At 40.9% G+C, this 72,089-nt stretch overlaps 4 protein-coding genes and 1 long non-coding RNA gene across 7 annotated transcripts in view; 3 read left to right on the top strand and 2 right to left on the bottom strand.

The window, feature by feature from the left end:
• LOC124284664 (pumilio homolog 3-like) overlaps positions 1-758 on the bottom strand; it is a 22,637-nt gene extending 21,879 nt beyond the window's left edge. Inside the window, 1 exon segment of the mRNA XM_046720770.1 lies at positions 694-758. The gene's annotated coding sequence lies outside the window, so the exon portion shown is untranslated.
• A 35-nt stretch (positions 759-793) lies between these two features.
• Positions 794-5,031, top strand: LOC124284665 (GTP:AMP phosphotransferase AK3, mitochondrial-like). 2 transcript variants are annotated; one of them, XM_046720772.1, is made up of 6 exons: positions 794-952; positions 1,282-1,401; positions 1,916-2,088; positions 2,691-2,809; positions 3,904-4,054; positions 4,089-5,031. In XM_046720772.1, exons 1-5 carry the CDS (start codon positions 808-810, stop codon positions 4,016-4,018), a joined length of 672 nt encoding a protein of 223 aa, XP_046576728.1. In that variant the 5' UTR covers positions 794-807; the 3' UTR covers positions 4,019-4,054; positions 4,089-5,031. The 2 variants fall into 2 exon arrangements, with proteins under 2 accessions (XP_046576728.1, XP_046576727.1); XM_046720771.1 differs by having other exon boundaries at positions 3,904-5,031.
• A 629-nt stretch (positions 5,032-5,660) lies between these two features.
• On the top strand, positions 5,661-6,849 carry LOC124284666. The gene is made up of 2 exons (XR_006900613.1): positions 5,661-6,651; positions 6,698-6,849. It is a non-coding gene; the product is annotated as an uncharacterized LOC124284666 (long non-coding RNA).
• A 3,732-nt stretch (positions 6,850-10,581) lies between these two features.
• On the bottom strand, positions 10,582-13,268 carry LOC124284662 (ankyrin-1-like). 2 transcript variants are annotated; one of them, XM_046720767.1, is made up of 2 exons: positions 13,154-13,268; positions 10,582-11,910 (listed from the first exon to the last, which is right to left on the bottom strand). In XM_046720767.1, exon 2 carries the CDS (start codon positions 11,874-11,876, stop codon positions 10,704-10,706), a length of 1,173 nt encoding a protein of 390 aa, XP_046576723.1. In that variant the 5' UTR covers positions 11,877-11,910; positions 13,154-13,268; the 3' UTR covers positions 10,582-10,703. The 2 variants fall into 2 exon arrangements, with proteins under 2 accessions (XP_046576723.1, XP_046576724.1); XM_046720768.1 differs by lacking the exon at positions 13,154-13,268 and adding an exon at positions 12,428-12,639.
• A 19,064-nt stretch (positions 13,269-32,332) lies between these two features.
• On the top strand, positions 32,333-71,199 carry LOC124284661. Its single transcript, XM_046720766.1, is given in 11 exon segments — positions 32,333-32,584; positions 50,704-50,876; positions 55,194-55,329; positions 58,709-58,938; positions 59,860-61,793; positions 62,526-62,576; positions 64,765-64,932; positions 65,565-65,773; positions 65,775-65,846; positions 66,453-66,638; positions 67,843-71,199. Coding segments are annotated over 9 exon segments (3,060 nt in total). The 5' UTR covers positions 32,333-32,584; positions 50,704-50,876; positions 55,194-55,203; the 3' UTR covers positions 67,927-71,199.
• The last annotated feature ends 890 nt before the right edge of the window (positions 71,200-72,089 follow it).

Here is a 72,089-nt window from a genome sequence, read left to right as displayed (position 1 = left end):
ATTTTCAGTGAAAATTGTCAAAAATATTATAAACTTATATTTAATTAGCAATTTCCAAACTCCTTTATTATATGATGAAAATGCTCAACAAGAGTTTGAATGAAAACCGTAAGACATCAAAACTTGAATGATGATGATTTATTTGATAAATATCATAATTATAGGCCAATCGACCTATAGCAAAATAGGCAGAACGGCCTATTATAGGCCAATCGGTAGGTTTCCCCAACCTGTTAAAGAAAGGTTGATCTATCTGTGAAGATGGTATCATAAGCACTGACACATTCACAACCATATTTTGAGTGGCTTCATGAGTTCATTCATCTCACTGAGCTGGTCAATCCGACAACGATACTTTCATTCTCACCGATGTCCTACTCAAAAATGTTTGTAAAGGTGATGCGCTGAACGTATTTTATACATTAATTTCTTTCAACGTGCACAATAGAGTATTTCTTCAAGAATTCATTACTTACTAATTTTCGCAAATAGCAAAAACAAAACCACGTTTTCGCGCTTACGACTCCTTTACGGTAAGTTGAATACGAATTATGAAATCTCCTAACAGCGACAAAAAGCATCGCAATACTTCAGGTGCTTCAAAGTACATTGATGTTTGGGAGCTTATATTTTAACATCAAAATCAGATTATATCTAAGATTAATATGTTTGGTCCACGTGTTTCATATTTACCTTACCATTCGGGGAGCTATAATCAAACCGTGAGGAAAGGAAATTGGTATTTTCCTATTGCGACAACCGACAACGAATCTTGGACAACATAAACTTCCGGTTCAAGGGCTCGACATGATATCAAAACTTCTTAGGGTAATCATAATGGGCCCTCCTGGCTCAGGAAAGGGCACAATATCACAGAGAATCGTGAAAGACTTTGGCTTGAAGCATTTGTCCAGTGGCGATCTTCTGAGAAAACAAATCATGGAACGGACAGGTTCTGTCATTTTTTCTGAGCCTGAAACTCGATCAGGGAAACTTATCGCTTACTGCGATAGCACAAAAAGTTCTGTTATCAGTATAGTTTATTAACGACACTGTATTTTAAAGGTATATTATGAGAGTGAAGTCGATGGCGGGACTATTAGTAGGCCATGTGCATGACCTGGGGCAGAATATTGGTCTCTATTGGCCGGATAAATCCCTGTGTGCATTGTTGATATTATTTTCACTGAGACATACCAAGTATTTTAATTTAATATGACATCACATCTGAATAGTCACTGAACACTAGCTGTAAAATATATAAAATGACATTTGTTTCAGCTGCAGGGATTGAAGCCACGAAATACATTGATCAAGGTCAGCTGGTTCCTGACCTCACAATGGTCAATCTTATCTCTAACGAGCTGGAGAAAATAGAAAGTCACAGCTGGCTGCTAGATGGTGAGCATATATATTCTAGAAAGACAAGATAGCAAGATTTTGATGAGTGAATGCTCTTAGCCTGAATTAGGGCTAAGCATGTCATTAATATTTTTAGGTGAAAGTTTGTCTAGTCTGAAACTATAGTATGAAGAAAGGAAATGAAAAACTGGTAATATATTATAAAGCCTGAATGTCAACATTTGCCAGATTCTTTGCTGTTCAAATATTAGACTTTGTGAAACACATGCCAGTAATGATGTAATCATACTCTGGATCCTATTGCAAAATGTGATCGTGCACAGGTGTACCTGTGAAATTTAACATAGGACTACATCATCCTTTGAAAATGTTTGGCTGAGTAGAAAGTTTTTTCTTAAACTTAAGAAACTAGGAAATCAAGAAAGGGCTATGCACATTATGGAATCAAACTAGAACCTTTGATAGGACAGGTGAAAATTTTAATCACGGAGCTGCCCCATGTCATAAGTGATAATGATGAGCTCAAGTGCATTCTTTGTGTTTCATGTTGCAGGGTTTCCTCGGACAGTAGTTCAGGCTAAAGAACTGTTAGAACGAGGCCCTATTGATTCTGTTATCAATCTTAATGTGCCCTTTGAAGTTATTATTGACCGCATCAAGGGTCGGTGGACACATGAAGCCAGTGGTCGCATCTACCATACAGAGTTCAACCCTCCCAACAAAGAGGTACACAGAGTTTGATATTGCAGCAACAATTTCTTAAAGGATGGTTCCAGTGGGAAGCTGTTTGATCAATCAGAACGCTGCTCTACTTAATTGATAAATACCATCTTGTCTCGTAACTGTATGATAAGATGAAGAGACATAGTGATCAGTTCCAGTTTCTGAGTCATATATAATCAAACCAACTTTTAAGCTGTACATGATGATGAAAAATTCATATTAGTAGTTGAAGCGTTCACTCCTGAAGCCATAGACCTGGGTTTGATTCCCTGCAGAGGTACTATGTGTAAAGCCCATTCCTGGTGTCATCAGCTATGATATTGCTGCAATTTCACTAAAAACAGCATAACACCCTTCCCACTAACTCTTAGTTTATATCTGGTCGAAACTGGAAAGTGAGCTTTCTGTTCTTGGTTGAAAACATAAGGCCAAGAAATTATTGTTTTACAGTGTATGCAAGAGGCACAGTTTACTGCAACCTCATTTTCTGTGGGCGATCATGGACGTATTGTCGTCTATTTATTGCTGGTTGTTGGATTAGTACTACTTGTGTCATTTGCAGAGTTGCATCCCTTGGTCTAGATTAATCTCTTTGTCTCTTGTAGGGTATAGATGATATCACAGGAGAGCCCCTGATTCAGAGAGATGATGACAGACCCGAGACAGTGAGAAAGAGGCTAGAGGGGTATCAACACTCCACCCAACCAGTACTACAATTCTTCAAGTAAGGCCACTTCAGAGGAGTTCTTTATTCTTCAAATATTTCCCATTTAGCATTCAGTAAATCTGGAAATGGTTCTATTCTTTCAGAACAGTGGTTAAGAAGGATAGCCCAGTGTTTAAAGCGTTTGCTCATCATGCCGAGCCTGGTTCCAACCCAGGAATATTGTGGAATGTCCATTCCTGGTATGCCCTGCTGTGACATTGCTGCAATATTGGTAAAAGTGGCATAAAACCGCACTCACTTATTATATATATTATATCAAGACTGTTCAAATACGAATATTTAAATGCCCCACCACAAAGTTGAAGGGGATATAGGATTGGTGCTTTAACTAATATTTCGACCATTTGATATTTCATGATGAGAGTTAGCACAGATATATATTTTGTTCCTGATTGAGACTATGCAAATATGTTTTACATATCACCAGTGAGGGATCCCAAAAGGTCATGCATGTCTCATCAGTATACTGACATGCTTAAAGCACACCAACTATATACTGACTTTATACAATTATAGACTCTTGTAGAGGTCAATATCGGTTTTTATTGACCAGAGTAAAACAATATCGATATTGCTTTTCTCAGGTCAATAAAAACCGATATCGATCTCTACAAGAGTCTATAATTGTTTTATTATATAATGAAAGAGAAACGGGTTTTAACATAAACTTTTAATGCACACACTGTGCCATCTATCAGAGTGATCTGATTGGCTGAAAAGTGGGGGAAGCCCCTTCGTACGGGATTCCTTGTCTATTTTTAGTAACCCAAGTCAATATCGTAATTTATCAGAAAACTCAAGTCAATATCGTGTTTTGTAGTCAATCATGTGACGGTCTTTTGACCAATCGTGGTATAGGAAAAATACTACCTATATAATAATGTATGGTACAGTCCCCCTCTGTGATATTGCTGGAATATTGCTAATAATGGCATAAAACTAAACTCACTGACACACTATTACAGTACACCCACGGTATACTGACTTATATCAAGTACACCAACAACATTATGATTTACATAAAGTACATAGATATACTGAGTTAAAATTATTGCACCAACAGTACACTGACCTGAATCTTTCTATTTCAGTGACAAGAAACTACTGAATGTGTTTACAGGGAAGTATTCTAATGAGTTATGGCCCCTGGTTCATGACTACCTGGCAACCAAGATGACACCAGTGCAGTACACACGCTACAAATAACAGCAACCATCTCCATGACAACAGCAGTGGTGCTAATGTATCACTATGTAGGCAACTGTTCAACAATGTCTGATATTGCAAGGGGATGTTTCAAAATGTGAAGTACATTCTAGAAGATATGCTGTGAATACACTGAGAAAGTGTAATCCCAAATATAACATGTATTGCAAAGATATGCTGTGTAAGGTACTTTAATAGGTCAATGATTTATGAACTATACAAGATGATTAGTTACTAATTTATAAAATATTTCCCCCAAATAAATGAATGTGGTGAATATGATCTAAAAATGTGATAGTTTATTGAAAAGACAATTAACACTCGCCAATTAGCTTTAATATTAGAGTGCTGCCTTTAACAACAATCAATCTAAAGGTAACGCACATCAGGTAATAGCAGATTTCATCAAACAACATGGACAGATATCTTGAAAGGATATCTTATCACTAATGGAGACTGGCACCTCTAATTCACTGTATGAAAGAGAGTATGTCTTGTGTCTAATATTGTGAGGAGCCTGTTGTTATTCTCCTGTGAATATTTTAACATTGATCTTGTGAAGTATACATCTGGAGATAACCGACAGATTTTAAAGGTGTGTTTAGAAATTGTTTCTCCAAATTTAACTGTACATGGATTTATGTTTTATTATACAAGATATTTTATATGATTCATTTTTATACAGAGCTGTGTTGTTAATGTATTATGAATTGTCTCTGGTTTTAAATCAGACAAAGTAATCAAATATGTCAAACATACAAATTAATGGCATTGCTTGTGCATGGTGTGAGATATCAATAGAATCCAAACCAAACTCAGCATTACGTTATCCCAGAAATCAGCTGTTGATCAGCTGGGTAACCTATATCAAGTTGCATGTGTTGTGTTTAGCTTACCAGTACTTATAATGTAATGTACCAGTAGGTTTTTCTGCATGCTGCCATTCATCTGTCACCTAGACATTAATGGTCATGCTTTGTAAATTACGTAATTATGTGTAATTTGGTCTTACGGAAATATGTTTTAACTGTAAATCTATACTGGGTGTGATTGTCAAGGCCATTTTACTATTGCAATCATATTGGTGCTGGTATGAGTATGGATCTAGGGTCTCTGTGTTTTTCGACATTTCACCTTTCTATCTTAATCACAAAAAGATACATAGTTCAAGAACTCAACATTGATTGGTTTTGTAGCTTTTCATCTTATATCCGAAAAACGATGCTCAAAAGGTCATAGTTGCACTTCTAATTCAGCTTTCCAATTCAAGATGTTGGCATTTCCTCATGTTTTGGTTGTTATGTTGAAATACAGAACTACAAAAGACTGGGAATAAGAATTAGTGGTGGACCGATTAATTGAAATAATCGAAGATTGGTCGCAGTGACTAAACGACCAAGCAATCGATCATGTTTTCTCATAATCGAACACAAACAATTCTAGAACACTTGTTTTCATTAACAGTATTTTTCACAAGGTTGGTTTTGTCTGTTACATTTCATAAGCACTACAAGCTCGTTCCAAGTCATGATTGAATTTATCTTAAAGACTCCAAGACTTTGATGTTCCTCCATACTAGTCATCCTTTAAAGATGTGAAATTTTGCCAAAACCCCCAAGAACTACATGTTGTTTTTTCCTTATTTTTGTGTGCATTAACACATTTCATAAATGACGCTAACCAATTATTTTCGATGATTGATCGGTTGTAATGAACCAATCATCAATTATGAGATTTTAACCAATTCCCAACACTAATAAGAATACTAATGAGCATATCTATAATACATCCAATTCATACCCTAAAGCATATTCAAAGTGCTACATTTACCCACAATGTCGATTTTTATGGATCTTAACAGCTGTAACAAATTTGCATCCTCAGTGCATACCAATTGAAAATAGAGGCAAATGATTTCTAACATCTACACTCAGTAACTGTTGACAGATCCATATAGATTCTAATTGTACATAACCTGCTGTTCATGTCAAACATATTGAAGTATTATGTGTTGGTGATCGTTGAACTTTACACATGAATCGTATAGACTTTGCTCAGTGAGATCATGCAATCAATCAATACTTTGATAATAGTGGTGATCAATAATCAATGATGTCCAGGTAAGCTACAGACTTACAGGTATTGTTCTGTTCCTCTGTGAGGTAAGGTGTGCATGTCCCCATGTGTCTTTCTGCAGTTGAAACCCTTTTGTTGAAGTAATAATTTTTCCAACTGTATTACACCTCCATGGATGAGTGTTTGGAAGTAAGATAAATATGGCCTTGTCTTATCATTACTGTTAAAGGTTTGTAGGGTTTTTGGAATCAGATATACTTTTCAAAACAAGTTAGAGAACGCCAATAATTGGAGTGAGTGAGTGAACATTGTCCCAGTTATATCATGGCCTGTCAGTTTAATGTGTGAGGAAAGCTGGAACAGATGCAAGACCGAGACATTTACCACTTTGCTGAATCCCATAGGTTACGGTGTGGGATAACCTGAGACATTTACCACTTTGCTGAATCCCATAGGTTACGGTGTGGGAAAATCCGAGACATTTACCAATTTGCTGAATCCCATAGGTTATGGTGTGGGAAAACCCGAGACATTTACCACTTTGTTGAATCCCATAGGTTATGTTGTGGGAACACCACAAGTCCACTTTGTTGAATCCCATAGGTTATGGTGTGGGGAAACCCAGAAACATGATCTGGGTGAATTGGGATTCAAACCGAGCATCATAGGTTTCTGGACGTTAGTTAGACTAACGCTTCTTTTCTCTCTACCCCCCCAGTACATGTGTACAAAATTGCTGACCCCCTTCCTCCCAAGAACAAAATGGGTGACCTCCCCTTAAAATCATCATCATCACACACACACACACACACACACCCCAGCCATATATTATGAACGGTCCCAAAACCACTTCATTTTTTATGAGGATACTTTTATCTTTCCATGATGCAAAAAACTGATTTTCGTAACATGTAAAGTGTTTATTGGAAAAGAATGACATGATTATCCTAATGAAATGTTCAGTGGTATATTAGTGTTACATGTATTAATATAATTATTATGCACGTTTGTCATACCAATGTCATTGTTTCATACTGGTTCATTGGTGGTACTGTCAATCATGGTTGTGTTTTAATTGTTGAAAGGTGCTCAAGTAAATTTCTTTTGAAAAAATATTGCAATAATCCTGCGTAAATATTTCTTATTTTGCTCAGTAATTGGACCAGTTTGTTGTGTTTCTTTTCCAATATTAAGTTTCAGATTTTAACCCAAGTTTACACACTGATAAGTGATTGTTGTTGTAGTATGTGTATTAGGTCATATTTTACTGCAGCCTGCATTTGATTATATACATGTAGTTGTTTTTAAGTGGTTCTTAAAACACAAGAGGAAAAGACACCCACAATGCTACTAATAATGATACCTAACTTTCTTCATGTGTTCAGTGTATGCCATTGTCAGAGCTCCAGATAAGATTTAGCTCATGTGGGAACTGTACCCACTGTATTTTTTTGGAGTGGGTATTATGAATGTTGAGTGGGTATTTCATTTTCCGCTACCCACTGCTTTCAAATATGTGCGTATTTCAGTCACTTTACTCACGTAAGTATTATGTCATTGAGCAAGTTTACTGAGCAGGTATGTTCTGCCTTATGTCATACCTAATCAAAACCAACTTAAATATATAATGGAAATGATTTCATGAAAAATCACTCATCCTATACTGACAGTACAACACTTGTCCTATACTAACAGTACAACTTGATAGCAATCAATGTCTTTTTCATTACGCAAGCGAATTTTATAAATATATTCGGTATGCATTTGTTTTAAACTTTTTTCGTATCTACCTTTTAAATGCTGTAATTGGTACGCAACAAAGTTTTTTCAATGCGTAATTCTACGCGTATTTTACCCGGATACGCAGCTTATCTGGGCCTCTGCATTGTGTTTTATCATTTATCTTTTTAAATTTACTTTATGGTCTATTCAAAAGTGTGTTTGCAAATCAAAATCCGAGTTTGTCACTTCTCATCCCACGGCTGACAGACCTATCCACAGGTAATGGGGTAGCCTTTTGGTAATGTTGAAAGTCACAGGTTTGATTCCCTACATGGGAACTATACATGAAGTCCAATGTGCAAGTCCCCAGCTGCAGCCTAAAATCAAACTCACCCATAACCTTCTCTTACAAAAAGTCCTTTCTGTGATGGATGATTATAGTTTATCATTATGGTTCAGGGATGTGCACCATCTGTAATCCATGAAGACGGCTTTAATAGCAATATGTAAACGTGCATGTCTGACAGTACTTGTTTCAAATTGGGAAACCAGAATAAATATGGCTTCTATGTACTAATTACACATGAAATACTTACAATTTCTGAATCATGTTAACACAACGTTCACTCATTGACCATGTAAGAGATTGTTTATTTGTACCCATAGTGTTGAAACAGCCAGTTATGTGAACATGTCATGAATGTATATACTACCCGGACGGACAAACCTGTTTGAAAGAATATATTATTAAGAAAATGGCATTCTTCAAATATAAGTGTTGATTTTATTAATGCAAATAAATGATTTTACACCCAAAATACAAGCATTCTTGATTCTTTTACTAATTAGTGAGTGAGTTTGGTTATACACCACTTTCAGAAATATTTCAGCAATATCACGGTGGGAGACACCAGAAATGGGCAGCACACGTGCCCATGTTGGGAATCGAACCCGGGTCTTCAGCGCGACAATCGAACGCCTTAACCACTAGACTACCCCACCGCCCCTTTTACTAATGAACCTACACAGGTTGATCACAGACAACACTGAGGAAAATGCCAAGAACAGAATATAAATTTGTGTGTAAGAGACTGGACTTTTTCTAAAATACCAGGGTTTTGCCAAAAATACACAAAAATCTAGAGAGCCTACCTACAGCACTAGTCTGTCTCAGTCCCTTAACCGCATTATTTTCCTTTCTGTCCAGCCCTTTCTGCAGTACTACAGCCCCCATCAATATATTTTACGGGTCCTTGCTGGTAATATGAGGGTCCTGTAAAGTAATAAACACTTTGTTGTGTTCTGTACTTTCAGATCATCACTTCAGAGAGTGGTCAGATAATGACTTCAGAGAGTGGTCAGATAATGACTTCAGAGAGTTGTCAGATAATGACTTCAGAGAGTGGTCAGATCATCACTTCAGAGAGTGGTCAGATCATCACTTCAGAGAGTGGTCAGATCATCACTTCAGAGAGTGGTCAGATAATGACTTCAGAGAGTGGTCAGATCATGACTTCAGAGAGTGGTCAGATCATCACTTCAGAGAGTGGTCAGATAATGACTTCAGAGAGTGGTCAGATCATCACTTCAGAGAGTGGTCAGATCATCACTTCAGAGAGTGGTCAGATAATGACTTCAGAGAGTGGTCAGATAATCATCACTTCAGAGAGTGGTCAGATCATCACTTCAGAGAGTGGTCAGATAATGACTTCAGAGAGTGGTCAGATAATGACTTCAGAGAGTGGTCAGATCATCACTTCAGAGAGTGGTCACATAATGACTTCAGAGAGTGGTAGCATAATGACTTCAGAGAGTGGTCAGATAATGACTTCAGAGAGGTCAGATCATCACTTCAGAGAGTGGTCAGATAATGACATCAGAGAGTGGACAGATCATCACTTCAGAGAGTGGTCAGATCATCACTTCAGAGAGTGGTCAGATCATCACTTCAGAGAGTGGTTAGATAATGACTTCAGAGAGTGGAATGAGTCAGTGATCATGTAGACAGTGGTCATGACATGGGTGAAATAACAGACACAGATAACTACTCTTGATGTGCTGTAGTATATCATTTTGATAGAAACAAATATATCCTTTTAAATTGAAAAGGAGCCCCAGTCAGATGGGAGATTCAGAACCTGAGAAAATCCTGACTAGCATCATTTAGGGCTTTAGTATTGCAGAAAGGTCTGGGCAGAAAGGAAAATAATGCGGTTAAGGGACTGAGACAGACTAGCACTGTAGGTAGGTTCTCTGGATTTTTGTGCATTTTTGTCCATTCTCTTCATTTGTGCATCGCAAAAACACCTGAGATACGTAATTTTTCTAACTGGCCCACCCACAAACATTCGTTTTTATATGACAGTCTTCCTTAAATTTTCATAAAGATATCCAACATATTTATCATTGTTTTCATCGATTAGTGGGTTTGGTTTTACGCTGCTTCTAGCAATATTCCAGCAATATCACAGCGGGGAATATAAGAAATGGGCTTCACACATTGTACCCATGTGGGGAATCGAACCCAGGTCTTTGGCATGACAAGCGATTGCTTTAACCACTAGGCTAACCCACCACCCATTTTCATAGATTAATAAAGAGTGCATTTTTTCTACTTTGCTGAATCTTCTGTGATATTGGTACTTTGTTTATTGTTACAATGTTCAGGGAAGTACTAATACACAATGAACTGGATTATGTAAAGTTAGAAACTAAGTATGGTGTTATCAAGCAAATCATCTGTAATAATGTTAAAAACAGTATTCAACCTTATAAATAACATATTTATTTTCAATTGATAAATACATCAATGTGATCATTCATTATGCATCAGACTTATCACAAAGAGTAAACTTGGCAAAAGTGTAAAAATCTTTTTGAGCTCACATCATCCATCCCCAAAGTCAAATGTCTTGAAACAAATGAGTTCCTTCAATCTGGACGGCAGAGGCAAATCATGCACAAGCTGATCCATGTTGTCACCAAGATATCTCCTCAAAAACAAGCATGTGATTTCCCGGAGTGTCCTGGAATTTCTGGCCATATAGAGGAGGGTCTCCGCTATCTTAGTGTCTTTGATTGCTGCAGGCACTGTGTTGTAGTGGAGCCAGTTTTCCCGTGACACCTCATACCCTCCATCGAGCATCATCTGCAGGAGTCGCTCCTCACCCCTTACTGCAGCTAGGTATAGTGGAGTCTGTTTTGCATAGTTCTCAGTGCACATGTCCACATTCTTCTGTATCAGGAACTGGGCAATAGTCGGTTTGTTGTAGTACACTGCCAAATGGAAAGCTGTGAACCCATTGATGTTTTTCTCACCAGAACGAACACCTCTTTTGTAGATCATTTTAACAATATCAATATGGCCACTACTGACAGCAATATGGAAGCAGTTTTCATCGTCATTTGTGGTTTGATGTATGGAACCACTGGCGTCGAGCAAGGTCTCAACAACGTTCTCATAGCCATAACACACTGCGGTATGAAGTGCAGTCCATCCATCTTTGTCTGCACGGTTTACATCAGCACCATTGGCAATTAATAACTTGCAAACATCATCATGTCCTAAGCATGTGGCTGCATGCATTGGCGTGAACCCATCAATCTGGGCAATGTTGACACATGCACCTGCAGAAAGAAGATATTCCACTAGGTCAATGTGACCATACGTTGAAACCCAGTGGAGTGGTGTACGATGATCACTGTCACGGCTATTGATGTCGACACCTCGGCGAACAAGTCTCCTCACAACCTCAAGATGACCTTTTGATGCTGCCATGTGGATCGGTTGTCTAAACCACATATGATCGGATAGGTCTGGTTGAAGGGGGTCACACTTGTACTGCAACAGTAGGTCAACAATGTCCTCAAACCCAGCAGTGGCAGCCTGGCATATTGGGTTCTGTCCATCGTATACAAAGTTGGGGGATGTGTCTTTAGTCCGTAGCCACACTTGCACTGTATCAATGTCATTGTTGTTGATAGCTGTCAGCAGGGTGACCCAGTCTTGACAAACAGCTGTGCTGGTTGATATGACAACAGGTAGGTTGCTTACACTCATTTTGTTTCAGTTCATTAGTCCCATCACAGGTAAACTGCAAGAAACAGAGAGTAATTAGGTCATTAGATATATTGCCTTTCAAGTGTTCAGAGAGCATATTATAAGTGTAACAAATGAAGCAATGGCACTGTGCCCCAGAAGGATGACAATTTTCATTGTCAAGATATTGTAATAAGTGCCTCTTAACTGATACATTGTGTATTTTAAGTAATCATAACGCTCAGAAAAGAGTAGTTCAGCCAGCTAAACGTTTTCCTACCTAGCCGAGAGCTGCGATGTGGGCTTGACTGTATAGGACCGCATCGCGGCTCTCGGCCAGTTTAGCTGGCTGAACTAAAAAAAGTGGGAATAAATAATATCCTCTTGTTATGCGGGTAAGAGTGCTGTACGTACTTGCCCCTACCTAATTTTTAACTATAAACTATAGTGTTTGCTCATCACAAAAATAGGCAGGGGTACGTAAGGAACTCTTTCCCCAGACGGTGACTCTCTGGTCGTTGTGACATAGCTGAAATATCACTGACTGGCGTAAAACAATATGATTCACTCACCCAGTACGGTAGTCCAGCATAAAACAGGTTGGGGAAACCTACCGATCGGCCTATGAAAGGCCGAACGGGATATTATAGGCCATTCTGCCTATTTTGCTATAGGCCGATCAGGCTATATTTGACCATTATTATTAACATTTCACAAACTATCAATTTCCGCATGAAATGGTTTTATTAGATCATAGAGATGAATAGTTAATGGACCTGCTCAGCATGAAAAAAATGAGTTTTTGGACAAAATGGAAATTTGTTCAGGAAAAGATGTTTCATTTAAGAACAGATTTTCATTTTGACAACTAAAACTGAATATCTATGTCATTAATTTTCAGTGAAAATTGTCAAAAATATTCTAGTCTTATATTTAATTAGCAATTTCCAAACTCCTTTATTATGTGATGAAAATGCTCAAAAAGGGTTTGAATGAGAACCTTAGAACATCAAAACTTGAATGATGTTAATATCCTCATGCGGAAATGCACCACTTCAAATTTATTTGATAAATATCATAATTATAGGCCAATCAGCCTATAGCAAAATAGGCGGAACGGCCTATTATATCCCGTTTGGCCTATTATAGGCCGATCGGTAGGTTTCCCCAACCTGTTATATAACTAGACTAAGATAAGACGGTCACCGTCTATTTTTAAAACATAAGTTCCGTGAAAAGTTTGTTTTGCTTTCCTTGAAACAAACGTCTACTTGCGCCATTGCAATATCACTGCATACCTATGTACTAAATGTCAACGCTGTCGTCAGCTGATTCAAGAAAAACAAATTCAATCATAAGTGACGAGGCGGCCATCTTTATCTTCTAAGGGAAGCAAATCGTACATTAAACGGGTTCCAATGTTGGTAGCGCCGCAACTACTAGTTACATAGACGGGAGCCCAGTCGAATCGCATCAAAGAAAAATTCAGTATTTTACATGCGCTTTGAAGATTGTAATCATTCTGCCGTCTGTTCCATTTGATAACCAACGATTTGACATGTTAAACAAAATGCTTAGAGTGACAATAACAGAAAAATAACATACATAACAAATAGATATAATTTTGGATGATATCCACTCTCCCAATGTTTGGCAGTCCTGAGACGGTTGTAAAATTAAAGCGATTTAAACTAATAAGATTAATTATTGAGAGTAGGACAACTAAAAAGTGTTTATTATCAATGAAATAATACTTCAAAAACATAATTCTTCAAAAATGTAAATGGAAGGTGAAACAGGGATTGTCCTGATATGAAAACATTGTCTGCAAATTGAGTGGGACAGATCTACTGTAAATGAACGAAACAGCTAGGTCAATATTGTCGGTATATAAGTGAATAAACTGTAAATTAGTCTGTAAATGAGCTAAACAAACCAAATAGAATTAGTGAAACGGACTAAATGTTAATTATAGACGCGAACTGAATTTATATAACAGAAATTAAACAGATTGTCTGTAATTGATTAACACTCATTCTCAATAGATCGTTGCATTACTGTCGCCGACAATTTTCTTTTAAATTTATGGCTATGAACTTGTTATCGTATGTTTTATAAAAGCACAACAACTTCATGATTCCATGCAACATAAGTTAGATTTTCCTTGTTGTCTTCAAACTTTTCATATTTGCTTTTAATGCCCAATTTTGTAATGTACGTTACTGTCGCCAGGCAACATTGAACGCTTTTGCAGATTTCTAAAATCGTGTTCACATTAATAACTCATATGATTGAGGTGAATACATTTTCCCTAATATATAAAGATTCATTTATATTCATGGGGGGCTCCAGTGAAAGCTGATATTTCATTTTATTACACTCCATACCTGTGTCGCTTGGTTTTTCATAAAACAACTAAACATATATGAATAAGGAAAATGCTCTCATTTGAATGACAAAAAATACTGTTAAATGTTGTTATAATATTGCCTTGTGAATGATAAAACCGTAAATAAGACCATTATATAGCAAAACATCACCGTAATGAAAATATTGGACATCAAAAGTGAAAATCTTAAGGGATAAGAATGCAATGTACGTTACCTACACATACCAGGAAAAAACAGGAAAACAAAGTGGTTTCAATGTGTTTCAGAATGTAAGAAAGTCATGAACAGTGTAAATTTGAATAAAATGGCATCTGTAAGTTTGTGTTTTGTTACTTATTCTGAATATTCGTAATGAACGTTACTGTAATGTACGTTACTGATAAATACGAAACTGCGGAGAAACACGGATTTATGCTGTAACAGCTTTGCTTCTGACATGTGATCAGACGACGCCATTTTCTCACGTCACGTTGGCGTCGAAAGAAGGTTGAAAGATCAACATTATGAAGTTGCAAGCACTCCAAGTAAGTTTGAATTGTGGTGTATTTTGTGGGAGTTAAAGAATAGTAACATATATCCACATTTTAACGAACGTGAACGTTTTTGATACATAACAGACGGGTAAATATACGTAAATATATGAAAGTTGTCATTTGTTAACAAACACTCCATGTTCAATTGCTAACTACAGGGAAATGTACGTTACCGATGGTAACCAAAAAATCTTATCAGCTAAAACATCATGAAATGGAATAATTTTCTTGATTGTTAAGCAAATTACTCATAGTGATGTTGACGGTTAAAAGCATGTTTTGTGTTGAAATCATGTTTGTCAAAAATGTTTGAATTTACTGATGAATTGTGATGAATGAAAAGTGCTCTAGAAAACAAATGCTCAGAATTATTAATGTAGGTTGTTAAAGTGATAAGATGTGATTAAAACGACAATGGTTATAGTAATTTCGGAATTGTAATTCACGGCAAGTATATTTTTAATAAGAATTAGCTCCACTATTGTGTAATTATGTTCTACCTTAAACGCAATTTCTGTATTTTAAATGTAATGGCGTGGAACATGCTGATTGTAAGTGTCTGACATGAGTGCTCATTCTTTCTATACCACCTGAAATCTTCCAGTCTGCTTCGACTACCCACGCGCAGTTGATATTCATGTCTACGGTCAGCTGTACCGCACTACCTTTAAAAGACGTATTCCCAGACCACACTAGATTGACATATGTACATTTGAAGTCTTCCATTAACGCACCACCTTGAGCTGTGCATGTCGATATTCATTAAGAAATCAAGGTTAAAGATCACGATGTTTTTGTTTTACATCAGTGCAACCATTATTTCACTGGGAAATTCCTATCTTGATCGATCACTACTGGGGGCGGTGGGGTATTGTTAAAGCTGGTTTTCGAATCAGGGTACCACCGTTGCATGTTGCAAGAATACTAAAAGCGGCGTAAAACCAAACTACGGCGTCAGTCAGGCAAATAATAGCTGCGAGTTTTTTCATTCTTTTGCCATCTTTAGGCTTGTGAATTTGTGAATGATGGGTGCTACCGGTAGGGTAGACATACTTAACCGTTTAAAACACCTGGTGTTATCGCGGATTTTCAGTGATCCATTCAAATACTTTTCACAGCTGTTTTCCTTTGACACCAAACGTAATTTGTTTCTGTGGACAGAGTCCGACAGACTGTGTATTCTTTCGCACAAACCCTACCACTGATGAATATTACTACACTAAGTCCACGGCAGATTTGAGGGCTCCTACAGACGTCCTGTATGTTACATCATGATCCGTTGTTATTTATTTCCAACTCGTCTATATTTTCAAGACAAAGATATATAGTTGCCCTCTTCAAACAATACTTTAGTTATTTGAGCCTTCCAATTTAGATAAGTCACCTATTTCAAACTAGGTGAGGTGAGGTGAAATTGGGTTTAACGTCGTACTTGAGAATATTTCGCTCATATGACGACGTGCATATGCGTTTATGTGTATGTGCGGCTGTTTGTACTAGCCCAGACTGAAGCTGGTTTAATAGTGATAGCCCACTGAGATACCATGCCGCAGTGAAGCATGAATACCCCACTCAGACACATTATACTGACTCCGAGCCGACCAGTCCTTGTTGTACCCATTAATGCAGAGCGCCAGGCAGGGACCAACAAGTACCATATGTAACGTCTTTTGGTATGACGCGGTCGGGGATCGAACCCGCGACCTTCCGCACTCCGGGCGGACGCTTTAACCACTACACCAAGGAGGCGGTCCTATTTCAAACTAAACCTTGGACACGTTTAGTCGCTATAGCGAGTGAGTGAGTTTAGTTTTACGCCGCACCCAGCAATATTCCAGCTATATGGCGTCGATCTGTAAATAATCCACTCTGAACCAGACAATCCAGTTTTCAACAGCATGTGCATCGATTGGGAACCGATGACATGTGTCAACCAAGTCAGCGAGCCTGACCACCCGATCCCGTTAGTCGCCTCTTACGACAAGCATGGGTTACTAAAGATCAATTCTAACCAGGATCTTCACGGGTTTTTAGTAGCTATAAGTGACTGCGTACGTGTGCGTACGTGCGTCTGGTGTAGCGCACAGCGTGGTAGAGCGGTGGGATTGCAGGAAACACGTCATCTATTCCCTCTATAAAAGACAGGTGTTTATGTTCTCAGTATGAATATAGGCAGGTATGCCAATATCTGTCAGTCTTCACGTCAACTGACTTTTCACAGGAGGCTTTCATTGCGCTTATGTATTTGTAGTATATATTAAAATCTAAAAATATTATTTATTATTGTTGGGTTCGACTTAAGCACAGTTCATGTTCCAGAGAAGTGTAATCATTGCTCCCCACGTACACTACTTTCCATCCCAACACAGAAGACCGTATTTCCTCCTATGTAACGTTAACGAACATGTTACTCGCCGCCTGGCGAAGAGTATCTTTAACGGGTCGCTACGTCACGCTAAGACTGGCTGACTGACTGAGTTTAGTTTTACGCCGGCTTTAGCAATATTCCAGCAACATCACGGCGGGGGACACCAGAAATGGGCTTCACACATTGTACCCATGTGGGGATTCGAACCCGGGTCTTCGGCGTGACGAGCGAACGCTTTAACCACTAGACTACCCCAGCGCCCACGTCACGCTAAGAACAGTTCGGCCATCTCTTTTACGATTTTTGTTTTACATCTCCTGCCAATACCAGTTAGTTATTTCTGAAATACGTACCGAGTGCTTGCAGTTGTTCGTGCTATTTAAGTCTATTCTGTATTCCATGCCTCTAAAACGGAACCGTTTGCACAAAGGAAAAGAAAACATAGATACATTCATATATACAACTGAAAGCCACAGAATACACACACGCTTCACATGTGTTATTCATTCTACTAAACAAAATGTATTCTTTGATTGTTCAGTACAAGATTTTTTAATTAACTCCTCAGGTAAGAGTTAATTATACCAATATGATATCCCCACGGTGGAACAGCCGCCTGTCTTCAATAGACGATGCCGTTGTCAGAACTACTGATGAAATATTTAAATCCAGGTAAGGAGAATCAATGCTCTGCCCCGACCATGCACCGTTCCAAGAACGCTACAACCCCACACAACAACAGCCGAGGGCGCAGGTCCCGTGTCTGCTAGAGCCGAAGAGACAATGTGTTCAATGTTGAGATCTACCTGTACGGCGTCATCAAGATAACGTACCCATTAATACCACAGACTGTCTGTACAATACGCCAGTCTGTTTAAGTTCCAATGGGCACAGACGATACACTGGATTACTTTCACCATAGCTGCGTCACAGATCCCTAGTTCCAGCAGCAAGAAGAAAACGGTTTTACAGTTGACTCATGGCAGTATTCATGAAACACATGCACGTGTAGCCTTCACGCGCACACGTGCTAATTCCAGTTTAACGCAGATCTACCGACTTCATTGTGTCGAGGCGAACAAACAGAGACAGTTCTACTTGCTGAGGTAAGTTGCCGAGCTGCATAGATTGCGTTTCCGTTTCTTTGTGTAGCTGATTGGTTGATATATCTTCCATGTGTTTATAACTGCTAAGCAAATAAAGAAACTGAAGACGTTTTATGTTATAGACGTAAGTGGAATTTGATTAACCGTTTCTATAGACTACTGTGTGAAAACCGTGTGTCTTGGAGGACGTGTTCTATATATTCTGCAAGTAAAACGGTCAATACTTGCCTCAGAAGGGTTGAAAAAAATGGTGCCACATATGGCACTCATTTTCTGTTGATGCATGAATTGGCATATACCGAATTAGCAATGAGGCTGCGGAACCTCTCTCTAGTGGTATACTCGTGAGTCATCACATGTTCTGTATAAACTATACCACAAATAGTGAATGAATTGCTAGCAACTGTGTCATTATTCGTCATACATAACGGTACTATTTGCTGGCTTGAAGGTCGTATTAAAGTTGGAATTTGGGGGTTATATATTCCATATTCTCGGTGGGTGTTTTATTGGGTAATGACAGAATCTTGGAAGTGATTGGTTCGGACCTCCACTGCTGCTCGTAAAACCCAACATATGCTTGAATGTATTTTTGATTGTTTTATATCGAACATTACCAAAGACAATGATGAGACTGGCATTCCCCTTGTTATCTTGTTACTGTACTGGTCGTGCCACATCTGCACGCGCCTTCTCCCGCCCCTAACCACCGTCCTAACGTTCCCACGTGCACATGTGGGCGGCGTAGGCAGGTAAGCTTGTCTCTAAATCATTCTTCTGGTGAAATGTTCAACACTATATTTCAAGGCTGCGGAAATATTGGAACATTAACACTTTTCTCGTATATCAGATAACTGTCAGTTTAGTGTTTGTCTGTTCTTGTATGGCAGATAAATGTCAGTTTAGTGTTTTTCTGCAGATCCGTAAAACTGTGAACGAATTATATCTTTGCCATTAGCTAAATGTTCCATGGTTACGGAAGAATTACTTCAGAGGCAGTCGTATTGTGTTCATCTGGTCGTGTCAGTGGGGATATAGCCAGTTACCTAGGTGACGTGCAGGTTGTAGAACTCCGAGAAGGTCAAGGGACAAAATAGCGCATGCCGCAAGAATAGCTTTGGAAGCAGGGTGATATGTATATGCGGAAGTAGGGGAAACTAAAACTCGGTTATCAGCTTCCGCTAGGTATGTTTCTCTGGATGGTGGTCAGCTCGAACACACGCCAGGGGATGAATATTTCATTGGCCACTAATGCCATGCGTGGGAAGGTGCATTTATACATGTTCAGGGACGGACGGTTAACGTTAGGTGCTAAGGTTATAATAGTTAGTCTCACAGTTCCTGAACCACAATATTTTCCCTACAGCCTATAGCCCTCCGTGAAATGATATTTTAAAGCGCTAAATGAAGCAAATCTAGATTTCCTCATGTTCTGAATCTCTGGTCTCCCTTAGGCTCCTTTTCAATTTAAATAGGTTTATTTGTTACAATCAAAATTATATATTCAGAGACTAAGCGTTAGTCTAAGGTAATACTGACGGTGCGAGTACAGATTGGCTAAGGGTGTCAGCATAGAGTGCCTGGTAATGTCGAGGGTCTGAGGGTGTCAGTTTGGAGAGTTTGGGGGCATAATTACTGTTGTTGATGGATTGTTGTTTAACGCTGCACTCAGCAATATTCTAGCTATATGGCGGCGGTCTGTAAATCATCGAGTCTAGACCAGACGATCCAGTGATCAGCAGCATGAGCATCGTTCAAGTGCAGTTTTGATACGGCATCAGTACCTTAAGTGTGGGCAGAGGGTGTGGGCTGTGACACCTAAATGTTCTTCCAAGATACAGGAATGGTTTCATCAAATGTAGTGTATTAAACTGTTCGACACCCAAGTAAAAAATGCTCCTCCCTTCCCCTCAATTTAAAAAAAAGATTGTTTCATCAATTAACATGACCTTGACTCATTAACTACGTCGTCAGCCAGGGATAAAAATGGCTTCATCAGTTAAATTGTTCTTGACTGCATGATACCTATGTCCTGAGCTTGCTCTAAACATAGACGTTTCCTCAGTGGACACAGTAGATAAACTGCCCATAGTAGTAGCGGGCGCCTCGAGCCGTGAGTGTATCAACCAGTGGAAGAAGGTTATAGCAACAGTTGAGATACACAGCCTAATGGGCGGAATCCCTCGATCAAACACACTGGCTGCAACAACTCAGGCCATGTCTGCTATGCAGGGGAGAAGAACGTGTACCACGTGCCAAGAGAAACAATGGCGTCCTGTCTTCAATTCCAGCTAATCAGTCATCGAAACATCTGGAGGAATTAGCCAGTTATTTTCTAGGGCGTGTAGCGGATAGGTACTTGCGTGTCAGTGAATTACCTCCCCTAGGTTCAATCGGTGCAAAGTACCTTTGCGAGTACTGGTGTTGCTACGTTGCTAAAACTGTGCCTTGAATCGTATTATTAATTTAAGGATTTGAATGTGATACAATATTATATTGAAATACCATCATATCATATCCATATGTACCATCATACCCATATATACCATTATATCATACCCATATATACCATTATATCATACCCACATATACCATTATATCATACCCATATATACCATTATATCATACCCATATTCCATCATACCCATATATACCATACCCATATATATACCATATCATACCCATATATACCATTATATCATACCCATATATACCATTATATCATACCAAAATATACCATCATACCCATATATACCATTATATCATACCCATATATACCATCATACCCATATATACCATTATATCATACCCATATATACCATTATATCATACCCATATATACCATCATACCCATATATACCATCATACCCGTATATACCATTATATCATACCCATATATACCATTATATCACTCATATATACCATTATATCATACCCATATATGCCATTATATCATACCCATATATACCATTATATGATACCCATATATACCATCATACCCGTATATACCATCTATATCCTGTATAGAGGAACACTAATATTAATTATTTCTACACTGCTGATTTTAGTTGGTGAAACAACTCTTGAGGAAATGTTCTAGTTTCAGTAAGACTATTATAGGGCATATGCTACTCACGAGAGAGCTCAGATAATAATAATAAAGTAAGGATGATAACATTGTTTGAAATGTTTCCTATTTCAAAGCCCTACCTTTTTGCCAAACTGACGTCTGCATTATGTCATTCACATAGGCAGATCCAGGGTACACACGGTGTGTGTGTGTGTGCGTGCGCCCCCCCCTTTTGTCCTGAAAGTTTATTAAATGACCACTGAAACTCTCCTAAAAAAGGGGGAAAATAAAGTTGTATCCGCCCCTGAATTCAGTACAGAGTTTCAAATTTAGAAAAAGGAAAAAAGAGTTTCAAATTACTTTTAACCTCACGCTAACAATGCTAAATCTTAACAACCAGCCACTCTCCTACCCAAAGTTCCGTGCGGCAAGCCAGCATAGTACCTCTGCCACAGGCCAGAAAAATGTGACGAATACCATGTCCATTCAATAGAATGTACATATTTCTTAGCTCTTTTATTTTGGACGAGTCTACACATCTAACTAATTATCTTTAATAGAATGGTTTAGTTTCACTGAGAAAATATCCAAAAACGTGTAACACTATTTCGATTTGCGTAGCGATCCTTTGTTTACATGGGTTGTACGGCACCACCTGCTGTCATCGAAGCTGATGGAGAGCAAACGATGCAGCCAGTTTGATGTCTAAATATGTGCTGTCATAGACCTTACTGTCGCAGTTGTGGAAGAATATATATGTAACAATGTAAAACGTTATGAAGAGAGCACCGAAAAGCTTTCGTGAGTCCAGTCTCTTCTTATTATGAATATGCGCGTTTGTTTACAAACAAGAGAAAAGTCCGGTCACGTGATATGCAAATTAGCCTGTGGCAGTGATGTTATGTTAGTCATCGCTTGTGCCGGAGTGTGAACAACCAGCATGACTAGTTTTATCCATAGCAGAAAACAGCATACTAACAGCCTAATGATTTAAATCATGACGCTAGACAAGAGACCATTGAAGAAAGTGAGGACTATTCCGTGTATCATAAGCAGTCCCCAAACCAAACTACGATATGGGATACAGTTGTTTCTTTGAGGAAATCCGTATTACACGAGCCACAGAATTCTTGGCAGGACATACGGCATCAATAGCCAGTATATAAATACCTGCATCCACTTCTCATGAGGGTTCTAGTTGCCAACAGTGTGTATAAATACACGGACTGTCTTAACCATCCCCTCGTGGTGAGTAGGTGCCAAGGTCGGTCACAAATATATGTAGTATTAGGTTAGCGGCTGGGGTAGGTCTGTAGACACGACGGGGGTCCCGGTGGTACGTCGGTCGAGTCCTCGAAGCAGCGCCAGCTACCGGTGTAGGTGTATGTTACAACACATGCTTACCATAAACCTCTATAGTAACGTTGTGTTTCTCTGAATAGTCTCTATAGTAACGTTGTCTATCTCTGAATAGTCTCTATAGTAACGTTGTGTATCTCTGAATAGTCTCTATAGAAACCTTGTGTTGCTCTGAATAGTCTATAGTAACGTTGTGTATCTCTGAATAGTCTCTATAGTAACGTTGTGTATCTCTGAATAGTCTCTATAGTAACCTTGTCTATCTCTGAATAGTCTCTATAGTAACGTTGTGTATCTCTGAATAGTCTCTATAGTAACCTTGTCTATCTCTGAATAGTCTCTATAGTAACGTTGTGTATCTCTGAATAGTCTCTATAGAAACCTTGTGTTGCTCTGAATAGTCTCTATAGTAAACTTGTGTATCTCTGAATAGTCTCTATAGTAACCTTGTCTATCTCTGAATAGTCTCTATAGTAACGTTGTGTATCTCTGAATAGTCTCTATAGTAACCTTGTCTATCTCTGAATAGTCTCTATAGTAACGTTGTGTATCTCTGAATAGTCTCTATAGTAACCTTGTACTGCTCTGAATAGTCTCTATAGTAACCTTGTCTATCTCTGAATAGTCTCTATAGTAACATTGCGTTTCTCTGAATAGTCTCTATAGTAACGTTGTGTATCTCTGAATAGTCTCTATAGTAACCTTGTGTTGCTCTGAATAGTCTCTATAGTAACGTTGTGTATCTCTGAATAGTCTCTATAGTAACCTTGTGTTGCTCTGAATAGTCTCTATAGTAACCTTGTGTTGCTCTGAATAGTCTCTATAGTAACCTTGTGTTGCTCTGAATAGTCTCTATAGTAACCTTGTGTTTCTCTGAATAGTCTCTATAGTAACCTTGTGTTTCTCTGAATAGTCGCTATAGTAACGTTGTGTTTCTCTGAATAGTCTCTATAGTAACGTTGCGTTTCTCTGAATAGTCTCTATAGTAACGTTGCGTTTCTCTGAATAGTCTCTATAGTAACGTTGCGTTTCTCTGAATAGTCTCTATAGTACCGTTGCGTTTCTCTGAATAGTCTCTATAGTAACGTTGTGTTTCTCTGATTAGTCTCTATAGTAACGTTGCGTTTCTCTGAATAGTCTCAATAGTAACGTTGCGTTTCTCTGAATCGTCTCTATAGTAACGTTGTGTTTCTCTGAATAGTCTCTATAGTAACGTTGTGTATCTCTGAATAGTCTCTATAGTAACCTTGTGTTTCCCTGAATAGTCTCTATAGTAACGTTGTGTTTCTCTGAATTATATACAGGTGTATGCAGACACACGCCAAAACATTCTGTTATGTCTACATGTTGTACAGGTGTATGTAGACACACGCCAAAACGCTCTGTTGTGTCTACATGTTGTACGGGTGTATGTAGACACACGCCAAAACGTTCTGTTCTGTCTACATGTTGTACAGGTGTATACAGACACACGCCAAAACGTTCTGTTATGTCTACATGTTGTACAGGTGTATGCAGACACACGCCAAAACGTTCTGTTCTGTCTACATCTTGTACAGGTGTATACAGACACACGCCAAAACGTTCTGTTATGTCTACATCTTGTACAGGTGTATACAGACACACGCCAAAACGTTCTGTTATGTCTACATGTTGTACAGGTGTATGCAGACACACGCCAAAACGTTCTGTTATGTCTACATGTTGTACAGGTGTATGCAGACACACGCCAAAACGTTCTGTTATGTCTACATGTTGTACAGGTGTATACAGACATACGCCAAAACGTTCTGTTATGTCTACATGTTGTACAGGTGTATGCCGACACACGCCAAAACGTTCTGTTCTCTCTACATCTTGTATAGGTGTATGCAGACACACGCCAAAACGTTCTGTTATGTCTACATGTTGTACAGGTGTATGCAGACACACGCCAAAACGCTCTGTTATGTCTCCATGACAGGTGTATGCAGACACACGCCAAAACGTTCTGTTATGTCTACATGTTGTACAGGTGTATGCCGACACACGCCAAAACGTTCTGTTCTGTCTACATGTTGTACAGGTGTATGCAGACACACGCCAAAACGCTCTGTTATGTCTCCATGTTGCACAGGTGTATGTCGACACACGCCAAAACGTTCTTTTCTGTCGACATATTGTACAGGTGTATGCAGACACACACCAAAACGCTCTGTTATGTCTCCATGTTGTACAGGTGTATGTAGACACACGCCAAAACGTTCTGTTATGTCTACATCTTGTACAAGTGTATGTAGACACACGCCAAAACGCTCTGTTATGTCTCCATGTTGTACAGGTGTATGTAGACACACGCCAAAACGTTCTGTTATGTCTACATCTTGTACAAGTGTATGTAGACACACGCCAAAACGCTCTGTTATGTCTCCATGTTGTACAGGTGTATGCAGACACACGCCAAAACGTTCTGTTATGTCTACATGTTGTACAGGTGTATGCAGACACACGCCAAAACGTTCTGTTCTGTCTACATCTTGTACAGGTGTATACAGACACACGCCAAAACGTTCTGTTATGTCTACATGTTGTACAGGTGTATACAGACACACGCCAAAACGTTCTGTTATGTCTACATGTTGTACAGGTGTATGCAGACACACGCCAAAACGTTCTGTTCTGTCGACATATTGTACAGGTGTATGCAGACACGCCAAAACGTTCTGTTATGTCTACATGTTGTACAGGTGTATACAGACATACGCCAAAACGTTCTGTTATGTCTACATGTTGTACAGGTGTATGCCGACACACGCCAAAACGTTCTGTTCTCTCTACATCTTGTATAGGTGTATGCAGACACACGCCAAAACGTTCTGTTATGTCTACATGTTGTACAGGTGTATGCAGACACACGCCAAAACGTTCTGTTCTGTCGACATATTGTACAGGTGTATGCAGACACGCCAAAACGTTCTGTTATGTCTACATGTTGTACAGGTGTATACAGACATACGCCAAAACGTTCTGTTATGTCTACATGTTGTACAGGTGTATGCCGACACACGCCAAAACGTTCTGTTCTCTCTACATCTTGTATAGGTGTATGCAGACACACGCCAAAACGTTCTGTTATGTCTACATGTTGTACAGGTGTATGCAGACACACGCCAAAACGCTCTGTTATGTCTCCATGACAGGTGTATGCAGACACACGCCAAAACGTTCTGTTATGTCTACATGTTGTACAGGTGTATGCCGACACACGCCAAAACGTTCTGTTCTGTCTACATGTTGTACAGGTGTATGCAGACACACGCCAAAACGCTCTGTTATGTCTCCATGTTGCACAGGTGTATGTCGACACACGCCAAAACGTTCTTTTCTGTCGACATATTGTACAGGTGTATGCAGACACACACCAAAACGCTCTGTTATGTCTCCATGTTGTACAGGTGTATGTAGACACACGCCAAAACGTTCTGTTATGTCTACATCTTGTACAAGTGTATGTAGACACACGCCAAAACGCTCTGTTATGTCTCCATGTTGTACAGGTGTATGCAGACACACGCCAAAACGTTCTGTTATGTCTACATGTTGTACAGGTGTATGCAGACACACGCCAAAACGTTCTGTTCTGTCTACATCTTGTACAGGTGTATACAGACACACGCCAAAACGTTCTGTTATGTCTACATCTTGTACAGGTGTATACAGACACACGCCAAAACGTTCTGTTATGTCTACATGTTGTACAGGTGTATGCAGACACACGCCAAAACGTTCTGTTCTGTCGACATATTGTACAGGTGTATGCAGACACGCCAAAACGTTCTGTTATGTCTACATGTTGTACAGGTGTATACAGACATACGCCAAAACGTTCTGTTATGTCTACATGTTGTACAGGTGTATGCCGACACACGCCAAAACGTTCTGTTCTCTCTACATCTTGTATAGGTGTATGCAGACACACGCCAAAACGTTCTGTTATGTCTACATGTTGTACAGGTGTATGCAGACACACGCCAAAACGCTCTGTTATGTCTCCATGACAGGTGTATGCAGACACACGCCAAAACGTTCTGTTATGTCTACATGTTGTACAGGTGTATGCCGACACACGCCAAAACGTTCTGTTCTGTCTACATGTTGTACAGGTGTATGCAGACACACGCCAAAACGCTCTGTTATGTCTCCATGTTGCACAGGTGTATGTCGACACACGCCAAAACGTTCTTTTCTGTCGACATATTGTACAGGTGTATGCAGACACACACCAAAACGCTCTGTTATGTCTCCATGTTGTACAGGTGTATGTAGACACGCCAAAACGTTCTGTTATGTCTACATCTTGTACAAGTGTATGTAGACACACGCCAAAACGCTCTGTTATGTCTCCATGTTGTACAGGTGTATGCAGACACACGCCAAAACGTTCTGTTATGTCTACATCTTGTACAGGTGTATGTAGACACACGCCAAAACGCTCTGTTCTGTCTGCAAACGTCTTATGTTTTGTTGACCAGCAACACCTTACAACTGTCCTGATTCCGTTGTTCAATGACTCTGGTTACCCATACTCGAACTATTAGTTTCACGTCGTGTTAGAACAGCACCAGTCTGTCTAGTCTGTCTAGTCTGTCTCACAGTCCCTGAACCGCACGATTTCCACTTCCCATCCAGTCCTTTCTGTAGTGCTAAAGCCCTAATAGAAGTAAGTTTAGATTTTCTCAGGTTCTGAATATCCCATCTCACTCGGGATCCTTTTCAATTAAAAAGAATTGTTTGTTTCTATCAAAATTAGATATATTCAGAGACTAAGCGTTAGTCTACAGACCCTGAAACAAATCTATCCCAATGCAGCCCATGCAAGTGTAGATTAAATGCCAAGTCTTGATTATCACTAGGAGTGGGTATTGCAGAGAATTTTCATATTGCGATATATTGCGATGCCGAAGCATATATTGCGATATGTATTGCAATATATTGCAAAGATTATTTTTTTAACAAAAACTACTTATAATCGAGTTAATGCTTGATTATAAAGCAAAAACACAACAAAATCACTATGATTGATTAACCTTTTATTAAAAATTTAATCATGACAAAATAAAAATGTAAGTAACATTTGGCACTAATGAAACAGGGAAAAGAACAATTAAAAAAACGGAAATATCCGAAGATTTCCAACTGTTACGAAGTTTTCCGAATGCATGTCAAAATACCGGTTTTCGATCCGCGTATCGCAATACGTATCGTTTTCATGTCTGAACCGGTAAATACCGGTAAACCGGCTATATTGCGCAGCCCTAATTATCACGGTTTCTGAAAAAGAAGAAAGTCCTTAGGACTAGGCTGAAAACCAATTATGTGTTGGTTAGTTCTCTTTCTGATTCTTGTACTTTGATTTAAGACAAACGGATGGCGGTGGGGTAGCTAAGTGGTTAGCGCTCGTCGCGCCGAAGATCCAGGTTCGATTCTAACATGGGTACAATGTGTGAAGCCCTGGTATGCCCCGCGATATTACTGGAATATTGCTAAAAGCGGCGTAAAACTAAACTCACTCACTCACTTACTCATATAGAAATTACCGTCAGGCGATCGATCATCGATGATTGTTGTTATTTTTCCAAAAATATTTTTCTGAATTATAATTAAGTGGTCAAGATGTGGCGATCAGAACCGTTTGTAACTTGTAAATCAGAACAATGTATATCACAATGTGAAACAACTCAGTTTGTAGGTGACTGACGGGCGTGCTGGAAACATATATTGACAAATATGTCATGACTGTGAAAATGAGAACAGATTGTAAGTGATAGATTTGTGCAAGCTGTAAAAAGGTGAAGCTAAATGTAGCTAACGAGCAGATCGAGAAAATACGATGCGGTCCTTATTGATTATATGTCAAAACCAAAATTAACGCACTGTCTTTGATAAGAAGATATTTTCAATCACGACTGCAAAAAAATAGGTTACAATTTAGATCAACAGCCACGCGTATGTATTCATTCCAGGTGCTGGTGGAACTAAGTTCGTCAAGGTCACTGCTAGTTATAAGGACAATACATAATTAAATATACTCACAGGGATCGCTTTCATGACAGGAACATTTGTTGATGAATATTTCAAGCAATTGTTAGTGTTGCCATGGAAACGCTGCGCGGAATATAAGAGAACTAACTTAATAGTTAGTCACCGAAAGGAAACTGACAATACAAATGCAGGGATTAACTACACGTAACAAGCTGCGTTCTCTTCGCCGTATAATTGTGATTTTGGGCCGGCTAAATGCATGAGATAAAATATTTCAGCCAAAATATATATTACTGAAGAACAATTATTATTCGGCTCTTCACGGGTTACACTGTGACTCCTGGGGGTGACTATATAGCATATGCTCGTATGAATCATACAAGTGATACAAATTGAACCTTGCATGTAACATAATACAGATCTATCTAATCGGGTAAGATTTGTTTAGATTTAGATTGGTTATTGTTTAACGCCGCACTCAGCAATATTCCAGCTATAGGGCGGCGGTCTATAAACAATCGAGTCTAGACCAGACAATCCTGTTATCAACAGCATGAGCATCGATCTCGGCAATTGGGATACAATGACATGTGTCAATCAAGTCAGCGAAACTGACCACCCGATCCCGTTAGTCGCCTCTTACGACAAGCATGGGTTGCTAAAGACCAATTCTAAGCCGGATCTTCACGGGTAATCGGGTTTGAAATACGCCCTGCTATCTACGTCTACACAATGATCGTCATGAATCAGACTATAGGACACCGGACAATATCACATAGATGCAACAATATCACATAGATGCAACAATATCACATAAATGAAACAATATCACATAAATGAAATTCTCCTTAATGTTGTCGAATTAAAGTCGAAGAATTTCAACAATCTTGAAAATAAAAGTAATATTTTAAATTTTCAAAATAGAATTTTGGTTGACCCAAACAGGCGTACTTCCCTTTGTTACACTGCAATAATTTGTGATATTTTAAGGGGTGTGTCTTGCTTAGAAATTAGAATTATTTTTACCAAATTACTGCTCATGTCACTTGAATGTCAAGGTCATCTATGGCCGACAAGTGAGTACGATTGCCGATGATTTTGGAGAAAATGCCTGCTTACTGTCGAGGAAATGATATGTAGATGTTGCAATCAGTTTTTAGACCCGTGGAATATGGCCGCCGGTCGAATCTAGCCCTACATAGGTGATGTCAACGTGGCTGGAATTAATAAACGAATTTAAAAGGTGAGTTTTCGCTGTCTTGGCTGATCCATGATTTTGGCTTGGAATTGTGGAGGCAGCTGTTTTCGGTGAGTTGTGGCGTATAGCTTTTCAAATAATAATCCGATTGTGACCATTTATAGCTCATTTTGTAGGGAAATCATCTAGCTTTTGATTCGTAGGCCTCGGCGGGGCCTTACAAATATTTTACCTGGTGAAATATAACTTTGATTGAGCAGAGGGTGGTTTCGTCGTTACATTCCTTTCCTTTTATGTAGTAATAGGGTTGGGTCTATACACCTATATGTCTTTCTAACGCTGTTTCTAAGCAACACACGCCCGTATGACTATAACATCATCACGAGTGTCTGTGTCACTGAACGTGTCGTCCTGGACTTGCCCATGCAGCATTGTTCAATAATATATACAAATTACACGTGTCTCTAGTCCCAGGCACTGTAAACTTCCTGATTTCTCAGGCATCAAGTTTGGGGGATATGAAACCAGTTATTGATCTATTATCATAAGTGTGGAACGACTGAAATGCGATTCGTGGCCTTGAGATTTAATACATATTTTGCTTCCAAACGAATTTGCCTGGCTATATTGTCTCTAAAACAGTGGACAAATCAGCGTGTGAATTCAAAAACTCTCCTTCTCAGATGATTATTACTTCAAACGCTTACATATTCACAAAGTTACTTTACACGAATTGTTAGTTCGCACGATTTCAGAATGAACGTACCGTCCGGATGGACGGGGTTTCACTGTAAACAGAATATTTTTCCAAGAGTGTGCTATATAGTTATGGGGGCGATGGGGTAGACAAGTGGTTAAGGCGTTCACTCGTCACGCTGAAGACCCGGGTTCGATTCCCCACATTGGTACTATGTGTGAAGCCCATTTCCGTTGTCCCCCGCCATGATGCTGGAATATTGCTAAAAGCGGCGTAAAACTAACCTCACTCACTATATCACGTTGAATCAGCTTGATGTGTGTTTCAGATGATGGACATCTTAAAACGGTTACCTTAGAAACCCACGTGTATGGACATATGGTGCTGACAAACTTAGAAACATAGTTAAAACATGTTAGCACATAATTAGCACAATTATATTATGCTCTTTTACTCGTAAATGTTCCCTCATAAAGATTCTTCATCTATGTTGCTATGAGTACAGCTAAATTTCACTTTTATGGACATTTTGCTTCGTCTACAACTGATCGTATAAAACGGTCCTGCGATAACGAGGTTCAAATCTGATTATTAATTTATCCCTGAACTTTAAATTACAGGCTTCTGTTTTGAAGGGATCACGATAAGGTATCCGATATTTCTTCTTGGTAGTGCTGTGTTTGTTCAGTAAGGCTTCTCGTAACATTTGATAACTACCCCATTAAATCAGATGTTGTATGTGCGCCGCAGTTTGCAGTTTGTAGTACAGAGTTGCGTCCCTTGGGCACGCCAGCACCTTGGATTGTGGGTTGAAATACCAGTTCGCCCCAAATACGTTTCTTGGTTTGTCAACACGGTGATAACGGTGCTCGAGGTACAACGATAAACGCCTGAGACCTGAATCACTTGAGACTGTTCCACATTAATCTGACACGCCGGGGTATAACTGCATTACTGTTTAAAGTAATGAGACCCGTTTCGTGTAAATAACACTGAACATCAAAGTGTGATCGGAGTGCAAGTTATGAGTGAGTGATTTTTTACGCCGCTTTTAGCAATATTCCAGCAATATCACGGCGGGGAACATAAGAAATGGGCTTCACACGTTGTACCCAAGTGGGGAATCGAACCCGGGTCTTTGGCGTGACGAGCGAACGCTTTAACCACTAGGCTATCCCACCGCCCTTGCAGGTTGTGAAAAGACACTGTAGAATCCTTGAGCTGTCTCAGTTTGATAGGTATATATGTTTGTAATAACAAGCGGTTAGTTAAAATTGTATCAATACGGAACGGCGGGTGAGTGTTGGTTTGTGTAACAGTGAAATATTGCAAATCAGACGAAATATTTAGCTCACTCGTTTAATAGTTCATAATAATAACATAATATCACTGAAACTAACATTTATACACAGCGCATCAATATATTAAAGGAGGAAATTTGTGAATGCCATCTACTTTACACAGACGAACAGTCTATGAGGAACATAAACAGTCCTCTTTAGCAATCGCTAGCCATGTCACAAAGCAATACACTCAATCTACTACACGCGTCAGTCGGAATTAAGTGTGGAAGTTTGGACAGTCATAACGCCCAGATTGCATAGAGGAACCAGAGCATGAAGATTGTTGAAATCAAAACCAAATGACAGCTCGAATAATAATCGAACATTATGCCGAACTCTGCACACCCCATGTACCGCTAGCGCCCCCTACTGTTGTGATTGAACGCTGGCATTCAACGCGCTCTTGTATAGAAACCGATTCAAGTCAGGGCCTGATACCTATCCGACTTGCCCATTCCTCTAATAGCCATTGTTCTACTGGGTTGCAATAGGTAATGCCTGCCATGTCAACGCCGACAGTCACGTGACTTGCTCGACCCTCAGTCAGAGTGAAATCTACGGGTGTAAGCATTGAGCTAGAGACTCCTCCACTGTTATATGGAAAAGCAACAAACCCCAGTCGTATTTTCCCGAAACGCGAGAAGGTACGTGACCTCGTTACTTCAATGCAATGAATATTTGTTAAGTAATTTTCTTTTCATTGTTTGTTTACACAGTCGTGCAGATTTCACCTGTCCGGTTACAGGTGTAAATACACCTGTATATAACCGAACTATTTAACATGTCATCTAAAATATATACGCACGGTTACTTAACACAAACATGCCTTCATTGATTACAGAACTAGATCTAAATAATATATGGTAATTGAGTATATTGTTAATGTTTTCGTGTATACATTATACATACCGGTGTTGTATTGACCGAGTGGTGTACGTTAGTGGTGGGCTCTTGTTCGCAGTAGAAACTATGAACCCAGGCACAACTTTGGTGTGAATGAACACAGGTTTTAATGATGGGTGTTTGATGTTTTTTACATTGAACTGTTGATAGTCCCACTGTGGGACAAGTGTACCGGACGATTCCAGTGTTAACTGGAACGTGTCCAGATCATGTACCCGGTAACAAGGTGGTCGGGTATTTGTTTTGACAGACGTGTAGCAACTATATCGATTGTGTAGATTACATTTTGTAGGGTTATCTGCAAACGTTTTGTGACCAATGACAGTAGATTAGCTAAATGCGCTGTGGGTCGTATCTATATCCCGAGGGCACCGCACGCCATTATGTAAGGAGTTATTGGAATCCATGCTGACGTTGTTTACAGGCCCATAATTCCACACTGCGAGAGGAAGCGTGGTTGACCCAGGGAACAAGGTGAAAGAAATGATTATTAATGATTATGGTTCTGAAGTATGTGTTTGAGATGGGGTTTTAAGTGTTTTTCAAATGATTATTTTTACATTTTTATTATTATTATTATTTTTGTGTGTATGGTGTGAAATTATTTTTTATTTTTTATTGTGGCTCTGAAGTGGTTTTAGGTGACATGTAATTGTTTTGTTTTGTATATTAGGATTTTCTGTTGAAATGTTTCTGGGGATGGTAGGACTTCAATATGGGTGGATGTGTCACTCCCGAGAAGACATGTGATCATGTCTTCTCTATTAGCATCATAACAACATTTGATCATCGTCATATATCATATGATATAGCCTTACGTCATATGATACATCACAATATCAATGATTCATTTGTGTTATATTGATTAAACGTAACAAGTATCCTTGGAATATGTCAATCAATCAAGCAATGTGACTGACCAATCAGCAATCAATCAAGCAATGTGACTGGCCAATCAGAAAAGTCCAAACTTATACATGATCCGCCATTCTGTCCGACAACTTTAAATCCAGTCCGACTTTTATCGAAGTGATAGATGTGTTCCACATACCTTCAATAATGGCATTTAGATACACCAGTACTTCCTGAAATGTAACATGATTCATTATTAGAAACATACAGATCCTCTAAATTACTTACACATGCCGATGGCGGATTCGTCCCCATTGTGACGAAGTCTATTCCTCTCTTGTGAAAGGTTAACTTAAATGCTGCCATCTTAATTATATGAAAACTGTTTCATTATTTTCATGTTTAATAATAGTGGTTGATATTTTCATGTCATGTTGTAAATATCACATTACAATATTTGTTATATTCCAATCGTTTTATTATCAAACTCTAGATTCAGTTTTACATTTAACATACATATAAATGCATTTTGCTCTGTTGGAAAAAGGGCGAATGTTTACGCTACGGACCAGATTAAAATATCGTGGTCATTACTGTAATATATAATTTTGTTCCACCTTTATCTATGCCATCAGTAGAATATTTAATCATTGTATGTAGTGGGTGAGTTAAGACTTACGCCGCTTTTAGCAATATTCCAGCAATATCACGGCGGGGGACACCAGAAATGGGCTTCACACATTGTACCCATGTGGGGAATCGAACCCGAGCCTTCGCCGTGACGATATCATTCTATGTACAATATAATGCTGGTAACTATCAATACCAACACAGTAACAGTACAATGCCTAATTCTGTAATGGTGTCTCAAGAGATATGGCTGATATCGACGAACCATTAACTCATACCCAGATAACTAACCATAACACATTAATCTGTTGATAGGATGACCGTATTGGTGCGGTACAATAGGGTTAATTACGACCAGCTGGACGTTGAATGACCACCTAACGTTGTGTATAAGGGGTGTTTCTATGTGTCGGTGATTGTACCATTGTGAGTACGTATTGTCTCAGAAGGAATCATGTTGCAATAATCGGCAAACAACATGCAATCTGGTCTCATTAGAGTTCTCTGACCTTCAGGCCCGAACAATCACCCACACTGTGTCAACGACGCGGCACGACATACAGTGAGATTTTCAATGCTGAGCGATATAATCAGAATTAAGGAGCATATGGTATCCAACAGCAACGATCGGACCGGGCAGCAATACGGGCATGTTGCGTTCCTACACAGAATTAACATTGATGTTTTACCTTTTTTATTTCGTGTAAGGTATACATACGTTTATGTCACACCCCGGTGTTAGTAGCAGGCTTAGCATGGGACCATGTACAGCGTCACGAATCATGTAATGTATAACGCCGTGAATGGTGTCGATTACATATTTTCAGTACCTTCCATTAATTAAGGTTGTGTGTGTGAGTGCATGTTGTTTTACACCAAAGTGAGTAATACTCCGGCTTAACCACGGCAAAACGTAAACGGTGTTTCCGTCTCGCAAACCGCATGTTGGCAGCAACGGTTTATACAGAGTTTGTATTATGGCAGTCAGCCAAGTCACTCATTGAGACCACCAGGTGTCCGTGTTAGGCGGTTTAGATGACTTGCTTGCAATCCTGGGGCAATATTTTATTCAATTTTTTAATCTATATTTGTTGTATTATTTCTTGTTGAACGCCGCAGTATTCCAGCTGTATGTCGGCGTTCTCTAAATAATCGAACACGGACTTACATCAACTAAGTCATCGTGCCTGACCACCCGATCCCGTTAGTCGCCTCTTACGACAAGCATGGGTTGCTGAAGACCAATTCTAACCCGGATATTCACGGGTTCTGGTGTAATATGTGATAGACCATGGTTCAGAAGAGTTCTTCTTTCACGTGCTGTAGGCACTGGACCATGTACAGCGTCACGAATCATGTAATGTATAACGCCGTGAATGGTGTCGATTACATATTTTCAGTACTTTCCATTAATTAAGGTTGTGTGTGTGAGTGCATGTCTCTCTTAGAAACCTACCACTGTGAGTTCGAATCCAATATTCACGCTGAAGATGGTTTTAGGTTTGTCAGTACCATACCATTCGTGGGATTCAGCAAATGATAAACTAGGGGGCCTGAATCACTTCGTCGATTATCTCACATACTTTCCCAGTATATGTGATGTGGAGAACATGTAGATAGGGGTGACTATTGAGGGGGAAACAACTATTGCGATAGGGACAGTCACTTGCGACCAACTATTGCACTACTTTGCAATAGTTTTTTTCTCTCCTTGAATTGTCTCATTTGAAGTCATTTTCCAAGTGAATGTATAGTTTATATGAAATAAAAACAAGCTGAAGTAGTTTCAGTCTCTTTTAATAACTGGCAAGAAACTAGAAACCTAGTTCAAGTTTGTTTAAGATGTAACAGGGGTGGATACCTCTAAATCAAAGTGAACGAATCTAGTACTTACTGTATTTCGCGCTGCGCGTTTATCAACGGAAGTCAATTACTAAACTATCGATAGTCACACATTATCGATGCATGGATAGTTTTTCGTTTCTGCAATCGATTAATTACAATCGGAGACTCAACAACTGCAATCCATCGATAGTCCGATGCATCGTTACAGCCCTACATGTACACATTCTCTTGTTTTATGTTTATGTGAACATTTAATACTTATTTCACAATCATATATTTCGCAAAGCTTTTTAAATGAATATACATGATAATTACAATATTTTCCTTTCTTTATAGGAAATATTTTCCAAGGGATGTAGTTTCCATATGTTCGTCATGAAAGTCAGCACCTAATATATATTTATCTGATCACAAGTTGAAAATCACGATGAACAAAAAACATATCTGTGTTGCTGCTATAACGGCAGCGATAGAGAGCATTCCGTTAAGCACATACAGTGTGTGGAGTTTGTAAGGTGGCATTCAATCAATATGAACCGGTACGCTCGTTCAGTGACTTTTGACTCAGGCGCTCTCTTATAAACGCGATGTAAAGAGTTCTAGCGTGTCATTGGTTCATATAGAATACAATTGAGGTTCTGGTAACGACGTTACAAAAAGTTCTCAGAGTTGGCGTTAAGTCTTTTGAGACTAATTATCAATAAAACAGGGCAGCTGTCAACGTCGTCGCCAAGGACATTGCTTGCCGTACATGTAATACAACAAGATCTGGCCTATATATTGGTATTCAAGCCTCACGCGTGTAAAGAATATATTCTCTACTTGTATTATAAGCATGGACCAGTCACTGCCTACTTGGGGACCCCGGCATATATCTGTTTAGTCGAATAAACTCCTTCAGATAAGATTTATAAAGAAGTCACTCACTTGCTTGTCAGAGCAGATATATAAAGGCAACTTCCTGGTAACAGTTGCTCTCCAAGGTGACTACGTGTTAAGTCAACACGAGTGGACGATATGACGTAAGTAGGATTTCGTGTTGTTGGGAGTATCGCTGTAAGCTGTAGAATTGAGGAATACATGGTGAATAATTGTATAATACATGGTGAATAATTGTATAATACATGGTGAATAATTGTAGAATGCATGCTGAATAATGCTAGTCTCATGCCAATTATGGTTGTCACCCATGCCAATAATGGTTTTCACCCCTGGGGGGTTTTTATTGGGGTGGGGAGGGGGTTGACAACCATTATTGGCATGAGTATAGAATGCATGGTGAATAATAGTAGAATGCATGATGAATAATTGTAGAATATATGGTAAATAATTGTAGAATATATGGTGAATTATTGTAGAATAGGTGGTGAATAATTGTAGAATAGATGTTGAATTATTGTAGAATAGGTGGTGAATAATTGTAGAATATATGTTGAATTATTGTAGAATATATGGTTATGGTGAATACCTGTAGAATATATGGTGAATTACTGTAGAATAGGTGGTGAATAATTGTAGAATAGATATTGAAATATTGTAGAATAGGTGGTGAATAGTTGTAAAATACATGATGAATAATTGTACAATATATTTAGAATACTTGTAGAATATATGGTGAATACTTGTAAATTATATATGGTGAATAATTGTAAAATACATGATGGATAATTGTAGAATACATGGTGAATAATTGTAAAATATACAATGTATGTGAATATGTTTAGAACACATGGATGATAATTCTAAAATGCATGATGAATAATTATAGAACACATGGGGAGTAATCTATATACAGGTTATATCAGTTGGTTCTATCTAATATCCGAGTTATGCCACTTACTGCCATTCCGATTAATCCTTCTGCAGATACCAGTATTGTTACCTGGAACGTACTTGTTGTACGAAAGCCTTTTAGGGCTATTTCAACGCACATATCTTTGAATTTCAACTTAGTATCTTGAAATTCCAAGATAAAACACCTGGGCCTGAAAGGCTTCCGTACAAAAGGGATTCCGTAATATTTTGTAGAGAGTTTATCTCAAAGACGTCACAAGAGCAGCAGTACTTGAGCCTGGTGAGAAAGGTTTACGGGGTAGCATTAACTGTAGTACTTCGTACAGGGAACTTATCATAGAGGTGTACCGTCATAGTGACGTAATGCTGATTATCCCCACTTACAGGCGAGCAGCTGATGTGAGACGTATATTTGCGTTTGGACTTCTGTAGTTGGCCCTAATGACGACTACTTCTGTAACAGGAGTTATATCACACAGACTGAGATTGACGTGTGATATACGTTAGCGGAGTCGAAGAAAAATCAATTCTGTTGGTTACGTCATCTGGTATTACGGGTATCAAAGGACGTGCCACTGTTATGGAGGACAACCCTGACGTGGGTCAGACCCTTATATGTACATATAACAGTCCTCTTTATACCAAGTTGCACCATCGAATTTATTAGACCCTGTCCCGGTACGAACCATCCCTTCAAGATAAACCCATTCTAACCCACCTCCCACCCCCCCCCACCCGACCCTCATGAGTTCAGTGCCGCTCCCCTACCCAACTCACAACGGCGTCCAAACCGACCGTCCTTGATCAACACTAAAGATTTACCCGTCAGTAGTTTATCCAACTCGGCCGAACCACCCCATCCACCTGATTCCATGGAAACGATGCGAACTGACCCACACCGACATCCTCAACGTCAGTGAGTGAGTTTAGCTTCACGCCGCACTCAGTCATATTCCAGCTATATTGCAGCGGTCTGTTAATAATCGAGCCTGGACCAGACAATCCAGTGATCAACATCATGAGCATCGTTCTACGCAATTGGGATACGATAACATGCATTGACCAAGTCAGCGAGCCTTACCACCCGGCCCCGTTAGTCGCCTCCTACGATAATCATGGGTTACAGAAGACCAATTCTAACCCGGATCTTTAAGGGTCCGAACCGATCCGAACTGACACACACTGATCCCTTAACCCTTCAGTTTCTTACCCGACCAGGCCGATTCACCCCCCCGTCCACCCGATTCCATGGAAACGATCCGAACTGACCCACACAGACACCCTCAACGTTAGTAACTGCAACCCACCCCGAGCCTATTTTGCCTTATCTGCTGCCCCCCTGGACCAGGAAGTGAGGTGATCTCTCACCATAATACACCCACCCCCCACACTCAGTGATATATCCCTATGTAATCTACCCCACTCAATGTCATCGATCATGAGCCAATTCTGTGATACACTGCGATACACTGCGATCCACCTGACCTACCACACATAGTGAGTGAGTGAGTTAGTTAGTTTTACGCCGCACTCAGCAATATTCCAGCTATATGGCGGCGGTCTGTAATTAAGTCGAGTCTGGACCAGACAATCCAGTGATCAACATCATGAGCATCGATATGTGCAATTGGGAACCGATGACATGTATCAACCAAGTCAGCGAGCCTGACCACCCGATCCCGTTAGTCGCCTCTTACGACAAGCATGGGCTACTGAAGATCTATTCTAAACCCGGACCTTCACGGGTCCTACCACACATAGAGCAAACAAGCCTGTGTTTAGCTCACAGTTACACTACTAGGAGTGTAGCCATACCGTAGTGTGAGTACGGTTTCAGGCATCTTTTAGCAATATCACGGCGGGGGACACCAGAAATGGGCTTCACACACTGTACCATGTGGGGAATCGATCCCAGGTCTTCGACGTGACGAGCCAACGCTTTGACCACAAGGCCCACCGCCCCACCGTAGCAGGATATACCGGTTGCGACATCTCGTGGTGAAAGGGCAAGTGGTTGCAGTGAGACATCCTTACACATTATAGAGAAGATGATATCTGTAAAACATTCATTTCTTTATGTTCTTTTGTCTGCGTTTAAAGCATTTGCTCGTCACACAGAAGACCCGGGGTTGATTCATCACAAGGGTACACCGTGTGAAGCCCATTTCCAGTGGCCTTGATATTTTCCGGAATTGAATATTGCTAAAACATGCTCGTTCGCTCACTCACTCACTCACTCACTCACTCACTCACTCACTATCAAGACTTGGGAATAACGTACACTAAGAGTCAAAAAAAACTAGATGTATACCTATCAATTTCATTTTACCATATGTTCGATTTTCTGTTTAAAATATCAGAGTTATCGATATTATTGACAAAACTAACTGTACCGGCGCTTATTACGCATTGCAAGAAAACTACAACGTTGTTAATTTGTTATATATTTTTATGATATAAATTGATTTGAAACTTTTAAAACTTAAAAACACCACACCCATAAGACACAACTGGTGATTGGTAGGCTACATAACTTATACATAACTTATGTTTGAAAAGCAAAAAAAACAACATTTCTGTATGAACAAATATACATGTCAGGCGTGGTATGGGGTCGTGGCTAAATAGATTCCACCTCGATATAATCAGAGATAACTGTTCTTCCAATATTCAATTACATAAATAAAAAAAACTCAGTATGCTTTCTTTAGAAAAATGTATTTATCATTTTCAAAAGAGTTCGTCCAGATAACAAATAATAGCGATTACGAAATCGACGTCCAACTGATTTAAACTTTGAGCGTTAGTCACAATGTATTTTGGTCACAGTACGTGACTCTATGTACCAACCCCTGCGCAGCCTCTAAATCTAAGTAGGGTCGTCTTTCAAAACAGCAGTGAGTATAAAACTCTGATTAGACTTGATTATGTTTCATGGTTTTCAGCATCTTTTGTGGTACTATAAGCATTAATACAACCAGGGATACTCTATAGTCTCCCTGATACAATATATGTTTCAGAATAATCTTTGTTTGTTCTAAGGTTATCTGAAGGGTCTGTGAATGGCATTTATAAGTGATACATATCAATGGGTATTTTATGGATGACTTTAGATTAACAACTAGTCTCTGAAATGAACATATTTTACTGAAAAATGTTCATAGTAAAAAAAAAAAATATATAATGAAAAGGAGCCCTGAGACTTTCTTCATTTTCAGAAGCTGAGGAAATCTAGACTTGCCATATTTTCTAGACTTGTGTGGGCTTTCTTGGATATATTTGCTTCAGGGTCTGTACGACAGACTAGGATGATCTCTGTAATACACGACGTTTCGGATTATATACTTACTCCTTCATCAGGCAATGCAAGCCTGGAAACAGATAGTTGTATATGTATCTGCTGAACAAGTATGATTATACTCCGAAACATCCCTTTATTCATCTTACAGAAGTTGACATCCATAACTCCCCCACCCCTCCCCGAAAGTTTGGTTAAGATATCATGTGACCGTTAGGTAACTGTTCTTCATACCCTTTGACTCCCATGACTTTGTGGTGTATCAGTTTGTATGTACAATGTTAAAGAAAATGAGTCACATCTTTACGCAGCTTCGTGTGTTTGACTTGCCAATAGGAGCTTCCCATTCTGCCGGAACTAACGGTACTTCAATCGCCCTTCTTCGTGCTTACACAATCCCCGTCACGCTGTCACGATTTCCACGCACCATTAACAACCCGCTGTCATATCCTTACAATGTCTTGACAAAAATATCGACCGGCAATAATTCCCGTACCCGTGGCGCGATTCAGATCGTACATATGTATCCCACTGTCGCTTTGTTAGTGGGCTATTTGTATGGGCAGCGTTGTCGGGTCACTTAATGTCTAGTGCGGTCGACCGATGACCAATCAGGCGATCCGTGCAGCCGGAAGTGTTTGTTGACAACCTGTAAACAGTCATACAGTCGTTTGTTGTCTTCACTCTCGCGGACATGCACATACGATATCATCCTCTGAACCCAGGGGTATATCATCCCCTACTGTACCCGTCGGAGTAGATGCAAGACAGGAGGTGGAACTTTGTACCTACGTTTCAAGTAAGCTTTCTGCCTGAAAAGGGGTTAGTTAAGTGAATGAGTGAGTTTAGTTTTACGTCGCTTTAGCAATATTCCATCAATATCACGGTGGGGACACCAGAAATGGGATCCACACATTGTACCCATTCTACGTCTTCGGCGTGGCGAGCGAACGCTTTAACCACTAGGCTACACCACAGCCCCCTTAGGGGTCCGTTAAAATCTCATTTGATTTGTGTTAACATGATCGTGTTATGATGTACAGAAAGAGCATAATAATCCCTCAACCCGTCGGATCAGTGTCACTGGACGGGCCATGTGACAGCCTGTTACTCGTCGATCCGAATACCGGGTTCGAATCCTCATAGTATGACGATGCATTCTAGCTCATTGTTACGGGACAGTGTTATTTGTATTTTGTATATGTGTAGATAATCTTGATAATTGTCGCCTGGACTGTATGGATCTAACAGAATGGGTTGTTTGTTTTTTATGATTGTGATTACTGATTACACTGGACCCGTGAAGGTCCGGGTTAGAATATTGATCTTCAGTAACCGATGCTTGTAAGAGGCGCCTAACGGGATCGGGTGGTCAGGCTCGCTGACTTGGTTGACACATGTCATCGGTTCCCAATTGCGCAGATCGATGCTCATGCTGTTGATCACATGGTACAGACCGCCGCCATATAGCTGGAATATTGCTGAGTGAGGCGTAAAACTAAACTCACTCACTCAGTGATTGCACTGGGCCAGGTACCTACATCTCCGTACCAGTACGGGTAATAAAATGTATAGCGTCGTAACTCCACAATACGTGTGTACACTTGATATAATCTCAGTCACTAGGGTTTGTTATGCTGTCTGTTGAAGTGACTATATATAGACTTTGGTTTACCTTTACTGAGAGCCGTTTACAATGTTGTGTATTGTTTTATTACGTTAAGTTAATTTACTGTTACAGTGTACTCTGAGAGTCAACACACCTGTCTCAGCGTTACGACTGTCGTAAATCTAATGTTTTAACGTAATTTCGGCATCACGTCGCTATGTTGCTGCAATACTCTTGAACGACACCGTAAGCCGATTTCTCCTCACTTCACCAAAGTGAAATCGCCCGTTAACATGTTGTCAGATTTACGAATCATGTTCATGGCTAATGTCACGATGTATACATTTAGGAGATCATAGTCTTGATTGTCCACAGTGTGAGGTATTGGATTATCGGGATCTTGAGTGAGTGAGTATCGTTTTACGCCGCATTTTGCAACATCCAGCAATATCACCGCATGGTGATATGAGCAGTATTCAAGCCAAATCATGGCAGGGGACACCAGAAATGTGCTTCTCGCATCATATACCTGTGGGGAATCGAACCAGGGTCTTCGGCGTGACGCACGAACGCTTTAACCATTAGGCTACCCGCCCAGCACAGCGGGGTCTAGAATCATTAGCTCTAACGGTGGAGGGAAATTATATAAAAAACCATTTATTCCTGGAATTATATATTCATATGTATTACACAGAACACTTCAGCAGGTGACATACAGTTTAAAAGGTACATGGCTCCAACAGCACGGGTAATGTTTATTTATATGTTAAATTTAATGTTAGTACAATCAGCAATTAGTGGGCATGCATTCCTCCCAGCTGTACAACAGGTGAGCTCCGTGGCGCCTAGCAGTGGCACAACCAGATATCGCTAACAGCACACAGAGCAGATATATCCAGTGTGTTCCCGTTACCCTTCAGATTACACCAGGGGTGTAACACGGGTTGTGCTTGCTCGGGACAGGTGCCAATTAAGATTAGACGCCGATATTTGCGTCATTGGTTTATTCAAACAGCTCTATCGGAATACTTTCATTGGTGACGCCTGTTGCCGACTGTCAGATCATTCCCTTTCTGAAAACTTACAGATCAATAATCTCGTGAAAAAGGTAATGTGCTGTCGTTCGTCTAAGAATGGATAATTTAGACGGCCGCTCGATAGCGCTTTTCATAGCGATGTCAAATGTTCATTTCGCGTCCTTAAATTTCTCAGAAGGGTTCACTGATTTTCTGAAGTAATTTACGTGATATGATTCTTAAATTAAGTTATTACCTTAAGAACATTCACTACGGCTTAGTCTGTGTATGAACTTTGTCAATAAGTTGATTTATCATCTATTGCTTTATGAGACACGCTGTAAAGAAAATATTTATGTCTGCCAACTGACGTACTTTATCATCTTTGGATTTAATATTATGCATTAATTCAAAGCAGTGTAATAAATTGGGAAATAAGGTTTTTATTAGTTTGTCAAGACACAACCTGAAACAAATATGCCCAAGAAGGCCCATGCAAACTCGATTATGTGGTGTCTAGATTTCCTCAGTTTCATGTTGAAATGAGGAAAGTGTCTACACTCCTTTATATTATATTTTATTATTATAATTTAGGGGCACTGCTTTCTCCTGTAAAATATTGTTCATTTCAGAGACTAGATGTTAGTCTAGGTTTATGTTTGAAGATTCTGACTTAATAGACATCTTGCTGAAAGTTTGTAAACACGCACTCGATCCTTTGAAGCTATGTCTACCTGTCGGTAGAAGTATTATGTGCTTGCAACCCTTGTTACCGACGTTGGGTGTACACTACAATATATGTATAGGGGGATGGGTAGGGTGGGGGTGGGGGTTAGCTTGTAACGCCCGATACCAGGTTCGACTCCCCAGGTACAGAAATGTACACATACAACAATATTTCACAGGCTAGTTCATTACTTACACTGACACATGCCTCGTCCAGCCTTGAAAACGCGCGCTCATTCAGCCATCCACTCATCCAATCACTCTTTCACTCGTGGAACTGTTCGCCAGGATTTCATTCACACACTCACATTTACTCTCATCCTCTCTTTTGCTTTTTGCCATTTTTACTGTCTCATTAAAAACACTCACTCACTCACCCATACCCCACCACACATTCACCCACTCTCTCATTCAGCTACCCACTCATTAACTTACTCACTCACCTATCCATTCACCCAACCACACATTCACCCACTTTCTCTCATTCAGCTACCCACTCATTAACTCACTCACTCACTCACCATCCATTCACCCCACCACACATTCACCCACTCTCTCATTCAGCTACCCACTCATTAACTCACTCACTCACCCATCCATTCACCCAACCACTCATTCACCCACTCTCTCATTCAGCTACCCACTCATTAACTCACTCACTCACTCACCCATCCATTCACCCCACCACACATTCACCCACTCTCTCCTCATTCAGCTACCCACTCATTAACTCACCCACTCACCCATTCATTCACCCCCACCACACATTCACCCACTCTCTCATTCAGCTACCCACTCATTAACTCACTCACTCACTCACTCACCCATCCATTCACCCAACCACTCATTCACCCACTCAGCCACCCACTCGGTAACTCACTCACTCAACCCCTCACTCACTAATGCAACCGAGTCACCTACTTACCTAACCTAGTTTCCTAGTTTCACAATGAACGTTTTCATGTGAAGTCTGTTTTGACTACCGATCATCACAACCCTAATGTAAGGCAATATACGTGTTAATCTGTATTCAAAATCTACATGTAGTTATAACCCATAGTATTTCATCAATCGTTCCTCATAACAAATAGCTTTTTAAGCCGTGTACTAAGTACCGAATTTCAATCAATAAGTTCAGCCCATGCAGCTGACTGCAGACTTGAGCACGAAAGTTGTGCGCTTACTGGTGATCCCGTCGCCATTGTCGGGATCGATACTGAAAGTAGTAATCATTTTGTGGAAATAAGCGCTGACCCTTTCGAGCTGGTGGAGGGATGCGCGAGAGCTGTAAACGGGGCGAGCGTCACTGGTCGATGATGGCGTATGCCAGCAGACGACACCTTTTGCAGAAGACAGAAACTGTCTGACAATGTGAAACGAGGAAATATTTAAGTGGCAGACGACATTTAAGCAAACTGCGAGGAGCTGAACCCTATGAAATGGTCACGGTGGTGTTAGCTGTGCTGGAGACTTTGTTATGAATCTTGACCTGGACTCTAACAAGGTTAGTCGCAGTCGTCTGTGGCACGTCCTCCATATGTAATCATGTCATCCATATGTAATCTAGCATATAGCTATCAGTTTGTTGATGTCATGTCTGTAGAGATCGCTAGGGTGTGGGCAAACCGCAGCGCTGTTCTTCATATAGTTAGCTCTCAATCATTGACACAACAGATGTGATTTTGTAAACAGCTTCTGCGAATATTATGTCTGTAGTTCCGGTGAACGGGTTTATGAAGCGATATATCATTCTTACTAGTATCAGGGGATGCGTCCACAAACAGCTTGATGAACAGTTGTTACTGTGATGCTCTCGGTGTTGGCTTTAACTGGGTGTGTTGTGGTGCTCTCGATGTTGGCTTTAACTGGGTGTGTTGTGGTGCTCTCGATGTTGGCTTTAACAGGGTGTGTTGTGGTGCTCTCGATGTTGGATTTAACAGGGTGTGTTGTGGTGCTCTCGGTGTAGGCAGTAACAGGGTGTGTTGTGGTGCTCTCGATGTTGGCAGTAACAGGTGTTGGCAGTAACAGGGTGTGTTGTTGTGGTGCTCTCTTGGTTTGTTGTTGGCTCGGTGTTGGCTTTAACTGGGTGTGTTGTGGTGCTCTCGATGGGCTTTAACTGGGTGTTGTGGTGCTCTCGATGTTGGCTTTAACTGGGTGTGTTGTGATGCTCTCGATGTTGGCTTTAACAGGGTGTGTTGTGGTGCTCTCGGTGTAGGCAGTAACAGGGTGTGTTGTGGTGCTCTCGATGTTGGCAGCAACAGGGTGCTCTCGGTGTTGTGATGCTCTCGATGTTGGCTTTAACAGGGTGTGTTGTGGTGTTGCTCTCGATGTTGGCTTTAACTGGGTGTGTTGTGGTGCTCTCAATGGCTTTAACTGGTTGTAACAGGCTCTCAATGTTGGCTTTAACAGGGTGTGTTGTGATGCTCTCGGTGTTGGCTTTAACTGGGTGTGTTGTGATGCTCTCGGTGTTGGCTTTAACTGGGTGTGTTGTGATGCTCTCGATGTTGTCTTTAACTGGGTGTGTTGTGATGCTCTCGGTGTTGGCAGTAACAGGGTGTGTTGTGGTGCTCTCGGTGTTGGCTTTAACTGGGTGTGTTGTGGTGCTCTCGGTGTTGGCTTTAACAGGGTGTGTTGTGGTGCTCTCGGTGTTGGCTTAAACAGGGTGTGTTGTGGTGCTCTCGATGTTGGATTTTACTGGGTGTGTTGTGGTGCTCTCGATGTTGACAGTAACAGGGTGTGTTGTGGTGCTCTCGATGTTGGCAGTAACAGGGTGTGTTGTGGTGCTCTCGATGTTGGCTTTAACTGGGTGTGTTGTGATGCTCTCGATGTTGGCTTTAACTGGGTGTGTTGTGATGCTCTCGATGTTGGTTTTAACTGGGTGTGCTGTGATGCTCTCGATGTTGGTTTTAACAGGGTGTGTTGTGATGCTCTCGGTGTTGGCTTTAACTGGGTGTGTTGTGATGCTCTCGATGTTGGCTTTAACTGGGTGTGTTGTGATGCTCTCAATGTTGGCAGTCACTAACTATAAGGTCTGTGGTGATACTCCTTAGCCTGTTGTGATGCTCTGAGTGGTGGTTGTAGCTAATGTGGTGTGATGTTCCAATCTGATTGTATTAGCGTTACGAACAAAGTACAGTGTTCTATTGGTAACTACGTGGCCACTGGGTTTAATGAAGTACTGCTTGATATATAAGTGTTAGTTTTACTTACTGTTGCGCTAAATGACTAGGTTTACGGTAAACCTAATATCTGCACAAGTTGTCCATGCATGTGAATTCTCCGTAAGAGTGGACCCAGACAGTCCGGAAACCCCTCTTACAGGACACGTATAAGGCACGTTACTTCGTGGTGGAATCCGGAATAAGAGATAGAAATGGAACATGTTATTCTGGACAATCTACTCAAAGATTAAGCCATGCAAGTCTAAGTACCAACTCTAGCACAGTGAAACTGCGAATGGCTCATTAGATCAGTTATGGTTCCTTAGACGATACAATCCTACTTGGATAACTGTGGCAATTCTAGAGCTAATACATGCACAAAAGCTCCGACGTGAAGTTTCACTGCATCCGCTTGGTAGAGATATAAGTACTTACAGCCTACTGTTTAAGTCATGTCCGTGTCTTTGAAACTTTCACTGTATCCGCTTGGTAGAGATATTGGTACTTTACAGTCTACTGTTTAAGTCATGTCCGTGTCTATGAAAGTTTCACTGGAATATTTATGAATTCAAGAGAAGCAACGCTTAGTGTTTGTCTCATTAGTGACTGAGGTTGGTTTAACGCCTCTTTGAACAATATTTCGTTTATACCATGCACGTTGGTGTAGCCGAGAGATTAAAGCGTTCGCTCGTCACGCAGAAGACCCGGGTTCGATTCCTCACATGGGTACAATGTGTGAAGCCCATTTCTGTGTCCCCCACCGTGATATTGCTGGAATATTGCTAAAAGCAGCGTAAAACCAAACTCACTCACTCACTATATCACGTTGAATCAGCTTGATGCGCGTTTCAGGTGATGCACATCTTAAGACCTTTAAAACCCTGGTGTATGGACATGGTGCTGGCAAACTTAGAAACATAGTTAAAACGAACAGGGATTCGAACCCGCGAATATAGGCTTATAGGGAATTCTTCGACGTAGACTCCGACAGGGTCCGTACGCCCCACCCCCTCTTCCTCGATCCTTTCCCCCATGTTACGTGTTCCAGTGTATACGCAAAGCCAATAAGTGTAAGCGTGTTTATTATTCAAAGTAGCGGTACATGTCAGGTTTATATATTGCTCTTTATCAAACTCAAACAGTTGCACTCGTGGATTCAATTTCTACCACAGCAGTGGAATGACTTCTGATAAACCGGTGAGTCAGTCTCTTTGAAATACCGTCCTTTCTGTACATAGAAAACTAATACAGAATATATAGACAGCTTCATATACGTTCGTGACCAACTCGTGTTATTCCGGGACAAGCCGAATAGCGAGGTTACGGGAAGGGGCGAGTGGTGACGAATGCCTCATATATTACGTTATCTCGCTCTCTAGAATGTTAATTGCATATGAAGCTGCTGTTTGTATATACTTGTGAGTGTATTGAACATTACACACACAGGGAGTCAGATATAATGGAAGTTAATGGTTACTGGTACAAATGTTTGTCTGACTGAGGGGACAAGCGAACAGTCTACCCCCCAGAGTTATACACGATTACTGAATTCGGTGGGAGGTACCCGTCCAGTCCAGTGCCGTGGCTGAGACGTTTACCGAGTCGGTGTAGAGTGTTTCATCAACCGAACAGGTGCGTGAAACCTCAGTACTACAGTGAGTGAGTGAGTATGGTTTGACGCCGCTTTTAGCAATATTTCAGCAATTGCACGGCGGGGGACACCAGAAATGGGCTTCACATATTGTACCCATGTGGGGAATCGAACCAACCCGGGCCTTCTGCGTGACGAGCGAACGCTTTAACCACTGGGCTACAGCAGCGCCCTCAGTACTACAGAAACATATATTATATGGTATATTTGGGATATGACATATCTTAGAAAGTGTAATCCCAATTATGACATATGCTGCATTTGACAATTTTCTAGAACACTTTGTGTGTTAATATGGCCGTTGTTTTAAAAAAATATCAGACGCGGCATTTGGTCCTGTCAACTCCGTGGGAGCGCCTCAAACACATCCCGAATCGCTGTAAATATTGCCGTCGTCACTGTGTCGTGCCAAGACCAACTAAAGGTTGGTCCAGGCATTTCAGTCGTGCTAGAACTAATTTTCATGGGTTCGAATTTTTCAGTTTCACCCTGTTTACAAGTATTTGCTTGCCATTTGCGTTACGGTGCTCTTTTGAAAACATTCACTCGTTGCTTCACTCCCACGCTAATCTGACACGTTAGCATGCGAGGGACTGCTCAGTATCTTAATTAATTTCATCACAGTTTGCATGATCCCACTTCCACTTTAACACTGTAAATCACGATTCGTGAAAATGCACGCACGTGTTAATGAAGTATTTGTTGTTTGTTTAACTGTTTAATTCCGTTTGGTAATAAACATATTCTAGATATGACGCGGCCTGTAAATCATGGACCAGACAATCCGGTGATATATAGCGTGAAGAACGACCCACGTCATCAGAATGTCATCGAGCCTGCCTGCCCACCCGATCAGTTGGTTCGCCTCTTATGAGCAGCATAGGTTGCTGGTGATCATTCCGTACCCCCTCGGAGCGAAGCGACCCGTGAAGATCCGGGTTAGAAGTGATCTTCAGTTACCCATGCTTGTCGTAAGAGGCGACTAACGGGATCGGGTGGTCAGGCTCGCTGTCTTGGTTGATACATGTCATCGGTTCCTAATTGCGTAGGTCGATGCTCATGATGTTGATCACTGGATTGTCTGGTACAGGCTCGATAATTTACAGACCGCCGCTTGAATATTGCTGAGTGCGGCGTAACACTAAACTCACTCACGGGTGCGAAGCATCAGCACTATCACACATGTTCTCACTCACTCACTCACTCTGCAAACCAGTCACAGTTTACTTTTACTCACCAGAATAACATAGTCTGACTAGGTTTGACTCTGTGTTGCAGATAACCGAGCATGCCCCTACCCACCACGTAACGCACAGCCTGAGTGACGTCACCATCTGTTAGCTTGCACAATGGGAAGCGGCGCGTCCAAGGAGACAAATCGGCCGGCTACGGTCGCGTCACAAAACGCCTCCACCTCGTCCAGACCGTCAACGTCATCAACGGGGGTCAAGGTCAGCACTACCAATATTCCCGTGACACTAAACCTTATTTCAAAATCGTATGAAAATAGCAAGAAACTCAAAAACAGAAAGATATATAATACCATCTTCTTGACTTGGCCCACCATAGATCTACATTTGACATTGTTGAATCAGTCTTAGCGTCAGTAGTCGTTGACATCATGATAAGAGGCTTGCCATGTCTGTTTTACTATGCGAATGTCCCTTTAACAGTTCCTTGTAACCAGTACCTCTAAGTAATTATGTCCCCAAAGAGAGAGAAATACATAGTGAAACTTAAGCTTATAATTCTGATGAAATACATTAGTCTGGGATGTAAGCAACAGCCCAGACTAACCTATAGTCCCCGTATAAAGAAGTCATACACAGGTATAACGTTAAATGAATAGAATTCTAAGGAACCCTCTTTTAATATAAAACTGTCTAAAGTCGGAGCTGAAAGGGAGATGTGTAACGGTTGGCATAGCTCAGAAACGTGGTAAGATTGACATAAAGCGGTTAATTCCTGTAATAAGGGGAATGCATGCTGCAGTCATATATTTATCAATAGAGGTTATCATTCAATCAGTCCGGACATGGCTTAATTAATATCTCCATCTATATATAAGCCGAGCGTATCCTGCAGTCAAGACGAGTTATGGGCAAGCGGAGATTTTGTTGTGAAAGGGTGTTTCTTGTCACAAATCAACACACGCAAGGGATAAACTGAGTCAGTCAATGAAACAATTGGTGGAGGTAGGTTTATGCTATTTGTTATTAATTGATATTAAACATTAATCATAAACACCCTCCATCCAAAACCTAAAACAGTGCTAAAGGGAACTCGTCATACACCATTACTGCCTGGACTTCAAGATCATATGGGGCGGTGGGGTAGTCTAGTGATTAAAGCGCTCGCTCGTCACGCCGAAGACCCGGGTTCGATTCCCCACATGGGTACAATGTGTGAAGCCAATTTATGGTGTCAGCCGCCGTGATATTGCTGGAATATTGCTAAAAGCGGCGTAAAAACAAAATCACTCACTCACGCAAGATCATTTGGAAGTGGTCCTGTCTTAAACAGTTCTTTACCTGACACATTCCTGAACCCATAAACGCAGGCTTCCCCGCCGTCTCTTGTTACAGCGCTGACAACGCCCTCAAAGCGCCGACAGCTGTTCACAACAATAGTTACTACAACCACCTCATTGTTTATTATTGGTCCTTGGATACCAATCTGTTTCCATGAATATATCCCCTTGTTTAAGAACATCCGGATGGGTGTAATGGATTAGCTGTAAATTATTAAAACGACGGCCTCTTAACTTAAATAATAGAGCACATTCTACATTCCCATTTAAGTGTACACCTGAACATTGGTAAGTTGTGTTTCTCTAAGTTTTAAATTTGGATTGTAAAAAATCCAATTACAAATTTCTTGAAAAGAAATGATTGTGTAATTCATCGCGTTATTGATTTTATGTCGTATCAGAAGCGCAAATGTTTACCGAAGTTTACAAGCCGGGTCTTGAACCGCAGTTACGGATATATGAATATGTCTTTGATGTGGAGAGATTTGTAATATACACCGCTTGATCCACAGGTTTATACATTGGACATGTTTAATACACCTAGGTTTACTTAACGGATAAGGTATTACGCAGATATAGATCATGTTTTCCATGATAAACATCTATACCGTGTTTAATGCAAGTGTAAAGTCATTACGTATAACACGGTATGTGCGATATAACGTTTGACTTGTATTTGGTCTGATTCTGAATAAATGTTTTGTTGTTCAAATACGTGATCGTTCGTCAAAACTGCTATAGGCTTGTGGGCGAGTGTTTACTTTAGTAATTAAACAGGATAATGGAAATTTGTTTAGCTTATGGGATATCGCGAAAACCTTTATTTTTTGCGACATGAATAATGAATGATTACAAATTATTAAAGGCTATGGAACAAAGCAGTAATTGTAATAGCCTAATTAAGTATCGATTTTAATAACGTGATAATTTTGACACGGGCCCGTGTTTGAACATGCATCTCACGTCCGATAGGTTTATGTCTGAACCGACTGATTGATACTCATCGATCAGTTTAAATATTGATGACATATTGTTTGACAGAATCATAAATGAATACTCTAAAAGTAATTGGGAGGGTGGTGTTAGCTGATTGGTTGAAAATGTGTTTCACTGCGTATCAATACGTTTTGAAATAAATATCTATTTATTAATTTAAAAGGTTTAAAAATAACGATAATGATAATGGTTCCCAAATTACATTCTCGAGCCTCAAATTTGAATATTCTAGGAAAAATAAACATATTATGTTATTCTCCTGAATAGTTAAAGCATTTGTTAAGGAGTTTTTACGCCGCTTTTACATGGATACACCTCCCAGATAATGTATACTAACCGAGGAGATTGGTCCTTATCACCTCAATGTATGGGTGGTGGGGTAGCCTAATGGTTAAAGCGTTGGCTCGTCACGCCGAAGATCCGATTTCGATTCCCCACATGGGTACAATATGTGAAGCCCATTTCTGGTGTTTCCCGCCGTGATATTGCTGGAATATTGCTAAAAGCGGCGTATAAAAAACAACAACTCACAACCAAATGACACCATTGGATTTCAGACATGGTAAACTCTTCATCATATGACTTCACGTTAAATTAAACGATTGCCCATATCAGATATCTTTATCTTAGGTTGATTTCAGAATGAACTCACCGAAGGCGTCAACACAACAGATAAATATTTGTCTGTAAATTGACTTCTACTCTACGGTGTGTAGAAATAAGACACATATCGATTGTTTAGTTATATTACCGTACTTTGACAAAAAATCGTCCGACTAAACAATGATTAAGAATTGTCTGAAAATTCGGCTGAACTGTTTACAGCCGTGCACTGTTTCAACCCCGAATCGCATTAGTCCTTACAACATTAAAATACCATTAAGTTCTCCGTGCATATCCAACGAACTAATATAAATAAATGAGTCTCGCTTCAATCAACTTGTGTACGGGAACCATTCCCCCCGCGTCTGTAGGAAAACGAATGTCTATAAAATCCGGGACGCTTGAATGAAGAGTCCCCGATAATAAATGTTGGTAAGAATGACGGCATTGAAGCGTGTGAAAATTGATTTGTTAACGGACAAAGCCCACATAACCGTGCTACAAACTAATTCTTGTTGGGCCTTCTTGTTCTTGTGTTGACGCATTTACGACCGTGCTCATTAATCAATCGATATTATCGATCACAGCGAACCAAAGAAACAGTTCCGTTTATCGACTCCGTAAAAAAAACAACTAATATTCGTTGATCATATCAATTGTTATCATATTATTTTCAAAGAAGTTCTTCCATAAAGAATTCTATAGATCTGAATGTTGTCGGTGAAATTGATACAGGTATGCCACTACTAAACCGGCCCGTGAAGATCCGGGGTAGAATAGGTCTTCAGCAACCCACGCTTGCCACAAAAGGCGACTATGCTTGTCGTAAGAGGCGACTAACGGGATCGGGTGGTCAGGCTCGCTGACTTGGTTGACACATGTCATCGGTTCCCAATTGCGCAGATCGATGCTCATGCTGTTGATCACTGGATTTTCAGGTCCAGACCCGATTATTTACAGACCGCCGCCATATAGCTGGAATATTGCCGAGTGCGGCGTCAAACTAAACTCGCTCACTCACTCACTACTAAACCAGTCATTCAAGCAGGGAAAAGGGGTTTTTTCTCGTTCGATAGATAAGGTTTTTTTGTTCAGTGCAGGTATATGTACAACACTAGTTTGTAGGGAAGGGAATGGTTATATGGTGACAGGTAGTCGATGGATCTGAAAGCGGTTAATTCCTGAGCTTTCATGTAAATAAATGAGTCTCGCTTCGATCAACTTGTGTACGGGAGACATTCCCCCCCCGCGTCTGTAGGAAAACGAATGTCTATAAAATCCGGGACGCTTGAATGAAGAGTCCCCGATAATAAATGTCGGTAAGAATGACGGCATTGAAGCGTGTGAAAATTGATTTGTTAACGGACAAAGCCTGAAAGCGGTTAATTCCTGAGCTTTCAGATATGGAAAAATCAAGGAATTGATAAATTCATTGAATTAAAGTTACGAAGTTGACACACCACCAGTTCATTGTATTTTCTGAGAACTAACATTAAACGGTATTGTTGTAAAGTTACCCTTTTGATACTATTGCTTTGTTTCTCAACAATTATGGACAGGCAACATTGCAGTTGGTCAGGAAACTTAAAGAAGTTAAAACTCCAGTGGTATGATGTATTGTTCTCTATTGTTTTCACAGCCGAGTATGAATGGTCGGACCAACAGCACGATGTCTCGAAGCCAGACCCCACCCCCCGCCACGCCCACCAACAAGGCCAAAGGCCGAGATCTTCAACGAGAAAGACTACAAATTTGTCTTAGATCATGTCAACAAAGTAAGATACGTGTGCTCTGCTTCTTACACATCCATAATTATTCAGCCTGGTTTCCTTGTACGGGATTGTGGTCAGTATCGCTGACTTGGTTCATGCCTGTCGTAGTACATTCCAGTAACCTACGGGGACAGTAGGGTAGGCTAGTGGTTAAAGCGTTCGCTCGTCACGCCGAAGACCCGGGTTCGATTCCCAACATGTGTACAATGTGTACAATTTCTGGTGTCCCCAGCCGTAACATTGCTGGAATATGACTGAAAGCGGCGTAAAACCATACTCACTCACTCACAGTTACGTAACTCGATGCTTATGATGCCAATTGTCTGGTTTTAATATGCCCATGTCACACCTTTTGAGAAAATGGCTCTTTTGTACATTTTGTTTACCACTTTAATCCAGACATCCTACTGTACCTTGGAAAGTTCAATAATGGAAAGATATTTTCAAGTTTTGCACAATTTTGTAGAATTTGTAATTATATTTGACCCGGCTACTGGAAAAGATGATACTATCATATTGTTTTGTATGTGTACACACTCGATCAATACTTGAAGAGTAACTACAATATCGCTGTTAGTGGCCTCAGTGTAAATTAGGTTCCGTTCAATCTTTTTATTACATACCCATGTAAACTTAGGATAGTGATACAGGGGTGCAATACGGATGACGTCATCAAATCCCGTATTGCACCCCAGATTCAGTATTGAACCCCTGCCGGTTCTACATTGCTATACGCTATGGTTTGTTTTATTGAGTAACAGATTAATGCAAGATAAGAGGGTATATAATAGAATATAGGACTCAAAGACTGACTGACTGAGTTTGGTTTTACGCCGATTTTAGCAATATTCCAGCAACATCACGGCGGGGGACACCAGAAATGGGCTTCACACATTAATGGGCTTAACCATATTGATACTGTTGATGTCCCCATTACAGCTAAAGAAATCACGGAAGCTGTGAATAAATTAAAGAGTGGAAAGTCATCTGGTCCGGATTATATAATACCAGAATTACTAAAATCATCACTCAAGTATATATTGCCTTACTTAGAAAAACTCTTCAACAAAATCCTTGATATAGGTGTTTCCCAACGGCTGGGAAAGTGGCATTATTGTTCCTATACATAAAAGCGGGTGCCTCAAAGACCCGAATAACTACCGGGGAATTACCTTAAACAGTGTGTTTGGAAAGGTTTTCACATCTATCCTTAACAAGCGCCTATCGACGTGGACTGAAATTAATCACGAGATATGTGAAGAACAAGCAGGATTTCGTCAGGGCTACACTACTACGGACAACATCTTCACACTAACTGCCTACGTACAGAAATATTTCAGTAAAAGAAAAGGTCGCTTATATGTTGCTCTAATTGACTTTAGGAAAGCATTTTGATTCTATCAATAGAACAAAACTGATGGACGTACTTCGAAACATCAACTTGAGTGGGAAAATGCTTCACATTTGGATGTTGGTATTACGGAATATTTTGTTCAGGACTCTGTCAGTCTGTAGACTTGTATGTCCAACTCTGTCCAACTGGAGCGCAAAAGTTTGTAGTGAAGAGTCTAATAAGTATTCTTCAGCATCAAGAGTTTTGTATGTTAAGTATGTATCATATCTTGAACTGCTGGTTAAAAGGTCATGCCACTGTTGGGAACTGATAAACGCTGTTTAAAGTCCTGAACAAAATATTCCGTAATACCAACATCTTGTGAAGCCCAAGCATGTCCCATTCCAACATTTTGTAGTAGGGTTCTAACGTCGGAACACCATGTATGTCGACCTACATTGTCCAGATTATACAACATGCCATATGCCTTGCGTGGTAGTCGATGAGACGGGAGATGAAGAGTCTGATCCAGTACTTTATGCATCTGACGGCACTATCCAACTACAGAGGCCCCGTGAGCAACGTATCTGTCCACACTATGAAATCGAAGATCTGTATCAGTTTACTTTGATATGCCCTTCCCTTGACACCATCAGAAAAGCTATTCTACCAAGTTATGTGATCAGGAACCCATCAGTACACATGTTCTCAAAACTTATGTCAACAACTTCACACTCTGTGCTTACAAAATTAATGGCATTCATTCATGTTGCTTTTAAGAAGCGAAAATGATTGTTTATAATATCACCCATATTATTATTACTGTGTCATGTATTTGGGCCTATGGCCACACATGCATTATGGAAATAAACAACAACATAAACATTGTACCCATGTGGGGATTCGAACCCGGGTCTTCGGCGTGACGAGCCAACACTTTACCCATTAGGCTACCCCACTGCCCCTAGAACTCAAAGATGTCATGGGACATCTCTCATTGGGACATTCTCCGCTCCCATGGTATCTTCTCGTTCAATACAAAACATCCAAATACTGACTGACTGACTGAGTTTGGTTTTACGCCGCTTTTAGCAATATTTCAGCAACATCACGGCGGGAGACACCAGAAATGGGCTTCACACATTGTACCCATGTGGGGATTCGAACCCGGGGCTTCGGCGTGACGAGCCAACGCTTTAACCACTAGGCTACCCCACCGCCCCATATCCAAATACACTAGTATGACGCTCTATATATGTACCATATGTTCGCGTGTAGGTTCAGGCGAAGAAATGATTTGCCTTTGCATGTGTTTTTGACTGGTGCCGATAATAGGGCTGTCGTTGTCGCAAACACTTTGTATCATCACTATTGTGATGCTTATAGTTGGAATCGCACGATGGAGATTTCTTGTGACTATGGATCTTTTTTAATTTGTATTCATTGGATATAACCGCAAGGTTAATTGTCTATCAGCTGCCAGTAATACCCTTTAGCACTGCGACGTTTTCAAGTGTGTGTTATAGTATGACGTTACGGTTGCCTTATAGTATGAAACATCGACCTTGTCCTTATTTGCGGTTTGGTCAACTTGATGCTTGAAATGATCGATTCAAATATTATACCTGGATCACTAATTAAGTTTGCATTATTACACCGTATACTCAGCCTCGATCGCGTTCGATGAGAGCACCTGCACTGTCAGTGTCAGTACTAGTCTATTGTGTCTCGTGATGTAGCCAAGCGGGTAAAGCGTTCGCTCGTCACACTACACTTCCCGGTTCGACTCTCCCAGAAGTAACATGTGTGAAGACGATTTCAGGTGTTCCCTGCCTTTGCTTGAATTTCGCTCATTAAACCATATTAAAACATTTACTTTCTTGTTATTTTCGTTGCGGTTGGGTAGCCCGGCGGTAGAGGTTAAAGCGTTCCCTCGTCACACCGAAGACATTGGTTCGATGCCCTTATGAATACAATGTGTGAAATATTGGAATATTGCTAAAAGCGGCGTAAAACCATACTCACTCGCGCACTTCTTGTTGTTTCCAGGCACCCCTGAAGTTGCTGAGCGGCACGTTCCGTGAACTGGTCCAGTATCTCACTGGCCCGGACTGGACGGAAATATCCAAGGTCCGATCCATCTTCCTCTGGTTGACATCAATAGATGTCTACAACCTAAAGATGGAGGAAGACCCCCCGAAACAGTCACCGATGGAATACTTCTCCAAGATCCAGAAGAACCAGGGAAACCACGCCCATCTATTTTCTGGATTGTGTCAGTAAGTGTAGTCTTTGTTTTTACAGTTATTGATACAATGGTCACCTTTGTTTCCTTGCTGTGTATCACCGTGCACTCAGGGTGCGAACCGTTGCTCATGCAGTTAACCACTGGTTTACCAGTCATAACCAAACATCCATGACCTGAACCCACCATTACCAGCACACTCCGCCATGTGTAAAACAGTGGTAGCTGCCCCATGGGGTATCTTGAAAGTTTTTTGTATGTTTGCTGTTTAACTGACTGACTGACTGAGTTTGGTTTTACGCCGCTTTTAGCAATATTCCAGCAATATCACGGCGGGGGACACCAGAAATGGGCTTCCCTCATTGTACCAATGTGGGGATTCGAACCCGGGTCTTCGGCGTGACGAGCCAACGCTTTAACCACTAGACTACCCCACCGCCCCCTTGCTGTTTAACGCCGGTCTGCGCAATTAGGATACGATGACATTTGTCAACCGTGTCAGCGAGCCTGACCACCCGATCCTGTTAGTCGCCTCTTACGATAATTATAGAAGCAACGGGAGAAAACCAGTTCTAACCCGGACTTTCACGGGTGATATTGTACATGACCTGTCATGCGCTTCTAAACTTGTGTACTTTACGCGTCTTTACATACACGTGTATAATACAGGATGGTAGATGCGCTTAGATGCTAAAACACTGGTGATTGTTTTTTGTCGGGGGGCCATTGCGATCGTTGCCATTGGTGCACGACAATGAGTAAGTTAAAAAGATATTTTAGCTTTGGTTTTAACCATCTCAAAACCTAAATAAAGAATAGGTGAATCTCCTAATTAACAGACGCTAAAGGTGTTTGTAGACTAATTGGTGTGTTGCGGTTACTTTGATAAAGAGACCTTTACAAATGTGAAACCAGTTATTATGTAACTAATCCTTGATGTTGTCTTTTCACCAAGAATGGCCAACATCCCCTGCATGATCATCAGCGGTATGAACAAGAGCGCCGCCTATGAAATCGGTAAAAAGGTGGACCGGAAAAGTATGGGAGCCCAGTGGAACGCTGTCTACATTGACGACTCATGGCGATTCGTGGACGCCTTCTGGGCTTCGGCATGCGTAGTCGGCCGGAAGTCGGGGGAATGGACGCTGGTAGATTCCGACGGCAAAGTCGATGACGAGGAGGAGGAAGCATTGGCAGCAGAAGGGATAACGGAACATCGGATCAACGAGTTTTACTTCCTGCCAGACCCGGACAAAATCATCTGGACGCACTATCCAGACGAGAAGCAATGGCAGCTGTTGGCCAAGCCGGTGTCTGTGAAGGAGTTTGAGGAGCACTTCTATGTCCGAGAGCGGTTCCATATCCTGGACATGAAGACCTTCCCGACCAGCCAGATGAAGTGTACAGTCTCTACGAAAGACGGTGAAATCAATATCCCTTTCCAACTCCCTCAAGAGTTGAGTGAACATTACCGGTTTAAATACATGTTGTACAAGTCTCGTACTCATATGGAATCCGAGAGCAAAATAGACGCTTTCCTAGACAGGTTCGTGTTCTTTGAACACGGTAAAGACTTGGTTGACTTTTCTTTAAGGTTTCCTGTGAAGGGGAGGTTTAAAATGGACGTGTACGGTTTGGACGTCCGGGAAAGTGACATATTTGACCTTGTGTGTACGTACTTGATACAGTGCCCCACAGAAAAGAAGAACTGTCTCCCCCTCCCTGACTGCCCGCCGTTAGGATGGGGGCCGGTGGGGATCACAAAGAAAGCAGGGCTCCACCCTACGACCCACGACAGGGCTCTGATAGAGACCAAGGACGGAAAGGTGACTGTGAGGTTTAAGACAGACCAGAAAATTAAGATCCAGTTGTCTCAGAACCTGAAGCACGCAGCCATCGATGACGCCACCCTCAGCAAGTACGCACTGACTCACCAAGAGGATGGTGAGGCGGTTGTCAGTCTGAGACTGCCCCAGAAGGGAGAGTACGCACTCAAGCTGTATGCCCAGGGGGAAGGCAAACCAGGAGAGGCCCCCAATGTCTGTAACTACCTTATCAAATGTACAGGGGTTGAAGGAGGTGGTCAACCATTCCCCAACTTTGCGGAAGGATTTCTAGGAAAGTCACCTATTTCTGATGAACTTGGCGTAAAAGCCGTATCCCATCCTGGTGCTCATATTGACGCTAAGGATGGGAAGGTGTCACTTAAGTTCAATGCAAGGAATGATGTGGAGATGATATGTGAAATTCATTCTAACGATCCAAAGGCTCTGAAGAAGACAGCGGTGGCTACACGGAATGAGAACGGGGAATGGACGTTTGACGTGGACATGCCCAAGGCTGGGGAGTACTCTCTAAACGTGTTTGCCAGACAGAAGGGCAACCCCAACAGGATATACAACGTCCACAGCTACTTGGTGGAATCGACAGGGAAACCTGGCTACACTGACGAAAAGATTGATGACGAGATTGACGGCGCCGACCTCGTCATCCCTACGGAGACTGTGGAGACGTCTGAAGACGTTGTTGTGATCCCAGTCCCGCCTGGTTGTAAGAGGGCTGTTGCCGCGGTGCACAGGCGTAACGCTAATGACCCTCCGAGCAGTGACCAGATTGAGTTCATTTCCCAGGACGACATGAACCTCGTGAAGGTCGAGCTGAAGGAATACGGCGAGTACTTGCTCAACCTTTACGACATCGACGAGAACGGCGTGGTCAAGAACGTGGCCCGGTACCAGGTGAACCGGAAGCGCCCTGGTGACCTGTATAACACCAACCTAAAGATGATCATGGAGACGATGAATGAAGAAGGAGGGAACACCTCCAATGGTCGAGGTCCGTCTCTCTCGCCAGAGGACAACGAGGAGGACAAGCAGAAGAGAACAGAAGGTAGGTGTCATATCTGTGTGACCATTAACGAATCATTTGAAACATAAAATAGCAACTATTGTGTGCATAGAACACTGCAGAGTGAGACAGTTTTATCACTCAGGGACTAGATTTTCGAAGATAGCACTAAGATAGTCGTAAGTGCTATACATTAACATTAACTTACGACTATCTAAGCGCTAAGAGTGCTTCGAAAATCTAGGCCCTGGAGCGAGAATTAGTTTCGTCTAAGACTTTGAATAATAAGGAATGCATGACATTCAGCCTCACAGTGTTTATGTTTAAAAATTTAATAGTTTAATATATACGCAAATATTTTAGACAGTGGTCGTATGTAAGAGTTTTTATATATGGGATTATACTTTGTTTGTGAAGTACACATATTTGTTATAGTTGACCACTACCAAATGACATTGTGTATTCACAGCATTCGGCCATATGAGCCGTGGCAATTTACATTTGTCAAAGGTCTACACAAAGTTGTCAGACTTTGGGATAGATTCTAGACTTTGCTGGCGATTTGGTGCATCACTCTGAGAGTTTGGGTTCGAATCCCAGTTTGGGCTCAAGTGCCAGAATTCGTACTTAACTGAGAAAGTGTAATCCCCAAACATGCTATTTATTATCAGTTATGATAGTAAGAGTTTTTAAGGTAAGACATGAAACATTTAGAAGTCAGTGTTATATTCAGTTCATTTCAGTATATTTGATTCAATGCGGTTTTCATACAAGGTGGCAAACGACCAGGTGTTCAAAAGGGGACAGCTCGCAAACCGAATCAAGGTAGCGCATGGCTGGATGTTAACGTCCATGCATGAAACCGACGTAGAGAGTAGTCACAATTTCCTTAAAGCAGAGGCCCCCCTCACACCTTACCCTTTAGGTCATTTCACATAGATGAAGAATCCTTCTCACCTAACATTTGTAGTGTAACGTTAACGCTTTACCGGGTCTTGCAGCCTTTACATTCACAGACTATAGAATAACTTTGATTTGTCACAGATTGATGAGTGAGTGAGTTAAGTTTTACGCCGCTTTCAGCAATATTCCAGCAACATCACCAGAAGACACCAGAAATGGGCTTCATACATTGTAACCATGTGTACTGGGTCTTGTAATGCTAAAAACTGCCATTAAGGTATCTACTGTTACTGACGATATTAGTACTGTCCTTTTTTATAGTACTAAGACCCCGTCAGTGACAGTAGATACCTTGATGGCAGTTTTCAGCGTTACAAGCCCATGTGCCCATGTGGGGAATCGAACCCGGGTGTTCGGCGTGATGGGGGAACGCTATAACCACTAGGCTACCTGATCGCCCCTCACAGATTGATGAAGTAGTTTACTCACATCTTTATTAGGTAGAATAGTTTAACATTATTTTTTTAATTTCCCTTTCAAGCATCATTTTATCATTTTAGATAATACCTCCTTAGAGCACTACTTTGTAGTTTTGGTTCAGACCCTCTACTTACAGGGTCCCAAACAAGTGTCATTAACACCTCTGTGTATCAAGATTAATGTGTTCCCCCTGTGCTGCTTGAATGTCTAGCATGTTACCATGGTGACGCAGTGAAGCGTGTACCCCCGTCTATATAATTTGAATCGTTTTTATGCATAAGTATTCATTTGTTTTTAGTAGTTGACTGCAGCGTTCCAAATTAACGTCCGTCCTTAGGCCCGAAGCCGACTGAAAACCACTCCGACCAATAGCTTTTGTTTTCTGCAGGTCCTTGATGTTGATTTTGCTGTAAATGAAGACCAGTCAGTCACTAGAATTAAATAAACAACGCAACCGAAAAACGCAATCCAGTTTGCGTCTTTAGACTAATGAGTCACTCACATATGCCAGGACGAAAGAAAACCACCATCCACAACATACACTCAACAAATAAGTCAAGGACCACCCCAATTATCAACATTAAAGTATTTAATAGTTCATATTGTGATCCAAATAATGCTTAGATATTGAATATTGGGGTGTTCCTTAACTTTTTTGGGTTGAGCATAATAAGAATGATTAGTGTGTCTGTGCCCCCGTCAAGCTAACTATCTGCATGATCTCCACAGAGGGAAGGTTACTTGTAGTATGTAGATATAAAAGCTATACTACCTGAGTAAGCGTAGTCACACCTTGTAGACGGTCAACCCTTAACAGATAGCTGCAGACTCTATGCCGTTTGTAGAAACTAACCGTATAGATGACAATAAGTATGCACAACAATGTGATGGTATTCAGATAACGTTATTGTCACCGTCATAGTCTGTCTCGCAGTCCCTGAACTACGTCATTGTCTGTTCCACCCTACGTTTGCTGTAACGCAAAAGCCCTAAAAGAGCTAGTCTAGATTTCGGGCAATCTCCAACCTTACTCGGGCTCCTTTTCAATTTAAATGTCTTTGTAGGTAACTTATTGATGTTCAGAGACAAAACTTTAGTCCATCAAGACACATTCGTCTTACTAGACACAGTAGTCTGTCTCACAGTCCCTGAACCACATTATTTTCCCTACTGCCTAGCCGTCCCTGCAATGTAGTCTGTCTCACAGTCCCCGAACCACATTATTTTCCCTACTGCCTAGCCGTCCCTGCAATGCTAAAGCCCTAAATGAAGCAAGTCTAGATTTCATCAGGCTCTGAATATCTGGTCTCCGTAGGGCTCCTTTTCGATGTAAATGGGTTTGTTTGTTACTATCAAATATGTACACGTATTCAGAGACTAAGCGTTAGTCTATCGTCTTACGAATAGGGGTCATACGTTAAACGATATTTATTAACTTCGGGAATACATGTAACGTGATTTGTTGTTCATTGCTAATGAATGTTATGCTACCATGTGCACGGCCACCCCATGTTCCGTCTTATGCCACCTCATGTCCAACCTAATGTCACCTAATGGCCACCTCATGCCCTCCTAATGTCACCTAATGGCCACCTCATGCCATTCTATAATTCCACTTTTGCTGTCACAGAGGAGAAGAAGCGACACGCCATGAAGCAGCTGCAACGAGCCATAGACCTAAAGGACGAGAGACAGCTGGAGGCAGCCATAGCGACGTATATGGAATGCAACCCTGGTAAAGGCGATGAGCTTCTGGCAAAGGCCAAGAGACTTCTAGAGGTCCTCAAGATCAAAGGAGGTGAGTACGCCAGGCGTCGGCGACAAACTGGTACTATTGAAGATGTCCAGATCTGGACGTCAAGTGGCATGCTTTCCATGATGAAATGTGGCTTAAGACGTGAAGGGTTTGCATGTTATTTCGTAATTTATTGCCTTCTGGATGTTGGCCCCATTTCAACGTGTATATTATATACATCATATAGTGACATAGGTTCGACAGAGAAGATGTTACTCTCGTTCTATTGGAAATTTTATTCAACATATTACACTTATTCTTCATGCGCCCAGTAGTTGAAACATTTTTTTTTATAAAAAACAGTTTTAAAACTAGTTTCTATAACCTTGTCATCATATAAAAATTATTGATGCATTAAACAATCATTTAATCAACGCTTCATTCACACCTCACCCGTGAAGATACGGGTCAGAATTGATCTTCAGTAACCGAATCTTGTCGTAATACTTGGTTGACATCTTATCCCAATTGTGTAGATCGATGCTCATGCTGTTGATCACTGGATTGTGTGGTCCAGTCTCGATTATTTATAGACCGCTCTCATATAGCTGGAATATTGCTGATTGCGGCGTAAAATTAAACTCACTCATACTCACTCTAAACTCATTTACACCTGCATTTATTTCCCTCTACAGAACTAATGGACGCATCCCAGAAACGCGATCTACCCTCGTTAGATCGCGCCATCAAACGGGCCAAGGAGACGAACTCGGACCACCAGCTTGACCTCCAGATCGCAATGGCGTCCAGGCTGCAGGAGCATCTCCAGAAGATCGAGAAGCTGCGTCACGCGGTGCTCAACATGCAGCAGACGACAGTGTCCGAGCTTAGGAACTACTCCAATCCCCCCAGATGGCGTTCATCAGACTCTCATGGCGACATTCCTACTCCTCGGTCACAGCATGAAGGACCTTAAGGTGGGCAATCCGACCGGGTGTTAGTGAGAGGAGTTTTACGCCACTTTGAATAAAATGTATTCAGTTTTGGCATGAATGTGGAGTGTGTCATCAGTTGTGTATTTGCCTGTAATATTACAGCAGATGTTGGGCATTCCATTCTTTGTATACATGACGACATACATATACACGACAGGAGCGGCATGTGTTATCATTTATCTAACAGCCTATGTAACACCTACATTTGCGGCTTATGTCACTATTTGTGTAAAAACCTATGTAAGACGGGCAATTGGGGGTATTCCATAGTTTGTCTAACAACCTAAGACACACGTGCAGGTGCGTCGTAGGCCATCATTTGTCTAACAACCTAAGATACACATGCAGGTGCGGCGTAAGCCATCATTTGTCTAACAACCTAAGCCACACGTGCAGGTGCGGCGTATGCCACCGTTTTTGTAACAGCCTAATGTACACGTGCAGGTGCGACCTATACCATCGTATATCTACATGTCTATGTTACACGTGCAGGTGTGGCGTATGCCATTATTTGTCTAACAGCCTATGGTACAAGTGCAGGTGCGACCTATGCCTTCGTATGTCTACATGTCTATGTTACACGTGCAGGTGTGGCGTAACGTCCAGGCCTTGATGGGGAAGACGGGGAAGGAGTCGATGATGAGGAAGGTTTCCAACTTCAAACCGAAGGACATCCCCTTGTCTGTCTCCCGCTCAGCCAGGAAGGTGCTCGACCCCATCTCCAAGGATCACATCCGGGACGTCAGTGCTGGAGCTGCTACCTTCTACGTCTGGGTGAGTGTAGTGGGGATACGGACCCTTAGGGTGGGGTGTCGTGATTGTAGATTCTGTATGTGGTCACACTTATGTGTGTGTGTGTGTGTAATGGTAGTGTGTTTGAATTCGTGTATCTGCGTTTGTGATTTAATTGAGTACGTGTGTGCGCGCACTTGTGCTTGTGTGTCATGGCGTGTGACAATGCTTTGTCTAAGTGCCTGTCTGACTGCGTTTGTGCGTGCTTGTTTGTGTGTCATGGCGTGTGACAATGCTTTGTCTAAGTGCCTGTCTGACTGCGTTTGTGCGTGCTTGTTTTTGTGTACGATAATGTGACTGAATTCTCGTGTTAGTGCCCGTTTGTGTGATTGTGTTGTGAGTGAGTGCGTGTATGTGTGATGGTGTTGCGATTGTGTTCGTGTACCTACGATTGTGATTGTGTATGACTGAGTTCGTGCGACTCTCTGTATACACGTGTGTGTGTGTGTTTGTGTTTATATGTAAGTGTTTTATGATTGAGTTCGTGAGTATCTGCGTTTGTACGTGTTTGTGTTTGTGTGTGAAAGTGTTGTGATTGTGTTTGTGCGTATGCGTGATAATGTGTGTTTATGTAATAATGTGTGATTGTGTGTGTGCGCGTGCGTCTGTTTCCATGTATAACAGTGTTGCGTGTTTGTTAACCTGAGTAAACCTGAAATATTTGAAAAACTAGAGTGAGTGAGTGAGTTTAGTTTTAGTTTTAGCAATATTCCAGCAATATCACGATCGGGGACACCAAATATGGGCTTCACATATTGTGCCCATTGTCGTCGGCGTGACAAGCGAACCACAAGGCCACTCTGCGCCTCTTGGAAAATAAGAGATCCTCAATTCTTCAGTGTACCACTGACAACATAATACTCATCGGACCCAATCCACATAGCAATCTGTACATAGTGATTCTGTGTTAAGGTCAATACAGCAAGAGTGAGTGAGTGAGTTGGGTTTTACGCCACTTTAAGCAATATTCCAGCAATATCACGGAAGGGGACTCCATAAATGGGCTTCACACATTGTACCCATGTGGGGAATCGAACCCGGGCCTTCGGCGTGACGAGCGACCGCTTTAACCACTGGGCTACCCCACCGCCCCCAATACAGCAGTAGATCGTTATTATGAATTGTTTTCTTTATGTGTAATAAGAAAAGACCTGCGCTTGATCTATATAATACAATTCTGTTGCAGTCGAGAGGTATGATTGAAGAAGTAGAGTCGTACGGGGGATCTGAGGCTAACGCTGCACAGAACAAGCTGCAATACAAGGAATAGGAAGAACAGGCATGGCCAAATGATGAGCTTTGTACAGAGAGATCACCAACGCACAGCCCTTGATATTCAGACGTGTCTTTGTGGCTATATTAATTATCAAAAATTACCATAGACCATATATTCGTTGAGAAAATCATAATGCCAAAAACATGTATTTTGGTCATCAAGACACAGCACTGGATATTCAGGCGTGTATTTGTGGCTATATTAAATCTGAAAATTACCATAGACCATATATTCGTTGAGAAAATCACATAAACCAAAACCAAAACATGTATTTTGGTCATCAAGACACAGCACTGGATATTCAGGCCTGTATTTGTGGCGATATTAAATCTGAAAAATTACCATAGACCATATATTCGTTGAGAAAAGCATAAACCAAATGCATGTTGTATTTGTTATAAAGCCTACATGGTGAACTTCAAGCAAGATCTGAGGCTGCATGTTCTGGCATGGTTATGTGTAGTTGTGATACGCAATCAAGTCAATGTAATAGTTGATGAAGGCAACTATGCGATCGTGTTTAATATTTTTGTACACGTTGTTACGAGCCTTCCGGACAAAGTTTAACCAAATTATATTTTATATCAGCATAACCGGGCGTGCACGCCATCCTCCGAAACATCCCCTCAAACATGACCCTGTTACATTCCCTATCCCATACCGTTGGAGAAGTATATTTATCAGTGTCCAACACGTGTAAAGTTGGTCTTGTTTTAGTCCATGAAGTGACAGCGTCCGTCATTCTGCTCCAAATCTCTCTAAAGTGCCTGTGCATCAAGATCACAATCATCTATCACGGAAATTATTCGTCTTAAATATAACTGTATATAGCGTCAACTTCGTACATATCTTCAGCATACCCCCACTACATTGTAGACCCGCCGCGGTAATGTCACTGGTCCCGTTTATTTCTGTTATGTAGTAGTATAGACGGTTACCCAGTTTGTTGTGAATGAAACATCTATATACAGACTGTACCTGTCTCTTCTGGGTCGTGTTGTTGTGTCCCCCTATTCAATATATGCAGGCTTTCCATCAGTTACCGTATAGGTCATGATATTCCAAGCAGCATTAAACCAACTTACGTACTGTTACGTCACGGAACATTGCATATTCGTTCCAGGGCCTAGATTTTCGAAGCTCTCTTAGCGCTAAGATAGTCGTTAGTTTCATACATTAACATTAACTTACGACTATCTTAGCGCTAAGAGAGCTTCGAAAATCTAGGCCCTGGAATATAGCTAAAGGCGGCGAAAAACCCTAATTTATTGTTATTGGTAGACATAAAGTAGTAGAAATACAATTTTCTTAAGAAATGAAAATAGAATCCAAATCGAGCCATAAATATTAACTTAAGAAGATCACAATTAGAAGATGTTTTGACTTACACCAAATCATCCGCGAATCTAGTTGGATTTGCTTATGTATTTACTGGGAGACTAAGTACGTGGCTATAGGCAAAGTTACTTTATATATATGTGTGTTTATAAAAATAAAAACTTGTTATTTTATTAGAAACAGCGTGGTTATATTTTAAGATGGTGAGTGGACAATATTTTAAGAAAAATATTAGTGTGTGCAGAGCAGGAACTGACTGTTAATCAGAAACCTGCACATAAACAGCGACGACCTGGTCAGGGCATATACGTGTACCCATACTGTTTTAGGTGATTGTTGTTGAAGGTAGATTACGTGATTCCGTCCTTTTTGTTGACCGTTATGTTTACAATTAAATATTGTTTATATTTTTATGTCTGTTTTTCATGTGGTTGTGTATCACAAGACTTTGAGAACATTTAATGCGTGTGACGTCAAGGATACCTGCATGACGTATGTATTGGAAATGTCACGCAAACGCTTGACTGGTCTCCAGCGTGCGCAACAGAGGAAGGGGACAGTACAAAATTAACACCTTCTCAGCGCCGGCAGGTGGCACTCTTGTCTCGCAACCATAGATGCTGAGGTGCGAGTAAGAACTGCATCGCTGAGAAGCTTGTGTCTCAGGTTGACCGATCGTGTCCTTTGGCAGTAGAAAGTATAGCAATCTTCTTCATCAGAGTAGATCTATATTGTCGGCCCAAATATGTGTTGTTTCTAATGTCTCATAATTTAGACATCTGATACCGGTATGGAACCTGTGTAATATGGATTGGTACGTGAATATAGTATTCCGAATTTCATTGTATATATGATACAGGTTATATATTCTTTGTAATTCTTTGAAATTCAACGGTTCCAGTACAAGACGAACGTTTTCCACACTGCTAAAATACATTTTCACAATATCCAGATTACATTCAGCATTAAAATTTCCGATATTATTCCTTTTGTTAATGTTTAAATTTGCCTGCAGCATATTGTATGTACATGTATATTTGCAAGACAATCTCACCATGCAGTTCTATTGTTGTGCGCAATATCCTCAATGAACAAAGTCTACGAGGTTATCGCCCTTGACACATCGAACTCCAGGTGCATTCGTCACCACTCGCCCCTTTCCGTAACCTCGCTATTCGGCTTGTCCCGGAATAACACGAGTTGGTCACGAATGCTCCAGGTGACGATGTCATCAAGTTATGGGTATTGACGAAGCCTAGGCCTGTGAGACATATCTCCGTACTCTTCGAAGTACGTCTATTTTAGATATACTGCTTATATAATTATATTTACATATGTACACGTCAAGCTGAAAGTAAGACTGCTGTATATTCAACGTGTTTACCACGAGCTGTAGCATTCGTCACCACTCGACCCTTTCCGTTATTCCGGAATGTCACGAGTGGTCACGAATGGAGTCATTCGTGACCAACTCGTGTTATTCCGGGACAAGCCGAATAACTTCTTGGAGGGTACGGAAAGGGGCAAGAGTGGTGACGAATGCTCCAATTCGGCTTGTCCCGGAATAACACGAGTTGGTCACGAATGCACAGAAGTTTGTTCAGCCTGGATGTACAGGAATGATTTTGGAATTTATTAGCTCAATACAATGACGTACCCTATCGTTCTTGCCACTGCTGCTGGTCGTGAATATACAATGTATTTTATATCATATCATTGCGAATCATTTTTAGTGCAAACGTTTGTAAATGACTCTTTCAGAAATCTATTGGAAAAACTGCTTTTAACTATTGAGACGTGTTGAGATGTCTGAATGAAGCATTGCATGTACCTGTGTGTCTCATTGTACATGCTTTACATTGTTGATTTGTACAAGATATATTTATCTGAACATGTTGATAATCTGTTTGGAATAAAGATCAAAGAATACCCTGGCATATCCGTTTCCTGATTTGTTTAATGCCGCGCTCAGATCTATTACAGTTGTATGATGGCGACCGAGTTACTGGGTCTGGGCCAGGCAATCCAGTGATTGATATTGATACCCGATCTATCTCATCGTCCTCCATGATATGCAATCAACCATGTGACCAGACCCCTGACACCTGGTCGCATAGAAAACATTCTTACCCAAAGTCACCGTGGGGACCCGTGAAGATCTGTTAAGGAGTGTTTTGGGAGACTGACTGACTGACTGACTGAGTTTGGTCTTACGCCGCTTTTAGCAATATTCCAGCAACATCACGGCGGGGGACACCAGAAATGGGCTTCACACATTGTACCCATGTGGGGATTCGAACCCGGGTCTTCGGCGTGACGAGCCAACGCTTTGACCGCTAGGCTACCCCACCGCCCTTTGTTTTGGGAGAACCATCAAGCATGCTGTTGTATTTGAGTGTTGCACAGAATGTAAGTTTATAAATAAATGTGACATGAAAGCCGAAGGTAACTCAGGGTTTAGATGTGTACCACCTTGTTGAAATCCATGAGCATGGATAATCCGCCGACAAGCTAGGATAATCGAGGCAAATTTGGGATTCGAACACCAGTCCCACTGATCCTGGGTCCCCGTTTCACCCGTTTCACCGCTGCAACGATCGTCACTCCCTATTTTTGCCTTGCGACAAATAAACATCTGCGACAAAAAACATCACTTCCCAGATAACTAAATGCGGTTCAATTCCAGCAATGTCACGGCGGGGGACACAAGAACTGAGTTTTACAGTTAGGAATCGAACTCACGCCTTTGGCGTGACAAGCTAACGCTTAAACCACTAAATTAACCATTACAGAATGGGTTGTTCGAACGGGTAAATAAT

This window comes from Haliotis rubra, unplaced genomic scaffold (assembly GCF_003918875.1).
Source record: "Haliotis rubra isolate DU_JTF1 unplaced genomic scaffold, ASM391887v1 Scf340, whole genome shotgun sequence".
Classification (NCBI taxonomy): Eukaryota; Metazoa; Mollusca; class Gastropoda; order Lepetellida; family Haliotidae; genus Haliotis; species Haliotis rubra.
Note: the sequence above shows the minus strand (reverse complement) of the source record. Positions and strands in the feature narration are given on the sequence as shown.

What these genes read in the sequence shown, in the direction of transcription:
- LOC124284665 (XM_046720772.1), top strand. Translation starts at nt 808, where the DNA reads ATGATATCAAAACTTCTTAGGGTAATCATAATGGGCCCTCCTGGCTCA. An exon ending in TCAACCCTCCCAACAAAGAG is followed by an intron (nt 2,089 to 2,690) that starts GTACACAGAGTT and finishes TGTCTCTTGTAG; the next exon opens with GGTATAGATGATATCACAGG. An exon ending in CCAGTACTACAATTCTTCAA is followed by an intron (nt 2,810 to 3,903) that starts GTAAGGCCACTT and finishes TTTCTATTTCAG; the next exon opens with TGACAAGAAACTACTGAATG.
- LOC124284662 (XM_046720767.1), bottom strand. Translation starts at nt 11,876, where the DNA reads ATGAGTGTAAGCAACCTACCTGTTGTCATATCAACCAGCACAGCTGTT.